Genomic DNA, 71,817 nt, shown 5'->3' with positions numbered 1-71,817 from the left:
TCAGTAGACCGAGCGCGTGGGCAGACCGGAGAAGATGGCGGCGCCTGCATGTGTAATATATGCAAAAAAGAATTTCACTGTGCACTTGCACATGTGACAAATAAAGCGCCGTTGAAGTCCCCTGCTCCGATGAGCCGGGCATTGGCAGGGAATAGTGAGAGACGGCAGCCAACACTGGTAGTGCTGGTGCTTGAGCCCAGATGGAGTGGAAGTGGAGAGGATGTTTCCAGTGGTGGGAGAGTCGAGGACCAGAGGGCACAGCCTCAGAATTAAAGGACGCACCTTTAGAATGGAGACGAGGAGTCATTTCTTTAGCCCGAGGGTGGTGAACTCAATGGGCTGAAGGGTCTGTTTCAATACTATCTCTCTATTCCATGCAATCTAGGCAACAACATGAATGGTGCCTGGTGGGCTCAAAGAGTGGAGATGAGGAGTTGGGTAGATTACAGCTGAGGGTAGAAGTTGGGAGGTTATGTTGCAGTCATATAAGACGTTTGTGAGGCTGCATTTAGAGTATTGTGTTCAGTTCTGGGAACCATGTCAGAGGAAAGATGTTGGAAAGTTGGAAAAGGTACAGAGAAGATTTACGAAGATGTTGCCAGGATTCGAGGGTCTGAGCCACAGGGAGAGGTTGAGCAGGCTGGGACTCTATTCCTTGGAGTGCAGGAGGATGAGGGGTGATCTTATAGAGATGTGCAAAACCATGAGAGGAATAGCACAGAGTCCCTTGCCCAGAGTAGGGGAATTGAGAACCGGAGGACAAAGGTTGAAAGTGAAGGGCAAATGGTTTAATAGGAATCTGTGCAGTTACATTTTCACACAAAGGGTGGTGGGTGTATGGAACGAGCTGCCAGAGGGGGTAGTTGAGACAGAGATTATCACAATATTTAAGAAACAATTAGACAGGTACATGGAAAGGACAGGTTTAGAGGGAAATGGGTTAAACACAGGTGGGTGGGGCTAGTGTAGATGGGACATGTTGGTCAGTGTGGGCAGGTTGGGCCGAGGGGCATGTTTCCACGCTATATGACTCTATGACTCTTTGAAGATGAGGAATGTCTTTACCCAGAAGGTGGTGAATCAGTGGAATTCATTGCGACGGACAGCTGTGGAGGCCAAGTCAGTGGATATTTTTTTAAACACAGTGTGTAGGAAGGTTTACACGGTCAAATTGGAGGAACAGCTCTGCATGTTTTGTTTGGACAGCTTACAACCCAGTGGTACGAATATTCATCCCTCTAATTTCAAGTAACCCCTGCATCCCCCCATCTCCAACCCTCCCCCACCCTAGTTGTCCTGCTAGTTTCACTCTATGGATTCCTTCGTTATCATCTTTTCCACAGCCAACAATGGACATTCTTGACTCCACCTTTCCTTGGTAATAGGGGCCGGCTCTGATCTGTTCTGAACCTTTTCATACCTCTAGTTTCCTCCCCACCTGACTCTCAGTCTGAAGAAGGGTCTCGATCCGAAGCGTCACCTATTCCTTTTCTCCAGAGATGCTGAGTTTCTCCAGCATTTTGTGTCCATCTTTGTGCTTTATTCAAGATTCCAGTATCTGCAGTTCCGTGGGTCTCGATAATTTATTGTTTATTTACTTGTCGTGTCGTGGCATTTAATGCATCTGTAAAGTGGCAGCAAGTAGAGGTGGCATGGTGGCACAGCAGCAGAGTTGCTGCCTTACAGCGTCAGAGCACAACTTCGATCCTGACTACAGGTGCTGTCCGTGTGGAGTTTGTACGTTCTCCCCTGCGTGGGTTTTCTCCGGGTGTTCTGGTTTCCTCCTACACTCCACAGACGTACAGGTTTGTAGGTTACTTGGCTTCTGGTAAATTGTAAATTATCCTAAGTGCTAGTGTTGGGTAGTGCTAGTATGCGGGGATCGCTGGACGGCACGGACTCGGTGGGCCGAAGGGTCTGTTTCCGCCTCTATCACGACACTAAACTAAACTTCACTAAAATAAGTAAGAAAATCATCGTTCTGATCAAGGTCCACGTGACAATTTGGCTCTTGAATCAGAGTTTCAATAGAAATAGTTTACAAAACTTGCATCTTAATGAAAGTGCAGTGAAACTGGTTGGAGGATTAATGCAATTCCACCAGAGAAACTGTGTTGAATGGCAACTGAGTATTAAGGCATCTGGATTATACAAGCTCGCCATAAATGTTCAGCCCATAAATGAGCTGAAATGTTGAGATGGCTCATAGCCCAAGTTCAACCACAGTGTTTGTTTTCCCTAAGGAAACCTGTTTAGAATTCATTGCTTCCACACATTAATGAGCATGGGCCCCTGTGGCAGATCAATGTGTATATTTATTAACTCATGTGTGTGCCAAGTTCTCTCTCACTGCCTTCAGAGAATCTATCCTCCACTAATTAAATATCCTGCTTTCTCCCTCCAAACGACCGTTTATTCAGAACATAAAGCGACTGAATTGTTTGATCCAATGGGGAAAAAGCCAGAACGGGGGACTGATTTTGGATGATCAGCCATGATCACATTGAATGGTGGTGCTGGCTCGAAGGGCCGAATGGCCTACTCCTGCACCTATTTTCTATGATTGAATGATACAGCTTGGAAACGGGCCTTTTGTCCCACCGAGTCCACGTCAACCATCGATCACCCGTTCACACTAGTTCTATGTTATTCCCACTTTTGCATCCAGTCCCTACACACAAGGGGCAATTTACAGAGAGCCAATTGACCGACAAACCATGTGGAAGGAAACCCACGTGGCTACAGGGAGTATGTGTAGTTTTGGGCCTCACATCTGAGGAGTTGGAGAGGGTCCAGAGGAGGTTTACGAGCATGATCCTGGGAATGATTGGGTTAACGTATGAGGACCGTTTGATGGCACTGGGCCTGTACTCGCTGGGATTTCGAAGGATGAGGGGGACAATAGACAACAGGTGCAGGAGGAGGCCATTCAGCCCTTCGAGCCAGCACCGCCATTCAATGTGATCATGGCTGATCATTCTCAATCAGTACCCCGTTCCTGCCTTCTCCCCATACCCCCTGACTCCGCTATCCTTAAGAGCTCTATCCAGCTCTCTCTTGAATGCATTCAGAGAATTGGCCTCCACTGCCTTCTGAGGCAGAGAATTCCACAGATTCACAACTCTCTGACTGAAAAAGTTTTTCCTCATCTCAGTTCTAAATGGAAAACTACAAAATAATGAAAGGCCTAGACCTAATGATGAGGGAACGCCGATATATCTCCAAGTTGGAATGGTGTTTTATACAGTACGGTGGGGACTGTGCCATCTGGATATTTTCAGACTAGCCATAAATGTCTCAAATGGCTCATAGCCCAAGTTCAACCACAATGCTTGTTTTACCCAATGAAACCCGCTAACAGTGCATTACTTCCACACAGCAAGTTTCCACAAACAGCCATCTCACAAGGACCATATAATCTGTTCCAGTGTTAATGGCAGAAGGACAAATGTTGGTCGGCATGGGGAACTTGGTTTGGGAACAGCTCTGCCCAAACCTGCAAGAAAATTGCAGAGATTTGTAGATGTAGCCCACCCCATCACACAGACCAGACTCCCCACCATTGACTCCATCTTCACTTCATGCTGCCTTGGAAAAGCAGCCAATATAATCAAAGGCTTGGCCCATCCCATTCATTCCCTTATCCCCAATCCTGTCGGGCAGAAGATACAGTAGCTTGAAAGCACACACCACCAGGCTCAGGAATGGCTAGTTGCCCTCTGTTATCAGGCTTTTGAATGGTGCTTCCACTTGCTAGGGTACTGTCCAATTCACCTCTACCCCATTGCAGACATTGGACATTGTCTCTGGAACTGTTGCACCACAATGCTGAGAACTATATTCTGCACTCCGTATCTTTTCCTTTGCTCGACCGATTGTACTTTCTTGCCATAGAGGGAGTACAGAGAAGGTTCACCAGATTGATTCCTGGGATGGCAGGACTTTCATATGAAGAAAGACTGGATAGACTCGGCTTGTACTCGCTGGAATTTAGAAGATTGAGGGGGATCTTATAGAAACTTACAAAATTCTTAAGGGGTTGGACAGGCTAGATGCAGGAAGATTGTTCCCGATGTTGGGGAAGTCCAGAACAAGGGGGTCACAGTTTAAGGATAAGGGGGAAGTCTTTTTAGGACCGAGATGAGAACGTTTTTTTTTCACACAGAGAGTGGTGAATCTGTGGAATTCTCTGCCACAGAAGGTAGTTGAGGCCAGTTCATTGGCTATATTTAAGAGGGAATTAGATGTGGCCCTTGTGGCTAAAGGGATCAGGGGGTATGGAGAGAAGGCTGGTACGGGATACTGAGTTGGATGATCAGCCATGATCATATTGAATGGCGGTGCAGGCTCGAAGGGCCGAATGGCCTACTCCTGCACCTATTTTCTATGTTTCTATGTTACTTGAGTTTGGCTTGATTGTACAGTGCAGGTCCACTGCCTGCACTATCGGCACCCTTGGTTCCAGAGCCTTTCCAGATTTTCCGTTTTGCCGTACCAACAGAGGCCACGGCCTCCGAGAGGATTTGAACGGTACCGGAACGGTCTGCCTAGGCCGCCGGGGGGGGGATGAGATACCGACCCGCAAAGTCGGCCTTAGAAGCCGGCTATGGAAACAGGCCCTTTGGCCCAACATGTCTATGCTGACCTACATTAATCCCATTTGGCTGCATCTCTCCTTTGGTTCCTAAGGAGTACTAACCAGTGGCGAGAGGGTGGTCACAGAGACGATCTCCAAGAACCCCATATTAAACTATCTAATGTGTGCAACAGTAGTGATAATGGAACTGAATGTAGACTCGATTACTGCAGAGAAGGACGCCCAAAATAAAACAGAAAATGCCAAAAAAACACTCAGCATGTCAAGGCAGCATCTGCGGAGAGAGGGCCTTCTCCCCAAGTCAGGTGTTATGGGGAGAAATAGATCAGCCATGATTGCATGGCAGAGTACTCCAAAGACGTACAGGTATGTAGGTTAATTGATTGGGTAAAATGTAAAAATTGTCCCTAGTGTGTATAGGATAGTGTTAATGTGCGGGGATCGCTGGGCGGTGCGGACTTGGTGGGCCGAAAAGGCCTGTTTCCGCGCTGTATTTATGAAATGAAATGAAAAAAATGAAATGAAATGAAATGAGTAGACTTGATGGGCCGAATGGCCCAATTCCGCTTCTATCACTTATGACCTTGGGAAGGAAACCATTCAGGATAACAATGGCAGTCAATAATGGAACTCAAGTGCTTCTGTGGAAGGAGTCCCTCAGGGATATATCCGAAGACTTCAGTGATCGGTCCTGGTTGGAGACAGAATCTCTGGGTCGTTGACCTGGACACTGGTGGCCAGAGTTCCACTGGAGAATCTTGTATCAGCGGGAGTTAAAACACAGGGATTAAAAACCTCACTGAACCGACAGCCAAGGACCTGGCCCACTCCGGTCGGTCATTCCCGCTTCTCCCTGCACCCATTGGGCAGAAGATACAGAAACCTGAAAGTGCGCATAACCAGACTGAGGAACTGATTCTTCCCATCTTCCATAAACTAGGGTACCGTCCGATTCACCTCTGCCCCATCGCGGACATTGGACGTTTTCTTTGGAACTGATGCGCTGGAGTGCTAAGAACGATAATCTGCACTCTGCTCTATTGAATTGAATTTATTTGTCATTCAAATAAAAATATGAACGAAATGTTGTTACCATTTGTACTTGAGTTTGACTTGATTGTATTTATGTATAGTATTATAATCATGTATAGTCCTATCCGCTGACTGAATAGCATACAACAAAAATGTTTTTCACTGTACCCACATGACAATAATATACGAAACTAAACTATTACCAATGTAGGAAGCAACTGCAGAGGCTAGTTTACACCGAAGATAGACACAAAATGCTGGAGTAACTCAGCGGGTCAGGCAGCATCTCTGGGGAAAAGGAATATGTGACGTTTCAGGTCGAGGCCCTTCTTCACACCCTCTGACCATGCAGAATCTGAAGAAGGGTCTCAAGCCAAAACGTCACCTGTTCCTTTTCTCCAGAGATGCTGCCTGCCCCGCTGAGTAAACTAGTATCTGAGTTGATTGGATAGCATTCAAAACAAAGCTTTTTGCTGTATCTCAGCACATGTGACAGTGATAATCCTGGACCCAAACCTCAGCCATTTGGGCCTTTGCAACAACTTCACACAACTTTCCAAAGGGCAGTCTCAGTAAAAACAAAAAATTGTCTTGTACATTTGTGCCAAACTCATTAAATCCTCCTCTGAGCTCCATGCAGGCCGTCGATCCAGATGTGAGACTTGTTTACGTGTGGTTTTTGCTCCAAGCCTTCCTACCCATTCTTGCTCACATAAACAATGTTGACTAACTCTTCTGTCAGCTGATTCCCTTATGCCTTCAGCTCATTAGATCACAGTGGCACATATGTGCATTGGATCTGTGAAAACGATTATTTTTCATGTTCGGTAGCAACTGGGAAAGTCTTGGCCTAACAAAGGAGAGCTTTTATTTCTGCGATGCTGTGAATTGTCCCAAGACACAGTGCTTGATTCATCCTTGAAACGTAAATACTCTGCAGAAATAGTCAGATCCAAACTCACTCAGCAGCAAGGTCAGCACAGTGGCACAGCGGTCGAGTTGCTTGCCTTGCAGCGCCGGAGACCCGGGTTCAATCCTCGCTATGGCTGCTGCCTCTATGGAGTTTGTATGTTCCCCCTTTGACCACGTGGGTTTTCTCCGGGTGCTCCGGTTTCCTCCCACATCGCAAGTAGTGTAGGTTTGTAGGTTGATCGGCTTCTGTAAATTGTCTCTAGTGTGTAGGATAGGACTAGTGTATGAGGTGATCGCTGGTCAGTGCAGACTCGGTAAGCCAAAGGGCCTGTTTCCAAGCAGTATCTCTAATTCAAACTAAACTAAGTCATGATGAATATGATCTGCAAATTCTTAATGGTGTGGATTCTTAATGGTGTGGACTTCTTCTAATTCTGCTCATTCTTAATGGTGTGGACTGTTTTTACACAAAGCGTGGTGGGTGTATGGAACAAGTTGCCAGAGGAGGTAGGTATCGCAACATTTAATAAACATTCAAGACAGGTACATGGATAAGTTAGGGTAGGGTAGGAGGGATATGGGCTAAAAGCAGGCAGGTGGGACTAGCATGTTGGCTGGTTTGGGCAAGTTCGGCGGAAGGGCTTGTTTCTACATTGTATGACTCTATGAATCTAGCAGGTCAGTTAGAAAGCTTTACATTTTTGGAAAAATAATAAAATTGTTCTTGATCATTAGTCAAGGCATTTGGATAGCATTCAGCTAGAATTAATGAGTTACCTCAGAATGTAGACAGGTATTCCTCTAAAAATACGTATCTAACTATCCGCGCACTGCAAGTTATTAGAATCTGACAGAAAAAGTCATTCTTGAGTGATACACTTATTATACCTCATTGATCATTCCTTTTGTTTAGTTTATACATAGAGCATGGAAACAGGCCCTTCAGCCCACAGAGTCCACGCTGACCATCGATCACCCGTTCTGTTATCCCACATTCACATCCACTCCCTACACGCTAGGGGCAATTAGCCTACAAACCCGCACGTCTTTGGGAGGTGGGAGGAATCCGAAGCACCCGAAGGAAACCAGGAAATCACAGGACAAGGGGAGAATGTGCAAACTCTGCACAGACAGCAGCCGAGGTCTCTGGCGCTGCGAGGCAGCAGCTCTACCAGCTGTGCCACTCTGGGAATGAATTGGGGGTGCGCTCAAAACTGCTACACTCGGCGAATCCTCAGGGTTGAAGCCTCCAACTTCTTCGTTTTATTTTTGCAGCCACTACGGGAACAATAGCCCTCTTCAAATCTTCAGAGGCCCCGGTTTTAAGTTGGCCAACTCAGCCAAAGCCATTGATGTGTGCGGCTGTGTTTTTATGGGCAGGATGTTGGGTAGGTGTGGCACACAATGTGTGGGCTGCTCACTTTAGGCAAAGCATTTGTGCCAGCATCCTTGATGTGGTTCGTGAGCAGTGATCACCGCCAAAGGAACACTCTGCCTTTCAAATGTGAAATCTGACCTTTCACTCACTTCATTAGCAGCTCACGAGAGAGGCACAGCAGGGATTTTCAGACCAAGCCACAATATAAAGTCAACTCTACACGGATGTGTTTATCCAATTCATTGAGTTACTACTTCATGCCAAGTCTAACATTATTTGGAGCACTATAACATAGTCTCTGAGAGCCTGTATTTTACTGAACCACATCCTGGTTTGCCACACAAACCTAAACCTGAGGGACAAAGCATTGTCTCAGCAGGAGAGATTTTGAGTAGATAAGTCCCTAAAAATTAACCTACACTCCCCTAAAGACTTTAAGGGCAATAGGTAATTAATTTAGTTTAGTTTAGAGATACAGCGTGGAATCAGGCCCTTCGATCCAACAAGTCCGTGCTGACCAGGGACCACCCGGTCGGTCACTGGTTCTATCCTCCATGCTAGGGACAATTCACAGAAGCCAATTAACCCACAAACGTGCACGTCTTTGGAATGTGGGGTGAAACCATAGCAACCACGCGGTCACAGGGAAAACGTGCAAACTCCGTGCAGACAGCACCTGCAGTCAGAATCGAACTCGGGTTTCTGGAGCTGTAAATTGAATTGAATTGAATACATTTTATTAGCCAAGTATGTATACATACAAGGAATTTGCCTTGGTGCTTTGCTCGCAAGTAACAACGCGATATACAGTAGACAATTTAAAATAAAACATTATAATTTAAACATGTGAAGAATGAAATAAAATACCAGAGCAAAAGGAGGCTACAGACTTTTGGTTATTGAGTAGAGCTACTGCTCGTTGGAAAAAAAGCTGTTTTTATGTCTGGCTGTGGCTGCTTTGACAGTCCGGAGTCGCCTTCCAGAGGGAAGTGCTTCAAGGAGTTTGTGGCCAGGGTGAGAGGGGTCAGAGATGATCTTGCCCACTCGCTTCCTGGCCCTTGCAGTGTACAGTTTGACGATAGGGGGGAAGGTTGCAGCCAACAACCTGATCAAACGATCTGTTGTAGCCTCCAGATGTCGTGCTTGGTGGCTGAGCCAAACCAGACCATGATGGAGAGGGTGAGGACAGACTCGATGATGGCAGTATAAAATTGGACCATTATTGCCTGTGGCAGGTTGTGTTTTCTCAGCTGCTGCAGGAAGTACATCCTCTGTTGGGCCTTTTTGACTGTGGAGTCGATGATGGCCTCCCATTTAAGGTCCTTGGAGATGATGGCTCCAAGAAACTTAAATGACTCCACAGATGTGACTGTGGTGTTATTGATGGTGAGTGGGGGAGGGGAAGGGGAGCTCTCCTAAACTCTACAATCAATTCCACTGTCTTAAGAGCATTGAGCTCCAGGTTGTTGCGATGGCACCAGGACGCCAGCTGTATCACTTCATGTCTGTAGGCAGATTCCTCCCCATCCTGGATCAGTTCAATCAGGGTTGTGCCGTCCACAAACTTGGGAAGCTTGACAGAGGAGTCTGTGGAGGGGCAGTGGTTGGTGTAGAGAGAGCAAAGGCGAGGGGAGAGTACGCAGCCTTGCGGTGCTCCTATGCTGAGGGTCAGGGGGTCCGAGATGTGGCCTGATCTATTGGCCCGGTATGCAAAGTGCAGGGGGCCCAGCAGGGGGTTTGTGATACTTTTCAGCTGGGCCAGCACGTCTTTCAAGGGTCTTCATGATTACAGAGATCAGTGCGGCAAGCCTGCAGTCATTAAGACCAGTCATCCTTGGCTTTTTGGTTACAGGGACAATAGTGGAGACCTTGAAGCAGGCAGGGTCAGTGCAGGTTTGCAGGGACCAATTGAAAATGTCTGTGCAGACTGGTGCCAGTTGTTCGGCACAGAGCTTGAGGGTAGAGGGGGAAACATTGTCCGGTCCTGGCGATTTCCGGCTTTCCTGTCTCCTGAAAAGCCTCTCCACCTCCTCAATTTTACTATTGTTAGTGATGGAGAAGTAGCCAGACTGATGTTGGGCAGCAAGGAGGGGGTGGGTAGTGGACCAGGGCCCAGTCAGTGCAGACTGGAGTCAGGCTGTAAGTGGGTGTGAAGTGGTGATTGGGGAGGAGTGGGTGGGGGGGAGAGGTACCGGGGTTATGTTTCTTGGCTGCTCTGATCCCTCTTCTCAGCTTGTACTTGGCCTGCCTGTAGAAGTCTGCTCCTGTAGGCCTCATCTTTAGACTGTCGGAGCTGTCTGAATTCTGCTGTGAACCAAAGCTTGTCGTTGTTGAACCTGATCCGGGGTCCTAGTGGGATTCAACTGTCCTCACAAAAGCTGACATATGATGTCACAGTGTCTGTATTTTCATCGATGCTTGTGGTTGCTTCCGTCAAAGCAGGACTGTAGGTTTTCAATGCCAAGGCAGCAACTCTACCACTGCACCATTAGGTGCAAAGTATTGACTTAGCAGGATTGAGTAGATGACTCCCGAAAGATTAGCTTACACTCCCGAAAGATCTTTGATAAAGAGGACAGGCAATCTTGTGGACAGATCATGTTTCATTTTGAGGTGATATCCATAATATAGGTGTGGCACATGGCACAGCAGTAGAGTTACTGCCTTACAGCGCAAGAGACCTGGGTTCGATCCTGACTACGGTTGCTGTCTGTATGGAGTTTGTACATTATCTCTGTGACCGCGAGTTTTTACCGGGTGCTCCGGTTTCCTCCCACATGCCAAAGACATGTTGGTTTGTAGGTTAATTGGCTTCTGTAAATTGTCCCTGTTGTGTAGTTTAGAGTCAGTGTTAACCACCAAACCCACGGTAGTTCTATGCTACCCCACTTTCATATCCATTCCCTACACACAGGGGGCAATTTACATAGGACAATTAACCTACAAACCTGCATGCCTTAGGCACGTGGGAGGTAACCGGAGCACCCGGAGGAACCCACATGATCACAGGGAGAATGTGAAAACTCCACACACAGACAGCATTCAAGGTCAGAATTGAATCTGGATCTCTGCTATATTGATGGTTTTAGTTTCAAATCATTTTGTCAACCTTGCCAGTTGATTATGGGATTTCTCCCTCACGAAGCATGTGTTCAGTGGTATGCTGACAGCCCCACCTGGTGGACAAAACGTGGATTGCAGAGCATTCTGTGATCTGAGTGAGGTTATCCAGATGGTGAGATCATGTGTAAAGTGAGGTTATCCACTTTGGTGGCAAGAACAGGAAAGCAGACTATTATCTGAATGGTGGCCGATTAGGAGATGCAATGAGACCTGGGTGTCGTGGTACACCAGTCATTGAAAGTAGGCATGTAGGTGCAGCAGGCAGTGAAGAAAGCGAATGGTATGTTGGCATTCATAGCGAGGGGATTTGAGGAGTTGGCTGCGCCTAACGGCTGCGGCTCTCTGGCAGTCTGTTGTCTTTTTTTCTTTTTTTTTGTTTGTGTCGGTGTTGGGATGGTTTTTGTTTCTGTTTTTGGCTGTGTATGTGTGGTGGGGGTGTGTGGTGGGGGTGTGGGGTGGGGTGGGGGGGGTGGGGCGGGGGGAAACCTTTATTTTATTAGGTCTCTTCCCCGGGGCGCGGCTCGGCTGCGGGCCTTAACATTGCCGGCGCAGCTCGGCTGCGGGACGTTTCAGTGCCCGGTGCGGCTCGGCCGCTGGACTTAACATCGCCCGGTGCGGCCGCGGGACGTTTCAGTGCCCGGTGCGGCTCGGCCGCGGGACGTTTCAGTGCCCGGTGCGGCTCGGCCGCTGGACTTAACATCGCCCGGTGTGGCCGCGGGACGTTTCAGTGCCCGGTGTGGCCGCGGGACGTTTCAGTGCCCGGTGTGGCCGCGGGACGTTTCAGTGCCCGGTGCGGCTCGGCCGCGGGACGTTTCAATGCCCGGTGCGGCTTGGCCGCTGGACTTAACATCGCCCGGTGTGGCCGCGGGACGTTTCAGTGCCCGGTGCGGCTTGGCCGCTGGACTTAACATCGTCAGCGCTGTTCGGCCGCGGGACGTTTCAGTGCCCGGTGCGGCTCGGCCGTTGGACTTAACATCGCCCGGTGTGGCCGCGGGACGTTTCGGTGCCCGGGGCGGCTCGGCCGGGGGGCCTTCCATCCCCTTGCGGGGGCTGTGCGTGTCGTTTGCCTCGGTAGGGGTCGAGCTGCCTGTCCGTGGGTGCGGGGGGAAGAGAGGGGAAGTTTTGTTGCCTCCATCACAGTGAGGGGGTGTTTGGAGTCACTGTGATGGATGTTTGTGTTGGGGTCGGGTGTCCTGTGTTCTTTTCTTTTTGCTGTATTTTGTGTGACTGCTGAAATTTCGCTCGGTGTTGTGCCGAGTGACAATAAAGTGTTGTTATGTTATGTTATGTTATGTTATGTATAGGAGCAGGGAGGTTCTGCTGCAGTTGTACAGGGCATTGGTGAGACCACACCTGGAGAATTGCGTACAGTTTTGGTCTCCTAATCTGAGGAAAGACATTCTTGCCATAGAGGGAGTACAGAGAAGGTTCACCAGATTGATTCCTGGGATGGCAGGACTTTCATATGAAGACTGGATAGACTCGGCTTGTACTCGCTGGAATTTAGATGATTGAGGGGGGATCTTATAGAAACTTACAAAATTCTTAAGGGGTTGGACAGGCTAGATGCAGGAAGATTGTTCCCGATGTTGGGGAAGTCCAGAACAAGGGGTCACAGTTTAAGGATAAGGGGGGGGGGGGGAAGTCTTTTAGGACCGAGATGAGAACGTTTTTTTCACACAGTGAGTGGTGAATCTGTGGAATTCTCTGCCACAGAAGGTAGTTGAGGCCAGTTCATTGGCTATATTTAAGAGGGAGTTAGATGTGGCCCTTGTGGCTAAAGGGATCAGGGGGTATGGAGAGAAGGCAGGTACGGGATACTGAGTTGGATGATCAGCCATGATCATATTGAATGGCGGTGCAGGCTCGAAGGGCCGTATGGCCTACTCCTGCACCTATTTTCTATGTTTCTATGTTTACAGCACACAAACAGTGCAGCCAAACTAGTCTGCCTACCTGAGGTTCTGTCCACAGCAGTCTCACCCCTGAACCAAAAGGCAATAGGTTTTAAGTCCCACGCCAGGGCCTGCGAACATGAAAGTCTGGCGTGCTTACACCAGAACACTGACTTCCTGGATTGGACAGTACGCCAATATTGTCAGCGGGTCAGGCAGCATCTCTGGAGAACATGGACAGGCGATGTTTTAGGTCGGGACTCTTCTTCAGATCTGGCTCGAAGCGCCACCTGTTCATGTTCTCCAGAGATGCTGCCTGACCTGCTGGGTTACTCCAGCACTTGTTTCTTTTTTTGTAAACTAGCATCTGCAGTTCCTTGTGTCTATGCCAAGATTGCGTTCAGTTTATTAGTTTTGTTTATCACTGATGGACGCGAGGAGTGGGCTGGCTGGTAGGAGAGGGACCGTGGGTATTGCCTCCAGCGCCTTCAAAGTCGGCTGCAGGACACAGAGGAGGTCAGATGATGAGAGGGACGGACGTCTGTTGTCGGGCCGAGCTGATCGAGAGCGACGGAGGAATCCCTGCAGCAGTCTGATTATTATCTGAATGGTGTCAAGTTAGGAAGAGGGGATGTTCAACGAGATCTGGGTGTCCTAGTGCATCAGTCACCGAAAGGAAGAATGCAGGTACAGCAGGCAGTGAAGAAAGCCAATGGAATGTTGGCCTTCATAACAAGAGGAGTTGAGTATAGGAGCAAAGAGGTCCTTCTGCAGTTGTACAGGGCCCTAGTGAGACCGCACCTGGAGTACTGTGTGCAGTTTTGGTCTCCAAATTTGAGGAAGGATATTCTTGCTATTGAGGGCGTGCAGCGTAGGTTCACTAGGTTAATTCCCGGAATGGCGGGACTGTCGTATGTTGAAAGGCTGGAGCAATTAGGCTTGTATACACTGGAATTTAGAAGGATGAGGGGGGATCTTATTGAAACATATAAGATAATTAGGGGATTGGACACATTAGAGGCAGGAAACATGTTCCCAATGTTGGGGGAGTCCAGAACAAGGGGCCAGAGTTTAAGAATAAGGGGTAGGCCATTTAGAACGGAGATGAGGAAGAACTTTTTAAGTCAGAGAGTGGTGAAGGTGTGAAATTCTCTGCCTCAGAAGGCAGTGGAGGCCAGTTCGTTGGATGCTTTCAAGAGAGAGCTGGATGGAGCTCTTAAGGATAGCGGAGTGAGGGGGTATGGGGAGAAGGCAGGAACGGGGTACTGATTGAGAGTGATCAGCCATGATCGCATTGAATGGCGGTGCTGGCTCGAAGGGCTGAATGGCCTACTCCTGCACCTATTGTCTATTGTCTGGGGCTTACCTGGATCCGGAGCCGCTCCGGTACATCGGGAACATGGACCGGACTTTGCACTTTGTTGTAAATGGTGCCAAATTATGGCGACTCGTGCAGGTGTGATCGATGCAAAAGGATTTTCAACGTGCAGTGCATACGTGACAATATAGTGCCATTGAACGGAGAAGGTAGCAGAAACAGTGAAGGACCAGCAATTAATTTTCAGGCTAGAGTTGTGTGTAATGTGAGGGGAACCTGCAGGTGGTGGTGTTTCCATGCACGGCCTCCCACGCCCTTCGATGGAAGAGATCGCAGGCGAGGCAGGTGGTGGCGTAAATGCAGAGGTCAGTAAATGCAGTGCATTTTGTGTAATTAAAAAAACACAAAGTGCTGGAAGAACTCAACAGGTCAGGCAGCAGCTGTGGTGATAAAAGGACAGAAGGCGTTTAAGGTCGGAACCCTTCTTCTGTCTGAGGAAGGGTCCCAACTGGATGTATTGTTTGCCATTCCTCCCCCCCCCCCCCCTTGATGCTGCCAGACCTGCTGAGTTCCTCTAACGCTGTTCTGTGCTCAGGATTCCAGCATCTGCAGTCCCTTGTAGATGATCAGCCATGATCACAATGAATGGCGGTGCTGGCTCGAAGGGCCAAATGGCCTCGTCCTGCACCTATTTTCTATACTTGTATCTCCTCCAGCTCATTTAGTAGATGGCAAAACCAGAGCCAAAAACTTTTTTTAACCCGAAACTGCTTGCTGGATTTCATTCCGCCCAGTTAACACACATGCCTTCAGTTCTACAGTTTGAAATGTCAAGAGACCCGTGGATTACTTTCAGCTTTATAATAAAATATAATATTAGAAATGCATGGGCTCCAAATATCCAACCGTTAAAAATACTTGCTTGAACAAGTTCAGAATACAGGATCTTCAACAGATACAATAATCTAATAAGGAGAGGCACAGAATTATAAAATAGCAGCATATTCCACATTCCCTTAATTTCAGACTTTTAACATGATTCAGTGCTTTGTTTTTTTTTTACAGATTTGGACTCAGAGTATTTTTTTTAAAGTATGATTCAGAATGAGGCAATCAGCCCTCTGCTCGATCCTGTTGATCCCTGTCCATTCCAGTCCTCCAGCAGCCAGAAGTGTTCGACACGGACATTGCGGGCCGAAGGGCCTGTTCTGTGTTGCACTGTTCTATGCTCTATGCATGGTCCTGTAAACAAATTGACATCATGGCTGGCACAGACATCGTGGGCCGAAGGGCCTGTTCTGTGTTGCACTATGCTCTATGCATGGTCCTGTAAACAAATTGGCATCATGGCTGGCACAGACATTGCGGGCCGAAGGGCCTGTTCTGTGTTGCACTATGCTCTATGCATGGTCCTGTAAACAAATTGGCATCATGGCTGGCACAGACATTGCGGGCCGAAGGGCCTGTTCTGTGTTGCACTATGCTCTATGCATGGTCCTGTAAACAAATTGGCATCATGGCTGGCACAGACATCGTGGGCCGAAGGGCCTGTGCCGTACTGTATTGTTTTATGCTCTATGCACCCCGCAGAAAATAACAAATGCCTTCACCGCCACAGAGACTTTGGGGAGGGGTGGTCTACACAGGCAACCAGTCGAAACCCACACATATGAGTTGAGGCTGGTGAGTAATGGCTGCCTTTGTTAAACCGTTCCATCTTTTCCACCATCGCTGTTCGATGACTAGTCTTAGTCTCCGACGCCGAGTACAAGATCCTGGCTTGCATGGGAAGCTCGATGTGACTGGTGCCACCACAGCGGCAGAGATCCTTCCCGGTCACTGGATAGCAGGTGCCCGGCACGCAGTGCAATCTACCAGGGGGAAGAGTGGCTCACTTTTTCTCCTTGGGCTTGGCAGATCTGGCAGGCTTCACCACGGCCGCCTCGTCGCCTCTCTCCGCCTCTTCCTCCACCTTCTTCAGCTTGGTTCTGCTCTTGACGGCAGAGAAAGTCAGCGAGGCCTTCTTGAACTCCAGCGGGAAGACGCCCAGGTCTCCGTCGAAGCGGTTCTTTGCCACCTGCAGGGAACGTTTGCCCTGTCCCGAGGCCAGCTTCCGGTCCTGTAGGATCAGCACGTTGTCTGCCTCTTGGCTGGCCTGCGGGAAGAAGTCGGGGCGGAGGTTGGGAGGGAAGCAAAGTGACCACGAAATGAGCATCTTACACCTCCTCATCCATCCCTCCCTCCCACAGCAAACTGTGACGCATGCTGCTCCTGTTACTAAGGGGCTACTTATTAAGGCATCGATAGACAAATTCTTGATTAGAACGGGTGTCAAAGGTTATGGGGAGAAGGCAGGAAAATGGGATTAGGATGCACAGATCACCCATGATTGAATGGTGGAGTAGTCTCGATGGGCCGAATGGCCTAATTCTACTCCTATATCTGAACGTAAACCAGTTCAGAGGTTTATTAGTCATGGTCTTGTTGGTGTGGATTGGGGGTAGAGGGTCACCAACACACTGGAGAGAACAAGCCCAACCTCAAAACATTGCACCATATCCAGAGATGCACCACAGAAAACATACTCATAACCCCATGATCAATCAATTATTTCATCCTAATTTCATAAATTCATAAGTCATAGGTGCAGAATTTGGCCATTCGACCCATCGAGTCGACTCCGCCATTCAATCGTGGCTGATCTATCTTTCCCTCTCAACCCTATTCTCCTGTATTCTCCCCATAATCCCTGACATCCATACCAATCTGTCAATCTCCACCATAACAATACCCATTGACTTGGCCTCCACAGCCGTCTGTGCCAATGGATTCCACAGATTCACCACCCTCTGGCTAAAGAAATTCCTCCTCATCTTCTTTCTAATGGTGCATCCTTTTTTCCTGAGGCTATGCCCTCTGCTCCAACACTCTCCCACTAATGGAAAAATCCTCTCCACATCGTAATCTCACCACTGACTCCGTCCACACTTAACGCTGCCTCGGAAAAGCAGCCAACATAATCAGTCTGAAGAAGGGTCCCGACCCAAAATGTCACCCATCCTTTTGGCACAGTGGCACAATGATAAAGTTACACCAGAGACCCTGGTTCGATCCTGACTATGGGTGCTGAGGTACAGTGAAGATCTTTGCTCAGCATGCTTTCCAAACAGATCGGATAATACTGAACATAGATACAATCAGTTCAAACTCAATAGGTAGAGCAAAGAGGAAAGTACAGAATTCAGAATATACTGTGGATCTCAGCATTGTAGTGCATCAGTTCCATGAAGCAGCGAGAAGGAAAATTGACTGGGGGCGGACTAGTCTTAGATTACAGATACAAAGAACTGCAGATGCTGATCAATACCAAAGTTAGACTGGAAGTGCTGGAGTACCTCAGTGGGTCAGGCAGCAACTCTGGAGAAAATCGGAGATAGAGTGTGGAAATGTCTCGGTACACGTGACAATAATAAATAAACCTGCGGCATGCATGTTGAATTTTCTCATTTTAGGTCACTTTTACATGCACTCCACTAAAAGTTGGTTAACCAGTTTTATAGTTTGTAACGATGTATCCCTCTTGGAATCACAATCTCTAGCCAACAATTGGCTTCTCAGGGAACCTCCCTGCCCGAGGTCATCTTTTGTTAGCCCTGATTTGTCCTGGTCTTTTCTTGCTTCATGTCCCCCCAAATCAGTCTGAAGAAGGGTCCTGATACGAAACGTCACCTATCCGTGTTCTCCAGAGATGCTGCCTGACCCGTTGAGTTACTCCTGCAATTTGTGTCTATCTTTGGGATAAACCATCATCTGCAGTTCCTTTTCGTTACATTTATTACCATATTAAACTTTCCTTGCCTCGTTGTATGGAAGCATTGTGGGCAGATGGATGGACAGACTTGGGGGGGTGGTTTAATAAAGGCATGTAGGGTTGGGACAGCGGGGAGCACAGGAAGCATCCTTCACCATCCCAGCCCCGTCGCAGCGTAGACTTGCCTTGGCCGTTCCAAAGATGGAAGCCGTTTGCAGCTCCTTGTCATCTTCCTGCTTCCTCGGGTGGATGACCAGGGTCACGTGGCAGCCGTTCTCCGTGGCAAACTTCCGGAACATTCCAATGCTGTAGTCCTGCGCGGAGAACCTGAAGCAGGCGGGAATGGTTCAGTTTTACCGGGGTTGCGCGGATAAGGAACGGTCTTCTACCGATCCAATTGGACTTGGGGAAGATTCAGGTCAATACAGCTTTTGTTTCATTAGGATTGACGAGGCTCACCATAAGTCATAGGGGCAGAATTAGGCTATTCGGCCCATCGAGTCTACACCGCCGTTCAATCATGGCTCATCGATTTTTTTCCTCTCAACCCCATTCTCCTGCCTTCTTCCTGTAACCTATGACATCGTTCGTAATCAACAACCTATCAATCTCGGTTTCAAAAATACCGATTGACTTGACCTCCACAGCCGTCTGTGGCAATGAATTCCCCAGATTCACCACCCTCCGAATAAAGAAACTCCTCCTCGTCTCCACTCTTTGAACCCACCGAACACCAGTTATGCTGTCAGCCTGATTTCATGGTGCAGAGAGATACAGCATAGAGAGGTCCGCACTGGATCTCCCGGTTGTTAGTTGTTGTATTTCCCCTTCCCGTACTGACCTCTGTCCTGGGCTTCCTCCATTGCCAGAGTGGGGCCACACGCATAAAGAGGAACTTAAAACCCAACAATATGAACGTTTAATTTATAGATACAGCGCGGAAACAGGCCCTTCGGCCCACCGAGTCCGCGCCGACCAGCGATCCCTGCACATTAACACTAACCTACACCCACTAGGGACAATTTTTACATTTACCAAGTCAATTAACCTACAAACCTGTACGTCTTTGGAGTATGCGAAGAAGCTGAAGATCTTGGAGGAAACCCACGCAGGTCACAGGGAGAACGCACAAACAGCACCTATAGTCGGGATCGAACCCTGCATTCGCTGCAAGGCCGCAACTCTACTGCTGCGCCACTGCGACCGCCCACGTTGAATTCTCTTAAACAAACGCTCCCCTCCCCTCCTTCCTTCACTAATGGTTCTCCTCCACTAAAGTGAGCATTGAATTTCCCCACTTTAGCTAACTACAAAACTCATCCCCACCTTTTAGACAATAGACAATAGGTGCAGGAGTAGGCCATTCGGCCCTTCGAGCCAGCACCGCCATTCAATGTGATCATGGCTGATCATTCTCAATCAGTACCCCGTTCCCGCTTTCTCCCCATAACCCCTGACTCCGCTATCCTTAAGAGCTCTATCTAGCTCTCTTGAATGTATTCAGAGAATTGGCCTCCACTGAGGCAGAGAGTTCCACAGATTCACAACTCTCTGACTAAAAAAGTTTTTCCTCATCTCCATTCTAAATGGCCTACCGCTTATTCTTAAACTGTGGCCCCTGGTTCTGGACTCCCCCAACATTGGGAACATGTTTCCTGCCTCTAACGTGTCCAACCCCTTAATAATCTTATACCTTTCGATAAGATTCCCTCTCATCCTTCTAAATTCCAGTGTATACAAGCCTAGTCGCTCCAGTCTTTCAACATATGACAGTCCCGCCATTCCGGGAATTAACCTAGTAAACCTACGCTGCACGCCCTCAATCTCTATCTTTTCTCTTTTCTCTATCACCCCTCTTACTCCCCCCCCTGCCCTGTGGCCACCTGGACCCGCACCTATCTCTCGTCTCACCTTCCACCTACATTCCTTCCTCTGGCTTCACAATTTGAACCTCTTCAATCCTTTTGTCACACACTTTCTGTCTTTTCATCTCTAGTCTTTGTACAACCAACTGCCTATCAAAAGCCCGGCTTTGACTTGCCCCTCCTCTCCTCCCCGCTGAGCTGCTCCAGCTCTTTGCTGTGTCCCCCCCACCCCCTCCCATTTGGGGCGGCACGGTGGCGCAGTGGTAGAGTTGCTGCCTTATAGCGGCAGAGACCTGGGTTTGATCCTGACCACGGGTGCTGTCCGTACAGTTTGTATGTTCGTCCTGTGACCGTGTAGTTTGTCTCCGGGTGCTCCGGTTTCCTCCCACACTATAAAGACGTACAGGTTTGTAGATCAATTCATCATCATCATCATATATCTACAGCCGGAAACAGGCCTTTTCGGCCCTCCAAGTCCGTGCCGCCCAGTGATCCCCGTACATTAACACTATCCTACACCCACTAGGGACAATTTTTACATTTACCCAGCCAATTAACCTACATACCTGTACCTCTTTGGAGTGTGGGAGGAAACCGAAGATCTCGGAGAAAACCCACGCAGGTCACGGGGAGAACGTACAAACTCCTTACAGTGCAGCACCCGTAGTCAGGATCGAACCTGTGTCTCCGGCGCTGCATTCGCTGTAAAGCAGCAACTCTACCGCTGCGCTACCGTGCCGCCCGTGCGCTACCGTGCCGCCCGATTGGTTTCAGTAAAATTGTAAATTTTCCCGAGTGTGTAGGATAGTACTTGTGCACTGGGTAAAGTAAAGTCTATATTAACTGCCCTTTCACTGTGTGAGACTTTTGCTTTAATAATGGGGAGAGGGGAAATATCAGAGCAGAAAGCCCAGTGAAAGAGTGGGCATGTGGATGCTAGGCATGGAAGTCCACAGTAAGATCTGCATTTATTTCCGTTAAGGTGAACGTCAGAGGTGCAGCAGGTCGAGGGGGCAACTCCTTTCTCAAGCTTAACTGGAAAGGGCCACACCGAGTCCAAGTTATTGCGAGCACAGCACAGCTTACGTTTTAATTAAAAGATGAAATTACTTGTCAATGGAGAGGTACTCCTGGCCCATCATGAACTGTAGGTTATCGATAATGACGTGGGTGATATCGTACATGTAGACAGCGTGCTGCATCGTATCAATAACGGACCTGTATGGCAAAGAGAAGCACTCAGTTAATCACAGTAACAAACCAACACACATGAACTACATCGACTTGGAGGGCATTGCTTTTGTCTTTTTGCACTATTATTGTTTATCTGTTTGTTTTTTTATGGGTATGTATGTGAGTGTATGTTTAGTTTAGTTTTAGAGATATGGTGCGGAAACAAGCCCTTCGGCCTAACATGTCCGCGTCGACCAGCAATCAGAGCACACCAACAATATCCGCACAATTTTTTCACGAAGCCAATTAGCCTGCAAACCTGTACGTGTTTGGTGTGGGAGGAAACCGTAGCTCCCTGAGGAAACTCAAGCGGTCACAGGGAGAACATGCAAACTCCACGTTGACAGCACCCACGGTCAGGATCGAACCCGGGTTTGTGGGTTCGTGAGGCAGCAGCTCTACCGCTGCGCCACTGTGCCACCCTGCCACACTGTGCAATATTACGTGCTGTCACTACCCGGTGCTGCTTGTGTGTGGGTTAAACCTGTGTATTACCCATACACAGGTTTAAAGTGAGGGGGGAAAGATTTAATTCAAAACCGAGGAGTAACCTTTTCACACAAAGAGTAGTGGGTGTATAGAACAGCTGCCAGGAGAGGTAGTTGAGGCAGGTATTATCGCAACGTTTAAGGAACATGCAGACAGGTACATGGATAGGACACGTTTAGAGGCATATGGGCCCAACACAGGCAGGTGGGACTAGTGTAGATGGGGCATGTTGTCCGGTGTGGGCAAATTAGGCTGTACAACTCTAACAAGACCCCCCCAAAGCAAAGCCTCGAGTTATTACTCTCTCTACACATCGCAACACAAGGAGAAGCCGCCATTAGCGGTAACGTGGCTGCTGCCAGGTACTTCACTTGATGCTCTGTTGTCCGTGGAAGGTCATGAAGAACAGGGGCAGGCTCTCGAACTTGTCCGCCCACTGGTCGTAGTTGTCCAGCTGGACATCCAGCCGCTGCATGGCAAACTGAGTCAGCATGATCTTGGCCAGCCGCACGTTGCTGATCTCAAAGCTGCCCCACAGGGTGTTCACCCCCTGCATGCACAGGTCCAGCGCGCACTCGCTGATGAAGGTCGTCTTCCCGCTGCCCGTCGAACCTGCGGGCAGGAGCAAAGCAACACGTTAGGATGTAGGCCCGATCGCCATGGTTACCCCAGGCCTGCCCTGGTGCAAGCGGAGAGCCCTCCTGGTGGAGCTGATTGGAGTCTTGGTAAATAGGTAAAAGACCCTTCAGCCCAAAGAATCCACACCGACCAGTGACCACCTGTAAACACCCGGCACAGCGGTAGAGTTGCTGCCACACAACACCAGAGACCCCGGTTCAATCCTCACCACTAGTGCTGTCTGTATGAAGTTTGCACGTTCTCCCTGTGACCACGTGGTTTTTCTCCAGAGGCTCCGGTTTCCTCCCACATTCCAAATATGTGCAGGTTTGTAGGTTAATTGGCTTCTGTAAATTGTCTCTAGTGTGTAGGATAGAACTAATGTACCGATCGTTGGTCAGCATGGACTTGACCGGCCAAAGGTCCTGTTTCCACGCTGTTTCGCTGAATTAAACTGGTTCTATCCTACACACTAGCGGTAATTTACACAATCCAATTAAGCTCTCAACCTGCACCCCACTTCCTACACATCAGGGGCAACTGAGAGACCAATTAACTTACCATCCCATACGTCTTTGGAATGTGGGAGGAAACCCATACGTTCACACAGAAAAAACACCACGCAGACAACTCCCCAGGTCAGGATCGAACTTTTGCATCAATCCCCTCAGCACTGTGTGTAAGAAAGAACTGCAGATGCTGGTTTAAATCGAAGGTAGACACAAAATGCTGGAGTAATTCAGCGGGACAGGCAGCATCTCTGGAGAAGGAATGGGTGACGTTTCGGGTTGAGTTGAGTTCCTCCAGCATTTTGTGATACCTTCGATCACAACACTTGTGTAACATTTAGATATTTAGAACATGGATAAGACAGGTTTAGAGGGATATGGGCCAAACGTAGGCAGGTGGGACTAGTGTAGATGGGGCAGAGTGGGCAAGTTGGGCCGAAGGACCTGTTTTCACGCTATATGACTTTAAGACATGTTACGTCGCCTATCCATGTTCTACAGGTATGCTGCCTGATCCTTGAGTTACTACAGTCTCTTTTCTTCAGTATAATAAACGCGGGCCACCCCGGGTGATCTGAGGACAAGGGGAAGTGGAGTACCTGTGAACACGGTCAGCTCGCCCTTGCGGTGTCCTTTGAGTAGCTTGTTGAGATCGGGGAACCGGCGCCACTTGATGCCGGAGACTTGCTCGGCGTTGGCGAGCTCCCCGAACACGTCGTCCCGGAGCTGTCGGAAGGAGATGATGGACTTGTGTCCGGCGGGGACTGCGGCCTTCACGATCTTGCCCAGGTTGAGCCCGCTGGCCAGGGCTTCGAGGGGGCAGGGCTGCCCCTCGCCCGGGCGCACCATGTGGCATCGCTTGACATTGAGCTTGCGGGCGAAGAGCTTGGCGGCCTCCCAGGACAGCAGGTCTCCGCCCAGCCACAGGACCACCTTGCGGAACTGCTCCAGGTAGGGCAGAAGGGCGGGGGGCAGGCAGCTCACTCCACAAGGCAAGGAGACGCAGGGCAGGCCGGTGGCGCTGACAACCGCCAGGCAATCCGTCTCCTTGCTGGTCAGGACCAGCATGGTGTCCTTCCGCGTCACCAGATGCAACCCGAAGAGGTCGTAGTAATCCCTAGCCTTCGGCAAGATGGACGCCTCGTAGTCGACCCGGTGGCCATCTTGTTTCGCTGAGAGCAGCTTCAACCCTTTCAGGCCCGAGTCCCTCCATCTAAACCACGGGAACACCAAACTCCTGGCCGGCTTGAAGTACTTGACGCAGAGGTTCTTCAACGTCTGGTTGGTGACGTTTGAGATGCCGAACGCGGCTTTAACCAGCTGGGTCTCCTCCTCCTCCATCGTGGCGAAGGCGGAGGATTTGCTCCAGATCTGCTGCACCTCCATCAGGTCCATCTCCCGCTCACGGAGCTCCCAGTCGCTCTCAGGCACCTTTAGCAGGACGTCGGGACCCAGATTCTGCCGCCCTTCCTTCTGCATCACCTCCAGGCAATCCTGGAAGTCCTCCCAGCTGCCTTCCAGCAGGGTATCTTTGCAGAGGAATTGGCCGGTGGTCTTGTCGACGAAGAGGGTGAAGGTGTCCTTCTCGGCCTTGACCGAGTCCAAGGCCTTTCCGGCGAAGAGGCTGGGGACGTGGAGGCAGTTGTAGCCGTCGTGGAAGGGGACGCCCTTGGCTCGGAGGTACTGGCGGATTTGCGTGACGGTGACCGGCGACAAAGCGGAGTAGTAGTCTGGGTCAGGCTCAGATCCCTTGGGGTCAGCCCTGGTGGTGCGGAAGCGTAGCACGGTTGCGGTGCCGAGGGGCGCTGCTGACTGGGGGCGTCCCGGGCGGACAGTGAACTCTGCCGTGGCGCCAGGCCTCAGCCAGAGGGTCAGTCCTCCCGGGAGTCGAGGCACCACACCACGGGCCCGGCCGCACAAGCACAGCATGACAACTGTTGAGGAAAGAAAGGACAAGGAGTCAAACGACCGAGGACGGTGCGAATTGTTAGGGTGAGAATTGTGGACGCAGCCCAGGCTATCACACAAACCAACCTCCCTTCCATTCCCAGCTTCTTTCAGTCTGAATAAGGATCCCGACTCGAAACGTCATCCATTTCTTTTCTCCAGAGATGCTGAGCTGTTCCCGCTGTTACTCCAGCATTTTGCCTCTATCTTCGGTGTAAAGCAGTATCTGCAGTTCCTTTCTATTCTCAATACTCTCACTGATGAAGGCCAAAAAAGCCTTTTGTGACTTCCCTATCTAGCTCTGATGCCACTTTCAAGGAACAATGTACCTGCACTCCTCGATCCCCCTGCTCTACAACACTCCGCAACTCGAAGGGCCGAATGGCCTACTCCTGCACCTATTGTCTATTGTCCGCAGAGCCCTACCATTCATGTATAAGTAAGTACACATGTTGAGTGATAAATAGGAACTGCAGATGCTGGTTTACTAAAGAAAAACACAAAGTGCTGAAGTAACTCAGAAGGTCAGGCAGCATCTATGTAGAACATGGGATAGGTGAAAGAAACGTTACCTATCCACGATCACCAGAGAGTGGCGAGCTGTCTACAATGTGTAGATCATAAGTGATTGGAGTAGAATTAGGCCACTCGGCCCATCAAGTCTACTCCACCATTCAATCTTGATTTATTGATCTCTCCCTCCTAACCCCATTCTCCTGCCTTCGCCCCATAACCTCTGGCATCTGTACTAATCAAGAATCTATCTATCTCTGCCTTATATGTATCCACTAACTTTGCCTCTCCACCGCCTTCTGTGGCAAATAATCCACCATCCTCTGTGTAACGGCATACAACTGCCGCTCGTTCTGTTATCAGATTAAATCATAGCATATTGCAAATTATTTTTTTATCAATCAGTCACTGAAGAAAATGCAGCTTAATTTCAAGGAGAACCGTTGGTTGCTCTTAACTGTGCGCTTTTCACATTGCACCTACACTTCCCCGAGCTAAAGCAAAGGGAATTGTGGAGGGTGCAAAAAGGATCTGCAGGTGCTGGTTTAAACCGAATTGTGGAGGGGTTGTGTGAACATTGTATTAAGTTCTAAATTACACGAACTAAGCGATGCAAACGTTGATTTACACAGCTCGGAGCACAACGACGCCAATGCAGTGAGGCCGAAGATACAAGATGTTGCCGTTGATGTCCATGCACACCATTCAAGCGGGCAAAACCAGTAACGGGCTTTCCGTGGGCACCTTTGCACTGCGAAGGGAACTTATTCATTGACCCTTTTTTTCCGGGTTAAATAAAAGTGTTACTTTGGAGGGAAACATGTTTGTTTTGAGCGGGAGGAGGGGAAACGGATTGCAGGAGGCTCGTAGGCCGAGTTATTTGATGCCTTTGCAAGTCGAGTCAAGTTTATTTGTCACATACACGATGTGCAGTGAAATGGAAGTGGCAATGACTGCGGATTGTGCAAAAAATAAGAATTACAGTTACAGCATATAAAAGAGCGGCTGGCCGCTATCTATTGCACTGTATTTTAGGATGCGAGAGAACAGTATGCACCGTTAGAGGCATGCATCGGTGTGTTTGCAGGCACTGCTGCTGTCGGTTGGGAGGAGGGGGGGCTGCTGGAGACGCGAGCGGGTCGGGCCGGGCCAGCACCCGGAGCGAGAGAAGCGCGGCCCGGGACTGCTGCCACTTACCGCATGTGCGCCCAGGTCGCCCGCAGGGAGGCGGAGCAGCTGTCAGTCACGGCGTTGTCCGAGGCAACTGCCGCCGCTCCACCGGGGGAGGGGCTTCCTTCAGTCGCTGTCTGACGGGATAGTGCGTGGTGACGCACGCACGCACGGAGCGGCGGAGAGGGGACGAGCGACGCGGACACGCACCGCGGAGGGGGGGGTCGAGTGACGCAGACACGCACGGCGGAGGGGGTGTAGTGACGCGACACGCACGGCGGGGGGGGTGGAGTGACGCGAACACGCAGGGCGGGGTGTGAAGTGACGCGGACACTCACGGCGGGGGGGGTGAAGTGACGCGACACGCACGGCAGAGGGGGTGGAGTGACGCGACACACACGGCGGAGGGGGGGGGTGGAGTGACGCGACACGCACGGCGGAGGGGGTGGAGTGACGCGACACGCACGGCGGAGAAGGAGGGGGGGGTGGAGTGACGCGACACGCACGGCGGAGGGGGTTGAGTGACGCGACACGCACGGCGGAGAGGGTGGAGTGACGCGACACGCACGGCGGAGGAGGGGGGGGTGGAGTGACGCCGCCCTTGGTTTCCGGCGGTTGGCGGCGACATGACGGCCCGCGGCACCGCCAGCCGCTTCCTCGGCAGCGTCCTCCACAACGGCCTGGGCCGCCACCTCTGCCAACTCAAGCGGATCAGCATCGTGCTCAGCGGCCGCGCCCCGGGCAGCAGGGGGGTCAGGTCAGTGGCGGGAACGCGACGGCAGGCCCTTCGGCCCGGCTCCTCCATGCTAGCCCGTGGGTGCCAGCCTCAGCACTGCACAGGGACAGGTCCTTCGGCCCGGCTCCTCCATGCTAGCCCGCCTCAGCACTGCACAGGGACAGGTCCTTCGGCCCGGCTCCTCCATGCTAGCCCGCCTCAGCACTGCACAGGGACAGGTCCTTCGGCCCGGCTCCTCCATGCTAGCCCGCCTCAGCACTGCACAGGGACAGGTCCTTCGGCCCGGATCCTCCGTACTAGCCCTGGAGTGCCCGCAGCCGCTCGTCTCCCCATTGGAGCCCTGAACAACACAGGGACAGACCCTTCGGCCCGGCTCCTCCATGCTGGCCACCGCAGCTTGTTGCCATCAGAACAACGCACAGGCTCTTCGGCCCGGATCCTCCATGCTAGCCCCGGAGTGCCCGCCTCCGCACTGCACAGGGACAGGTCCTTCAGCCCGGATCCTCCATGCTAGCCCGGGGGTGCCCGCCTCAGCTTGACCCCATCAGGACATTGTACAGGAACAGGGCCCTTCAGCCCACCGTGTCTGTGCTGACACTGGTGCCAATGTAAACTACACACCTGCTTGCTCATGAGCCATATCACTCCATTCCCTCTAACAACTGTAAATCCCCCACCGCTCCCCTCCCCCAAGGTGTCCCCCAAGGCTCAGTCCTTGGCCCCCTCCTCTTCATCCTCTACCTGTTCCCCCTTGGTCAATTAATCCGCCGTCATGGTCTCAACTTCCACTGCTTCGCCGATGATATCCAGCTCCTCATCTCCACCAAGTCAATCTCCTCCACCACACACTCTACACTGACAAACTGCATTACTGAAATAAAATCTTGGGTTCAATCAAACTTCCTCAAACTCAATTGCAACAAATCTGAAATCATTATCATTGGTCCAAAAATGCTCACCAAATCCACCCAAAACTTCATCCTCAACATTGATGGTCTCCCAGTATCCACCTCACCTCACATCCGGAATCTTGGAATCATCCTTGATCAAACCCTCTCCTTCGACAAACACATCAAACACATCACAAAGACAGCCTTCTTCCACCTCAAAAACATTGCCCGTCTCCGTCCATCCCTCTCCTCCACAGCTGCAGAAACCCTCATCCACGCCTTCATCACCTCCCGTCTGGACTACTGCAACAGCCTCCTCTATGGCGCACCCTCAAAAATCATCAATAAACTTCAATACATTCAAAACTCCGCTGCCCGTCTACTCACACACACCTCGATCCGTGACCACATCACCCCCGTCCTTTATAAACTCCACTGGCTCCCCATCCCCCAGAGAATCCAGTACAAAATCCTCCTCATAACCTACAAAGCCCTCCATAACCTGGCCCCATCCTACCTGACCGACCTCCTCCACAGGCACACTCCCACCTGCACCCTCCGCTCTGCCGCTGCCAATCTCCTATCCCCCCACATCCGGACTAAACTCAGATCCTGGGGGGACAGGGCTTTCTCCATCGCTGCTCCCACCCTATGGAACTCACTACCCCAAACCGTTAGAGACTCCCCCACACTCACCACATTCAAAACATCGCTGAAGTCTCACCTGTTCAGTACTGCCTTCAACCACTGAAGGTCACCTCACCTTCTGTCTCCTTTCTCTGTTCATTTATTTATTTACTTATTTATCTATTTATTCATTTCCCCTATGTTCTCAAAATCTCTGTAAAGCGTCTTTGAGTATATGAAAAGCGCTATATAAATAAAATGTATTATTATTATTATTATTATCTAAAAGCCTATCAAATGCCACGAACGCATCTCCCTCCACCACCACCTCTGGCAGCGCATTCCAAGCACCCAGCACCTCTGTGTAAAAAAACCTTACCCCACACATCTCCTTTAAACCTTCCCCCTCTCACCCCTGAGGAAAAACTTTTTCAGTCAGTGAGTTGTGAATCTGTGGAATTCACTGCCTCAGAAGGCAGTGGAGGCCAATTCTCTGAATGCATTCAAGAGAGAGCTAGATAGAGCTCTTAAGGATAGCGGAGTCAGGGGGTATGGGGAGAAGGCAGGAACGGGGTACTGATAGAGAATGATCAGCCATGATCACATTGAATGGTGGTGCTGGCTCGAAGGGCCGAATGGCCTCCTCCTGCACCTATTGTCTATTGTCACCTTGTGGCTATGCCCCCTAGTGTGGGACACTTCCACCCAGGGGAAAAGGTTCCGCCCACCTGCGAATAAAGTCCTAGCCTTAAACACCACTATCTTATCTGCCTCCACCACCACCGCAGTAACAGCATTTCCCCCCCCCCCCCCTCCCCAAACAACCTCTTCCTCCACGGTGACAGTTAACCAGTTCCACAGTTTGCAAGGATGTATCTCTCTCGGGCTCACATCTGCATCTAGCCAACAGGGGAGCTATCAGGGAACCTCCTTGCCCGAGGGTTATCTGATGCCGGAACCGATTTTCTTCACTTCCAGTTTACCCCTCACTCTCCCTACTACAATCCGTCTGAAGGAGGGTTCTGACTTGAAACATCCATTTTCTCCAGTGATGCTGCCAGACTCGCTGAGTGACAACAGCATTTTGTGTCTATCTGTTTTATACATCAGCATCTGCAGATCCTTTTTATTACATTTTTTATTTTAAATAGAGTCTTAGAATCATACAGCGTGGAAACAGGCCCATCAGCCCTACTTACCCGCACCGACCAAAATGCCCCATCTACACTAGTCCCACCTGCCTGCATTTGGCCCATATCCCTCTAAACCTATCCTATCCATGTACCTGTCCATATATTTCTTAAACTTTGCGATAGTACCGGCCTCAACTGCTGCCTCCGTTCTATACTCCCACCACCCTCTGTGGAAAAAGTCACCCCTCAGATTCCTATTGCATTTTTTCCCTTTCACTCTAAACCTATGTCCTCTGGTTCTTGACTTCCCTACTCTGGGCAAGAGACTGTGCATCTACCCCGTCTATTTCATATACCCGCAGGGTCTTTTACCCAATGTGGGGGAATTGAGAACCAGAGGTCATAGGTTTAAGGTGATGGGGGAATGATTTGTTAGGAACCTGAGGGGCAATTTTTTTTAACAAAGGGTGGTAGGTATATGGAACAAGCTGCCTGAGGAGGTAGTTGAGGCATGTACTACCACAGCAGATAAGAAACATTTAGACAGGCACATGGATAGGATAGGTTTAGAGGGATTTGGGCCAAACGCAGGCAGGTGGGACTAGAGTAGATTGGTCGGCATTGGCAAGTTGTGCCGAAGGGCCTGTTTTTATGCTGTATGACTCTATGACACCTTCAGAAAATCAGTCCGAGTGCTTTCTTATAGAGAGATCAAGAATCTCCTCACGGGTGGTGAACATATGACAATCTAGAACACCGTGCAAATCTGCCATGTTGAGGGATTTGTCACCTTGTTTGTGAGGCATGGTCTGAGAAGAGCTATATTTGCAGAGTCCTCAAAGGCACTGATTTTTCACGGCAACTCTTCTGTTCCTGTCTTTGCTTGTCTTTCAATGCTTCTAAAGTACATCCTTGTCCTTTGGCCCCTTGCAGAGAGTACATTGAAGAAGGCGTGATCGATTTTGCAAGGCAGAATCCTGGGATTGTGGTCTACGTCACTCAAAAGAAGTGCTACGTTCCAAAGCTGGTTGGGGAATACTGTGAGTAGCTGGAGCGCTGCTCCCAATCCCAAGAACACTGCAAACGGAAAATAGTATATTCCCGGCGTTAGAAAATCCCAGGCTAAATTTATATGTTCATGTCATATGAGCAGAATTCGGCAATTTAGCCCATCGAGTCTACTCCACCATTCAATCATGGCTGATCTTTCTTTCCCTCTCAACCCCATTCCTGCCTTCCCTCCATAATCCTTGACACCCTTGGTAATCGAGAATCTGTCAATCTCTGACTTAAAAATACCCAATGACTCTGCTTCCACAGCTGTCTGTGGCAATAAATTCCACAGATTCACCACCCTCTGACTAAAGAAATTCCTCCTCATCTTTCTAAAGCTGCAACCTTTTATTCTAATGCGATGGCCTCTGGTTCTAGACTCTCCCACTAGTCCTCTCCACATCCACTCTATCCAGGCCTTGATCAGTCCTGTCCATAACACAAGTGGATGTCGGTTCAAGCAATCTGCCATCTTGCATCTTGGCCCTTTGCTACTTCATGCCCTCTTCTCTGCCTCTTATCAAATGTAGTGCTTCTCAGCTATCTAACAGCACAGAGAGATAGGTCATTCATGTGCCAGCTTTTTTAAAAACAATGCCAATCAGTCCTAAAAAAAGACACAAAATCTTTGAGTAACTCAGCAGGTCAAGCAGGAGAACATGGATAATTGGCGTTTCAGGTCAGGACCCTTCTTCAGACTGATTTTAGGAGTGGGGCAATAAAGCTGGAAGGAAGGTGGGGGAAGGGACAAAGCCAGGCAAATGATGGGTGAATACAGGTGAGGGGATTTGATTGGCAGATGGGTGGACAAAGGCCAGCGATAAAAGAAGTCAAAAAGGTGTAAGATAAAGAGAGCAGAGGAGTGAAATGTAAAGTTTGGGGGGGAAATAAGTGGAAGGGGATAGTGGTGGGATAAAAGAAGAGGGATAGTTATGTGGAAGTGGACTGGGGAAAAAAGGGGGGGGGGTGTGGGATAGTGGGAGAAATGGGTGCACAGCGGGAAGAGGGAAGGCATAGGAAGGGGGAGGATCAAGAAAAGCCAGCTTATTCTTTCTCCCTCATCACCCTAATTCACTTTCTCAATTCAGCCTTGTGTAATTTTCACTGTGCAGCCAACCTCGCATTGTGGCCGTTTATGTAATGGAAATGCACCTTGCAGAATTCACAAATCAGAAAATCGTGATATGGATAGTTTTTCTGGGACTGCAGTCCCTCTGCAGCTCTGGGGCTTGCTAATGGTTCTCTTATTTCTCGCAGTGGTCTTGCAGTGCAGCTTTTGACCACAAGATGGTGCCTAAACCCAGTATAGGTGCTCCTCGACTTACGATGGGGTTACATTACGATAAACCCATCGTAAATCGAAAATATCGTACGTCGAAAATGCATTTAATGCACCTAACCTACCAAACATCTGGCCCACCGGATCCGGGCTGACCAGCGATCCCCACACACTATCCTATACCCACGAGGGACGATTTTTACATTTACCAAGCCAATTAACCTACATACCTGTACGTCTTTGGAGTGTGGGAGGAAACCGAAAATCTCGGTGAAAACCCACGCAAGTCACGGGGAGAACATAAAAACTCCGTACAGATAGCACCTATAGTCGGGATCTAACCCAGGTCTCTGGCACTGCATTCGCTGTAAGGCAACAACTCTAACGACTGCGCCACCGTGCGCCCACTTAAACTGCTCAGAACACTTACATTAGCCCGGGAAAAGATCAACATTCGAAGTATGGTTTCTACTGAATGTGTATCGCTTTTGCACCATCGTACAAGTCGAAATATCGTAAGTCGAAGCATCGCAAGTCGAGGAGCATCTGTATTAAATCTCAATGACATGGTAAATGACTTTGAAATGGGCTGGGCAGGGCCCACTATTACCACACGCCCACCCTAGCTGTGATCCGAAACCAGTGTTGGTCTTTTTCTACACTGTTCTATCTTTCTGTCTGTGAACCACCGACTAACCTGCTCATAATTATTGTCCTGACCTGGCCGCACTTCAAACGTACTGCAGTCCTTGCTTTAGGGCACACAGAAAAGGATGTGCAAAATTGCCATGTAAATCTTTTTCAATGACACAGGAAACATGCCAGATCGAGCTGTGGAAAGACTTTAATTAAAATTGCATTTTTAAAGTATTTTCTCAATGTTTAAAATATAAAATTCTTAAAGGATTGGACAGGCTAGTTGCAGGAAAAATGTTCCTGATGTAGGGGGAATCCAGAACTAGGGGTCACCATTCAAGAATAAAGGGTAGGCCATTTAGGACTGAGATGAGGAGAAAAAAATTCACCCAGAGTTGTGAATCTGTGGAAATCTCTGCCACAGAAGGCAGTGGCGGCCAATTCACTGGATGTTTTCAAGAGGGAGTTAGATTTAGCTCTTGGGGCTAAAGGAATCAAGGGATATGGGGAAAAGCAGGAACAGGGTCCAGATTTTAGATGATCAGCCAGGATTATATTGAATGGCGATGTTGGCTGGAAGTGCCGAATGGCCTACTCCTGCACCTATTTTTCTATGACAAGGCATGATATCCAGTTTTTGGCAGTGACAGTCCTTCAAAAGAACATCGCTGACTGTAAAGGCGCTTTGAACATTGAGAAAATACTTTAAAAATGCAATTTTAATTTCTTCTAACTCACAAAGTAGTTTTCCCCTGAAAAACATCTATGGCATCTGTGACGTTTAGTTTATAATTAATGTCACATGTATTGGACTTTAATACAAAGAAATGTGATGTGTTGCATTTTGGGAAGTTTAACAAGGGCAGGACCTACACAGTGAATGGTAGAGTTCTGGAGAGTGTTGTAGAGCAGAGAGATCTAGGAGTGCTGGTTCATAGTTCCTTGAAAGTGGCATCACAGGTAAAATCGGTGATTAAATTTTTTTTCGGCACATTGGCCTTCACCGGTCAGAATATTGAGTATAGAATTTGGGAGGTCATGTTATAGTTATATGAGACATTGGTGAGGCCACGTTTAGAGCATTGTGTTTAGATTTTGTCACCATGTTAGAGAAAAAATATTGTCAAGCTGGAAAGGGTGCAGTGAGTATTTACAAGGATGTTGCCAGGACTCAAGGGCCAGAGCTGTAGGATGAGGTTGAGCAGGTTAGGACTTTATTCATTGGAGCGCAGGAGGATAGAGGTGTGCACAATTATGAGAGGAATAGATCAGGTAAATCTACAGTCTTTTGCCAAGAGTGGGGGAATCGAGAACCAGATGGCATAGGCTTAAGGTGAGGAGGGAAACATTTAATAGGAACACAAGAGGTAACTTTTTTACACAAAGGGTAGTGGGCGTATGGAACAAACTGCTGGAGTAGGTAGTTGGGGCAGGTTCTATAATGGCATTTAATAAACAATTGAACAGGTACATGGACAGGGCTGGTTTAGAGGGTTATGGGTCAAGCGCAGGCAGGTGGAACTAGTGTGGATGGGGCATGTTGGTTGGCATGGGCAAGTTGGGCCGAAGGGCTTGTGTCCATGCTGTATGACTATGCACTGATGTACAGTGAAAAGCCTTTTGTTGCGATCTATTCAGTCAGCAAAAAGACTACATGATTACAATCAAGACGTTCACAGTGCACATAGGCAGGATAAACAGTATAACCTGTAGATAGGAGGTCAACACCGATCTCTCATTGGGAGAGGTTCAGTTAGCTGGTAACAATTGGGAAGAAACTGTTCCAGAAACTGGAAGGATACTGCTGTTGGACTGCACTTGCTCCTTCCTGATCTTTGCACAGGGACAGTTTGAGGGTTCTACATTGGGAGTCAAAAGTCTATTGTCATGCACAACGCTCAAGTCAGGAGACCAAAGGAATACCCTGTCTTTACCGAGAGGGACTTTCTGGTGAACTCAGAACTTTAACCATTCCACATTTGCATTTGCGGTATTGAATTATTTTGTTGTTGCTGTAGAGTTATAATAGCTGCCTTGTGTTTATTGTGAAAGGTGATGCTTGGACATGCAAATCTTATTCTCTGAAATCCAAAAAGGTCCCCAACAATTTCTTTCTTTCATGGGAATGTGGGTGTCTCTGGAAGGAACCAATTCTTCAAGCCCTGCACAAGTGTAGACTTGTTCAGACATTTTAGTGGGCAACCATACCTTTGTGAGTTGTGTGCAGGTTAGATCAGGTAGATTTTTTATCTTAAACAACAATCTAGCCACCATTTTTTGGTGCTATCTCTCCTATTATAGGTTGCCCTAGTTGCTGAATTGAGGCAGAAAGGGAAAACGTTTAAAAATAATTTATAGATTTTTTAAGTTCCTAAGGGTAATAAGTGTGCCAAAGGATGCGGGGAGAAGGCAGGAGAATGAGGTTAAGAGGGATTATAGACCATTCATAATCGAAAGGTGGAGCAGATGCGATGGGCCGAATGGCTTAACTCTGCTTCTGTGTCTTATGGATCCTTACTGATTTACTTTTGGATCCTTTGTCAAAGTTATTTATATAAATTGAAAGAAGGTGGAGCCCCCGCACTGATCCCTTGATACACCACTTATTTCACCTTGCCAGTCTCTGTTACCCGTTTGCCAGCCAAACCTCCATGCTGATATACATCAGGAGTTTTTTATTTTACGCAGTAAATCCTGTTGCACCTTAACAAATACCTCCTGAACATTCTGCTTTCGCTTCAGCCACATCACATGTTACTTCTTAAATTGGTAAAGTATGATTTCCCTTTCACAAAACCATGATCCAGCATCTGCACTTCCTTCTGTCACCATGGTGATTTTGGTCAGAATACCGCAATTTTTTTTCTAAGAGCTCTGCTGCAACATTTTTAGTAATAACTTCTGAAATTTTCCATTTCATAAATGTTAAACTGCTGCCTCTCTCTCTGCCTCTTTCTTCTGCCTCTCCCCCTGCCTGTCTCTCTCTCTCTCTCTGAATTGGGGAGTCGCATTTGTATTTTCCAATCTATGGTACCTTCCCTGAATACAGTGAATTTTAGAAAATTAAAACCAATGTATCAACATTGTAGAAACAAGGAACTGCAGTTGCTGGTTTACAAAGAAAGGCACAAAGTGCTGGAGTAACTCAGCAGGTCAGGCAGTATATGGATTGGTGACGTTTTTATACCTATCCCTTGACCATGACCCCACTGACGAACACCTAGTCATCATCTCCCAAACTGTGTCTGATCCCATTGCCACAGCCTCCAACCTTATCGTCCGCCAGCCCTGCACTGCCCTGTTCTATCTCCTCGCCAAAATCCACAAACAGGACTACCCTGGCAGAACAATTGTTTCTGCCTGCTCCTGCCCCACGGAAATCATCTCCACATACCTTGTTTCCATTTTAACCCCCTTGTCCAATCTCTCCCACCTACATCCAAGACACCTCACACACTCTTCAACAAAAGAGCCCGAAGAGGGGTCCCATCTCAAAACATCGTCTATCCATGTTCTCCAGGGATGCTGCCGGACCCACTGACAGCCGTCGAACATTTTCTGCATGTAGATCCGTGCGATTATTGCCATACGTTAAGACTATCCTCGATTATGGATACCCAATAGCCCACTGCCTCCATATGCAATAGTCACCAGATTTTGGCGCCATTGTACATAGTCCAAGCTGCAACTGGCCATAAAGGCCCGTTGCAGCCATCATTTCATTCAGATTGCCAGCGAGCCGACCTTTTTCTCCTCTCCAGGCATTCAGCCTTCGTGCCATGGATGGGTACGTCCCGCAGCCAACCTTGAAAGCACGGAAGGTTAGACTCCCTCCAGTTCTCCTACCAGCCCTTTATCCAACGTTCTCCTACTGGCCCCTCGAGGTGTGTGACCAGTGCCAGCTCGGGTCAGGAACAGTGGGTGTCCACAGTGTGGGATAGATTTTTACTTTAGTTCAGAGATACAGCACGAAAAAACGTCCTTCAACCCACCGAGTCGGCGCCGACCAGCAATCCCCATGCACACAAGCGCTACCCCACACACAATGGGCAATTTACTATTTTTACCAAAGCCAATTAACCTACAGACCTGTACGTCTTTGGAGTGTGGGAGGAAACCGGAGCACCCGGAGAAAACCACATGGTCTTGGGAAGAACATACAAACTCTGTACAGACAGCACCCAGTGTCAGGATTGAACCCGGGTCTCTGGCGCTGAAAGGGAGCAACTCTACCGCTGTGCCACCGTGCCGCCCATGTGTGACAGTGCCAGCTTGGGTCAGGAATACTAGTGGGGTCCACAGTGCGAACTATGAGCAGCCAGAGTCTGAAGTGCTTGCGTACCACAGCAAGGTTTGATGACCTGAAGATCCATAGGCTGAAACATTACTTGGAGCTGCTTATGTCCATAGAGGGGTTGACCACTGAATGCTAACGCATCCTTCATGCCATGGTCAGTGGCATTGGTGTTAGCCCCGTGTCCAGTTGCCTACAGTGTGTCCATGCCCCTGTTGTGATTAACGAGTACAGTATTCTGTAGCTACAGCGTGTTTCCTCTTTATAGAGGCTGATGCCTTTGTCATCTGATACCAACACAGAAACTTGTCAGAATTTGCTTTCCACATGCCAGGCAAATCATAAATATCAGTTAGTAAAGGTGTGTAGAGACATGCTGAGTGGGACGGGTCTTGGAGCTGCTCTGGTAAACCTTCCACAAAGCCAGACAGGTCGTTCACGGGATTGGTTTCAGCTGGCTCGGCTGCAAGTTTCTTTACCAGTGCCAAGCAGAGAGCTGTCAGTTTTGAAGTGCAAAACAGTCGAATCGGGCTGCTGCTTCTTCATCCGCTCCCTATCTGGTGAGCTGTCGGCTGCTTAGAGAGCTTTCAGCTTTGCACAAATCAACCGTTTCTTGAAAGAGTTGCAAGAACTGCAATATGCACAAAAATTGAAGAAAGGTGTAGAGCGGAAATGAGAAAGAGCATGAAGGAGAGAAAGAATGGCCAAGGATTTTATAAATTTGACTTCTTCCTCATAGGCTGCTGTTTCCGTGAACTTTTCTAACTCTCCCATCTTCCCTCTCATTTTATCCTTCCTTAAATCATTTTCTTTCATTACGCCTCCTGATTTTAACACTTTCTCTAGAATGAATTAGACTTTCGAGCTACAGTGCGAAAACAGGCCATTTGGCTCACCGAGTTGGTGCCGACCAGAGATCACCCCGTACACTTGCACTATTCCTACACACCGGAGACAATTTACAATTTTTTTTTTACCAAAGCCAATTTATGAACCTATAAAACTGCGTCTTTGGAATATGGGAGGAAACCAGAGCACCCAGAGAAGACCCACATGGTCACAGGGAGAATGTACAACTCCATACAGACAGCATCAATAGTCAGGATCGAACCCAGATCGCAGACACTGTAAGGCAGCAACTCTACTGCTGCGCCACTGTGTTGTCACCTCTTTGTGCTTGCTATACATGTGCATCAAATTGCGATTGGACAGGAATTTTGTCTTACTGAGATGTTTAAAGTTCATCGTTCTTCAGGCGCAGATCTGGGGCTCTCGGTCAATTTTCCTTGATTCCACAAGGGGGCAGCAAGTCACCAAACAGGGATATAAGAACACTTAGCTATTTTCTAAACATCTCAATTAAATAACAGAGGCACAAGGAACTGCAGATTCTGATTTAGAAAAAAAGGACACAAACTGTTGGAGTAACTCAGCAGGGCAGGCCGCATCTCTGGAGAACACGGATAGGTGATGTTTCGGGTCTGAACCAGAAACATCACCTATCCATGTCCTCCACAGATGCTGCTTGACCAGTTGAGTTACTCCAACACTTTGTCTTTTTAAAAATAAAATAATATTTCAGCTCCAATCTGTGCAGTTTGTTCCAGTGAAGAACTATGATTTAAGGAAGGATCAAATAAGAGGGAATATGGAAGACTTGGAGGAGTTAAGGATGAACAGCAACCTACGATGAGGATTTAAAAAAAACATTGGAGTCCGAGGAAGAGAGGGAAATCGAGCTGAGATGGCATTGGTATGGGTGCTGGGGTGAAAGATCAGCCACAACCCTACTTACTGCAAAGCAGGCCCGAGGGGCAGAATGCTGCCCCTGTTTATTGCGTTTTGCTGAGAGATTGGACAGAGGTTGCAGCAGGTTAGAGATAGCAAGGTGTCAGGCCACTGAGAGATTTAAAATGGAGGCCTCTGAAGAACACCTGACTGGCAGTCTAGTGAGCACCAGCATCAGTCACGGCTGAACGTGGAGTTGTATTTGTTGACAGATGTATACTGGAACGTCACCCATTCCTTCTCTCCCGAGATGCTGCCTGACCTGCTGAGTTACTCCAGCATTTTGTGAATAGATGTAAACTGGCCTTGGGCACATTTCGTGTGGTCAGGCCTGAAGAGTAGCATTGTGACCCTTAGCTCGCACCTGTTCCCCTTGTCAAAAATTAACAAAGTTGAAATAACTCAGCGGGTCAGGCAGCATCTCTGGAGAATGTGGGTAGGTGACATTTCGGGTCAAGGCCCTTCCTCAGACTGATTTTAGAGAGGGAGAAGAAAGCGGGAAAGGGAAGAGCTCTACGAGATGGCTTCTAAGAGCAGCTTGTGATCGGGCCCATTAAGAAAGAGCCAAACGTAGACACAAAATGCTGGGGTAATTCAGCGGGTCAGGGAGCATCCATGGAGAGCATGGATAGATGACGTTTCAGGTCGAGATCCTATTCAAAGAGGCAATTCTCGATTTGATGCTGTGCAATGAACCAGATTTGATTAGGGAGCTCAAGGTGAAGGAGCCCCTGTGGCAATGATTACTCCACAACCCACCCCTCTTCCCTCCCCCCCCCCCCCCCACAATGTTTGAAGAATGATCTTGATCTGAAACGCCACCCATCTATGTTCTCCATTGTTGCCTGACACACTGAATAATGTCAGCATTTTGTATATTTTTGTGCATCAACCAGCATCTGCAGCTCTTTGTTCCAACAAAGTTGAACCGTTGGAGATGGTGGAGATAAAACTTGACATACAAAGCACTTGGTCACATGATGGATAGACTCACCATGGAACTGCAATGTTGTTCTGAGAGTGGAGAGGTGGCAGGGCGGAATTAAAGAACCATTTGACGTTAAGCACACATCTTGATCAGCCGACAAGAAATCACAACCAAAGCGGCAGCTCAATCTTTATTGCAAGGCAGGCTATTGCTATCTAATTTTCAGGCAGGATTTCTTTCTAGACAATTATCTGCGGCACGGTGGTGCAGTGGTAGAGTTGCTGCCCTACATCATCAGAGATCCGAGTTCGATCTTGACTACGGGTGCTGTCTGTACAGAGTTCTCCCTGTGACCACATGGGTTTTCTCCTGGTGCTCCGGTTTCCTTCCACACTCCAACGACGTACAGGTTTGTCAGTTAATTTATCTCTGTAAATTGTACATTTTCCCTGATGTGTAGGATAGTACTAGTGTACGGGGCGATCGCTGGTCAGTACGGACTCAGTGGGCAAAAGGGACTGGTTCCACGCTGTATCTCTAAAGTCTAATAATCTTTATTGAAACTTTACACAGCTCGTTAACATTAATCAACAGTAAATGTCCAGCAGTTTGACTCCATTCTCATTTCTATTACATTTGGGGAACTCTCTTGAGGTGTTTTTCCAAGAGAGCTTTTATTGACAACAGTGAGCTGGAGGTGGGGCTGAATATTTTAATAGATAAAATCTGTGCTAGATAATTTAAACAAAATAATCAAAACCAAGGCGTTACCTAAAATCATAAAATAAAAGAGCAACATAAGGAGGCATTGTAATGCTGCTGTTTCGGGACTAAAATGCTTGTAGCAGCTGGGTGAGAAAAGGTTAAGTAAGCATCGGAATATTCTTTGCAGGTTTGATGACACATTTGTCGTGATATGGTTACAAAGACACAGGCTCATTGACCTCTCCATTCTCATCAGTCAAAGAAGCTCCTGAGCTGCAGCGACTCAAACACCGATGCTTCGGTGAGCAGTGTCAGAGCCAGCTGCTAATTTTGGACACAGGCACTTATTTTCAGAAGCGACCCAATAATTGGCAGCCCTGGATGAAGTACTTCATCCCCATCAAAACCTTCCAGGGGAATAAAAGAGGCAGTCATTTTAAAGAAAAATATGTACATGCACAAACACACACACACACAAAACACACACAGAAACACCGCTCGCGCAAACACACATAAACATACCCACAACATACATATACAAACACACATACTTTAGAGGAACAGCATGGAAACATGTCCTTTGGCCCACTGAGTCCGTGCCAACCAGCGATCACCCCCATAGACTATCCTACACACTAGGGACAAGTTACAATTCTTATTGAAGCCAATTAACCTACAAATCTTACCACTTTGGAGTGTTGGAAGAAACCTGAGCTCCCGGAAAAAACCCACGCAGTTACAGGGAGAACGTGCAAACTCCGTCCTGACTGCACCAGTAGTCAGGATCAAACCCAGGTCTCCGGCGCTGTGAGGCAGCAACTCTACCAGCTACACCTCAGTGTGTCCCAGCCAACACTTTTGAAGTGCTATGCCGCGAGAGGTTTATGCACAGTAGATTCCCAGAAGCAACTTGATGGCGACCACAGGAACTGTTTTGTGGTGTTACTTGAGGATGAATTGTTGCCTGAGATAACCCAGCTGGAAATGAAGGGGAGCAGGGAATCTAACGTTAATGTTCTGGTGTCTCCATACACTTGCCTTGTCACCTCTGTATTGATCACACTGCTGTCTGGCAGCGTTATCAGGCCTGTAGTGATTGACAACTGACCTGGTACTGTGCATATCTCAATACTCACAGTTTACAACCCAGCGGTATCAATATTGTCTGAAAAAGGATCTCTACCCTAAACATCACCCATTCCTTCTCTCCAGAGATGCTGCCTATCCTACTTACTCCAGCTTTTTGTGTCTATCTTCGGTATCAATATTGAATTCTCTAACTTCAATAACTCTTGCATCCCCTCTTTCTCCTCCCTCCCCCACCCTGGTTTTCGTATTAGTTTCACTGCTGTCCTGTTCCGTTTCATTGTCCGTATTACTCGTTATCACCTGCCCCACAGCCAACCATGGTCCATGGATAACCTTTCCTTGATCATCATTGCTTTTCGCTATTTTCATTTATTTGTTCTATTCGCCTTCTCTATCGTTTCCCTCTCCCCGACTCAATCTGAAGAAGGGTCTCAGCACAAAATGTAACCTATTTCTTTTCTCCAAAGATAGTGCCTGACCCACTGAGCTACTCCAGCATTTTGTGTCTATGATGTAAATCAGCATCTGCCGTTCCTTCCTATACTCCATATACATCTGGGTTTGGTAGGACCAAGTCTATAATGTCTGAGAAATCAAACAAAATTCCATAAACCTGCTTATATATTGCATTCTAATTACTTTGCCATAGAGTCATGGAATGTTAGAACTATACAGCACAGAAACAGGCCCTTCAGTCCAACATGTCCATTGGGCTAGTCTCATGGATATTGGGCTAGTCTCATTAGCTTGCATTTGACATGGGAATGGGTATAATTGTCCTTTATTCCCAGTCTGAAGAAAGGTTGCGACCTATCCAAGTTCTCCAGAGATACTGCCTGACCCGCTGAGTTATTCTGGCTCTTTGTGTCTTTTTCTGTAAAACTAAGCAGGTCAGGCAGCATCAATGGACAATTAATGTTTCATATCAATGGAAAAGTAAGAGATTTAACAGTTTGCAAGAATTAGCATGGGTAAAAGAGGTTGTGGGAAAGGGAAGACATAATGGGAATAGATGGAGAAAGATGAGGCCAAGAGTTGGCTATTTTCTTGCAGATTGTACAACAAGTTGGATGGGCCAAATGGTCATTTTGTTATGTAAAGGAGAGTAGAGAGCAGTGATTAACTGTGCTAAATTATATTACTGTGGACTTTTCAGAAATCTGACTCGCCTCATTTAAATGTATTGATAATTCAGCAGTGCCCTCTGTTTATTTTAAACGTATAATCATGTAAATATTTAGTTTCCTGTCCCCATCTTGTTGCAGTGAATGGAGCAGTGAGAGAAGAGTCTTTAAACGCCAAGACCCCACAGGAGATTGCTCAGCTCATCCAGAAAATGGCCGCCGAGTCAGGTCTGGACAAAATCCGCATCCGCAAGCCCTTTCACACCGACAGCCCGAGCATTCAGGGTCAATGGAATCCCTTCGTCAACAAGCCCAGTGCCCTGAATGTGCAAGAGTTCAAGAAAGACTGACAGGTCATCGGAAACAGAGTTGACATATTCTGTTTTTTTCCTGTTTAAATGAAGCAAAACATCCGTCCCTCCCCAATGTATTGAGCAGCAGGAGATTGTAAATGACAAGAAAACCTCCAGCCACTCCTCCATGCACTCGGGGGCAATGTACATACTAAACTGTACAATGTTGGGATGTGTGGAGTGTGGAGGAAACCCACACAGTCATGGGGAGATATGTGAGCGTTGCACCAACAGCATTGGAGGTCTGCATCAAACCATGGTTGCTGGGGCCGAAAGGCAGCAGCTCCACTGGCTGCACCACTGTACCGTTTTACAGGAATAATTGTGTAATCATTCAGTATTTGTTCAGAATAGTTGATCTAAACTTGCTTATTTGCATTTCAGACTCTTCACCTCCAACTCATTGGCGCGATGTTGATGCAATGTTGTCAATAAATACTTTTTTTTCTCAAAAGCCAGCTTTTCAGTCTGTCTTTCATGCTCGTGTGCACTTTACAATCAATGAAGTCATTGTGTAGGAAGGAACTGCAGATGCTGGTTTATATCAAAGGTTGACACAAAGTGCTGGAGTCACTCAGCAGGTCAGGTGGCATCTCTGGAAAAAAAGAATAGGTGACAATAGGAGACCCTTCAATCGAGCCGCTGATTTACTCCAGCATTTTGTGTCTATCTTCAGTGTAAACTAGCTTCTGCAGCTCCTTCCTACACTCCATCTACTGGTGTTGCCACTTTCAGGAAGTAATGGGCTTGAAGGTGGACGCTTCTGCTTTGGGGCCACGGTGTTGATGAAGATAGGGCATGAAGATGACCTATTTTCATCAACACCATGGCCCCATAGCAGAAGTGTCCACGTCACGGGGCTGGAAACTGGAAGTGTCCTGAGCTAATTCTGCTACCACCATCCTCTATTGTACAAGTGATGGCTCCCACTGATTGTCCCCGGAAGCATGCGCCCTTTTCACGAAGGACGATGACAGTGACGTAACATTTGAAACATGGATGATGGACGCGAAAGAAGAAGTTCAGCACTGTTAAGGATCATACTGCATATTGTATATTTCCCTTTCCTCTCCCATTCTACCTCCCAAAGTGCAACACCTTGCACTTGCTCAAATTAAACTCGATTCACACTTGTTCGAATTGAACTCCGCACTTGCTCAGATTAGACTCCATAAACTACCTGTAAATGCTGCCAGTCACTTAACTAATTGACCACACAGGTCCCAAGAACAGCGTGAAATCCGATTGTATTGCCTCACAAAGCTGCCTTCAGTTAAATTCTAGAACCTTCCAAGGTGCAGAAATCCTCAGCCGGAAGTACTTGTCAGACCCAGGCGCCGTAATCCTTCCCGGGAGCCGGTCCCACACAGCATGAGCCGCATTTCCTCGACACCCTTCATCTCTCTCCGAGATGCAGGGAGGCGTGTCCTGTACGGGCTACTCCTCCACACCCTGCATTTCCTCGCCTTGGTCCACCGTCTAGACACTAAGTGGCGGTCGGTGTTGCCTTCCGGTCACGTGGGGGTCCCTCTACGCAGGGATTTTGCCCCTCTCCATCCGGGACCTGGGGTGGATGGTATTGCACCGAGGAATCCCCTGCAACCTGTTTCTCTCACGGTTCACAGACTCGCCAGCCGCCTGCCACTTTTGCAGGCTGGAAGAGTGTGTGTACCACGTGTACATGGAGTGTGTGAGTGTGTACCACATGTACATGGAGTGTGAGGTTGCAGCCCCTGTTCCAATATCTAAAGGGGCTGCTCCTTGCTTTTTGGCTGCACTTTTCACCCACCATCCTCATCTTTGGACCCCCTGTGCGTCGGGGAGAGGGTAGGGCCGAAGATGTTCTTATTGGGTTGCTCCTGGGCCTGGCCAAGCTGGCCATCCGCGAGTCACGGCGCCAGGCGGAAGAGGGTTCTGCCCGAGCCAGCTGCCTGCCCCTTTTCCGGGGTTACGTCCGTGCCCGGGTGGTGTGGGAGAGGGACTACGTGCTGTCCACAGGTATCCTGGGGGATTTCCGGGACCGTTGGGCACCGAGTGGGATTGGATGCATCCTGGATAGGGATTGTAATATAATTGTATAATAGTTTCATTTGGTATATTTGTATTGTATTCTGGTGGTGGGTTCTGTTGTTTTATTGCATTGTAAATATTTTAAAATAATTGAATACATTTTTTGATAATAAAAAAAGGTGCAGAAATCAGCAATTCAGCTTCAAAGGTAAATAATTGGTATTCCTGCCTTGTGCCCTAGCACTGCTGATGTCATTAATTAACATTTTAAAGGTCAGTTCACTTCAGCAACCTTCAAAGTTTCAATAACCTTTCCCTGCCCTTATTCTCTCCCAGTTCAATGTTTTGAAGAGTTTAGAGTTGTGTCATAAGATCCTGCTCCAGGCACTGACGTAGCACTGGCAACCTGTCAACTACATACTGCAGTGAAGCCAATTAACCTATAAACCTGTACGCTTTTGGAGTGTGGGAAGAAACTGGAGCACCCGGAGAAAATCCACACGGTCACAGGGAAAATGTACAAACTCCACACAGACAGTACCTGTAGTCAGGATCAAACCTGGGCCTCTGGTGCTGTGAGGCAGCAGCACTACCAGTGCGTCACTGAGTATTATCTGATCTGATTGGATAGTAAGCAAACAAAGCTTTTCACTCTACGTCAGTACACGTGACAATAACAAACCTGAACTGATTTCTGTGCCGTACATTCAACCTACCTTAAACTCTGGCCTGAAGTTACACCCTCAAGCTAACTTCTTATTACTTTAACATCGTGGAGCTCGCTGACATCGTTGGCTAGCGATTGACTTCGGGAGCTGCAGGCCGCAGGTGCTTCGACCACCCCCATCACAGGAGCTTCGACCACCCCGACTGCAGATGGTTCGACTGCCCCGACTGCGGGAGAATAATAAGGAGTGAAGAAGATTAGACTTTATTACTTTCCATCACAGTGAGAAATGTGGGGAATCTGTTGTGGTGGATGTTTATGTTAACTTTTATGTAGTTGTGTGTCTTGTTGTTTTTTCTAGTATGACTGTATGGTAAGTCGAGTTTCACTGTACCTTAATTGGTACACGTGGCAATAAAATACCTTTGAGCCTTTTGTTTTAGTTATTACGACACTTACTCATGGTAGCTTCATTCTGGCCCTTTTTACATTCCAATAAAACAAAACATCTTTTATTATTGTTTTTAACCTTCTGCTTTCGTACTGTTGTGAGATGAATGGGACTAGGTGCTTTCGGGTAAAAGGTGTGACAAGCCAAAACCGAAAGGTCGGTTTGGATGGTTCATGTGACCCATGGTATTTTAAACCACAAAACAATTTAAAGAGGAATCACCCTATTGATCCATCACAGAGGGCGTCAGAGGTGAATATTTGCCTTCAAGGTGCTGCGACTGCTGCCGTGTAGGTGAACATTGGTGCACATTGCGAAATCCCACACGCGGTCAGTGAGGCAAACAACACGGAAACTCGCAAAGAACCGCAGATGCCACAAATCTGACATCAAAAGTGAAAATGCTGGAAGTCAAGTCAAGTTTATTTGTCACATACACATACACGATGTGCAGTGAAATGAAAGTGGCAATGCCTGCGGATTGTGCACAAAAAATAATTACAGTTACAGCATATAAATAAAGTTAATAAACAAAAATTTAGTCTCTGGAGTTATAAAAGTTGACAGTCCTGATGGCCTGTGGGAAGAAACTCCGTCTCATCCTCTCCGTTTTCACAGCGTGACAGCGGGCATCAAATACTCAGCAGGCATCAAATACACAGAACCTTCAGGTTCCTGGGTGTTAACGTCTCGGATAACCCGCCTTGTGCCCACATTATACATGTGATCGCAAAGAAAACAAGCCAATGTGTCTACATTCTTAGAAGTTCGGCAACTTGGCAAACTTCTACAGATGCTGTACAGAACGTGAGACACAAGGTGCTAAAGTAACTCAGAGGGTCCGCGTCAAACAGTGTGGAAACAGGCCCTTCAGCCCAACTTGCCCACGATGACCAACATGCCCCAACTGCACTTGTCCCACCTGCCTGCGTTTGGAACCTATCCCTCTAAAGCTATCCTATCCATGTACTTATCCAAATCTTTTTTAAACGTTGTGATAGTACCTGCCTCAACTACCTCGTCCGGCTTGTTCATATACCTACTACCCTCTGTGTGAAAAAGTTACCCGTCGGGTTCCTATTAAATCTTTCACCCCTCACCTTAAACCTATGTCCTCTGATTCCGCTGCGCCACTGTGCTGCCTTTTATTCTGCACTCTGTAGGTTCCCTGTGCTCTATTTATTGTATTTGAGTTTGACGTGATTGTATTTATGTACAGTATTATCTGATCTGTTTGGATAGCATGTAAAACAAAGCTTATCACTGCACCTCAGTACACGTGATGATAATAAACGTAAAAATGATCCTAGAAGCTGACTGACCTGCTGAGTTCTTCTGCAGCTTATTATTTTGCCCCCAATTCCGGCATCTGCTGACTCTTGCGTTTATCAACTAGACATGCCTCTTGCCTTGAGGGCTGAATAATAAATTCAACAATTTCAGATTACCAGCCTTTCCAGTTTGAAATGACCTTAAAAACATAACAAAGAAGGCCATGCCTTCCATAAAGATCATGGCTGATCTTACACCTCAAACACCATTATCCTGCGCTATCCTCATGAAATGCCCAGAAATAGGAGAATCAAGAACAAGAGGAGAAAGTATTAATAGCAATTTGAGGAATGACTTTAACTGAAAGGGTGGTGGGTAGACGAACTGCCGGAGGAGACAGCTGAGGCAGGTGTTCTCACAACATGTAAAAGAAATTTGGAGTTTGAAGTGATTGTATTTATGTACAGTATTATCTGATCTGCTTGGATAGCATGTAAAACAAAGATTCAGTGCATTTACACAATCTATTCCTCTCATGATCTGAATAACCTCTATATGATCACCCCCTCATCCTCCTGTGCTCCAAGAAATAGAGCTCTAGCCTGCTCAACCTCTCCCTATAACTCAGTCCCTCAAGTCCTGGCAACAACCTCATAAATCTTCCCTGCAATCACATCAAACAGCATCTCTGGAGAACATGGATAGATGACGTTTCGAGTCGGGACACACCTGAAGATCCACCTCTGCCCCTCCTGGACTAGACTGGACTGGATTTCTCCCCCTCCATCTACATTCATTCCTCTGGCTTCAATCCTTTTGCTCACATCACCTGTTTTTTTCATCTCTGGCCTCTGTCCAACTATCTGACAATCATAAACCTAACTTGCTTGAGTTCACCTATTACCTGCCATGCTTTGGCCTGCCCCTCTTTTAGAACTAGGAGGTCAGAACTAGAGTACGGCATTCAGGGCTGAAAGGAGGAGAATTGCCTCCACTTAGGTGGTCGTGGATCTTAGGAAGTCTCTCCCTTGGAAGCCTTTAGAGACTCAATTATTGAATACATCAGGAACAAACATTGATAGACTTAGAGTCATTCAGCACAGAAGCTGGCCCTTCAGCCCAATTTGTTCATGCTGCCCAAGATATCCCATCTATGCTAGTTCCACCTGGCTGTGTTTAGCCCATATTCCTCAAAACCTTTCCTATCCAAGTACCTATCCAAATTTATTTTACATGTTGTGAGAACACCTGCCTCAGCTGTCTCCTCCGGCAGTTCGTCTACCCACCACCCTTTCAGTTAAAGTCATTCCTCAAATTGCTATTAATACTTTCTCCTCTTCTTGATTCTCCTATTTCTGGGCATTTCATGAGGATAGCGCAGGATAATGGTGTTTGAGGTGTAAGATCAGCCATGATCTTTATGGAAGGCATGGCCTTTGTTATGTTTTTAAGGTCATTTCAAACTGGAAAGGCTGGTAATCTGAAATTGTTGAATTTATTATTCAGCCCTCAAGGCAAGAGGCATGTCTAGTTGATAAACGCAAGAGTCAGCAGATGCCGGAATTGGGGGCAAAATAATAAGCTGCAGAAGAACTCAGCAGGTCTGTCAGCTTCTAGGATTATTTTTACGTTTATTATCATCACGTGTACTGAGGTGCAGTGATAAGCTTTGTTTTGCATGCTATCCAAACAGATCAGATAATACTGTACATAAATACAATCACGTCAAACTCAAATACAATAAATAGAGCACAGGGAACTTACAGAGTGCAGAATAAAAGGCGGCACAGTGGCGCAGCGGTAGAGCTGCTGCCTTACAGTGCCAGAGACCCGGGTTTAAACCTGTCTGTGTGCAGTTTCTATACGTTTTCCCTGTGACCAAATGGGTTTTGTCCGGGTGCTCCAGTTTCCTCCCACATTCCAAAGGCGAGTAGGTTTGTAGGTTGTGTAAGAAAGACCTACAGATGCTGGTTTAAATCAAAAGCAGGCACGAAGTGCTGGAATAACTCAGCGGGACAGGCAGCATCTCTGGAGAGAAGGAATGGGTGACATTTCAGGTCAAGACCCTTCTTCAGACTGCCTGTCCCGCTGAGTTACTCCAGCATGTAGTGTCTACCTCGGGTTTGTAGGTTAATTGGCTTCTGTAAATTGTCCCTAGTGTGTAGGATAGAATTAGTGTATGGGGATTGCTGTCGGCGTGGACTGCATGGGCAAAAGGGCCTGTTTCCATGCTAAACTAAACTATAGTTCTCAGCATTGGAGGACCTCAGTTTAGTTTAATTTGCGATACCACGCGGAAAAGCCCTTTGGCACACCGCGTCCACGCCGACCAGCGATCCCTGCACACTAACACTGTCCTACGCACACGAGGGACAATTTACAATTGTACCAAGCCAATTAGCCTACACACCTGTACGTCTTTGGAGTGTGGGAGGAAACCGGATGCAGGTCACAGGGAGAACGTACAAACGTCCATAGTCAGGTTCGAACCCGGGTGTCTGGCGCTGTAAGACAGCAACTCTACCGCTGCGCCACTGTGCCACAATGGGGTAGAGGTGAATCGGACAGCACCCTAACTTATGGAAGGACCGTTCAGAAACGTTAGGGGTAAAAGCTTTCCTGAGTCTGGTGGTGCGTGCTTTCAAGCTTCTGTAACTTTTGCTGGATGGAAGCGGAGAAGAATGAACAAGTCTTTGATTATGTGGGCTGCTTTTCTGAGGCAACGTGAAGTGTAGCTGGAGTCACTTGGTGGGGAGTCTGGTCTGTGTGATGGACTGGGCTACATCAACAACTCTGCAATCTCTTGCAGTTTGGGGCAGAGTTGTTCCCAAGCCAAGCTGTAATGCAACCCAACAGTATGCCTTCTGTGGTGCAACTGTAGATGTTTGTAAAGGTCATTGGAGACATGCCGAATTTCCTCGGTCTTCTCAGGAAGTGGATGCATTAGTGCGCCGTCTTTGGAGGGAAATGAACAGTCTACGTTTCGGGTTGAACCCATCATCTGGATCAGGTGCTGCCTGACCCACTGATTTCCTCCAGCTGCTCCTTTATACTGAGTTGGTAGATGGGGGTCTGTCTTTCAATAATCCCTTTATTTATTGGTTCAATGGTTTCTTTGATACAGTGAAATATTTTTTTTACATAGGACTTTTTTTTCAGCAGGACTATCACCATATATAAGCGCAATGCCTTGGTTAGTATAGAGTGTACTGAGCAGTCCATTGAGCCCATATGCAAGAGCCACCATTTTACAGTCCCCGCTGCAGCTGGCCACAAAGGCCCGTTGCAGCCATCGCCTCCATTCCGGTCGTCCTGCGAACCATCGTCCCTCTCCTTGCACGGCCCTCTTCATCCTTTGTTCCCCGGGGGGATGGGTCTCCCACAACCGACCATCAGGGCGCGAAAATCAAGACCCCGCAGGTCTTCTTACCAGGTCCTTTGTCCAGCGTCCACCGCCATCTCCCTCCATCCTCCTCTCCAAGCGGGTTCCCAGTTCCGCGGCAGGCGAGCCAGGCTTGCCATTGGGATGAGGCCACGGCTCGTCGGGAATCTGTTTTATTGGTGTTGCTTTAGGAGCGGGTGTCGGACGGGACATTTACAGAATACCCTGGTTTCCTTCTGCTGATTCCCTGACATCTTTCTAACTAACAGCTGCTGAAATAGGCACTGAGTTTCAATAACTCACCTGGTAACAATCACCAAGTGTGTAGGAAGGAACCGCAGATGCCGGTTTACACTGAAGATAGACACAAATGCTGGAGTCACTCAGCGGGTCAGGCAGCATCTAACAACCTCCAACTGCTCAGCTCAAGAAGACCAGCAAATCTCACAGCACATTAATCCAGCCGTACTGATTCAATGTCTTAATTATACTTCATGGAAAACAATGATTTGCATCTGGCTGCAAAAAACAAGTCAGTCCCATAATCATAATCTTATTTGCCTCACAAATCGTGCAGTCAATTCAAGGTTAAGCTTGTTACCGACTGAAAACTGACAATGCTGAATGTTTATCACAAAACCTTTAAATCAAACCTGAAAATGTAGCAATCTCAAGTCGAATCACAGCTCAAAGAAGATCTGTTCATTTGTCAAGTTGTCAGTCTGTCAACTCCTCGTTTTAAGGCGTAAGATTATTCACATTTTCTTTTCTTTTTCCGCTTGTCATTCGAAAGTGAGGTCTTCCCTTAGCTTCCTAGCCCTGGCCAGAGTGACACACAACCAATCAGGGGTGGACCTCTTCGCCAGCCAACAATGGGCCATTGTGGGCTCCACCCTTCCTTGGTCATCCGTTGCCACCCTCTCTGGTGCCGTAAGGCAGCAACTCTACTGCTGCGCCACCAAACATCATCAGTATTTATTCACAAAATGCTGGAGTAACTCAGCAGGTCAGGCAGCATCTCAGGAGAGAAGGAATGGGTGACGTTTCGGGTCGAGACCCTTCAGACTGATGTCAGGGGGGCGGGACAAAGGAAGGATGTAGGTGCAGACAGGAAGATAGAGGGAGGTCTGGGAAGGAGGAGGGGAAGAGAGGGACAGAGGAACTATCTAAAGTTGTAGGAGGGCAGGAGAAATCACAGAGGGGGAGCAGCGAGGGAGCTGCTTCGAACCAGTATCTGCAGTTATTTTCTTATACCAAACATCATCACATCATCTGATTATATTATCAGCTCTGCGTTCCTGTCTATCATTCACCTCCTTGCTTATCAAGGGGGGAAGGGGTGGGGTGGAGGGGGTTTGATTGGCAGATGATTGGACAAAGGCCAGAGATTAAAAGATAGAAGGTGCGAGACAAAAGGATTAAAGAGTCGCAAAGTGTTAGGGCCAGAGAAAGGAATGTAGGTAAAAGGGGAGGGGAGAAATAAGCATGAATCCATGTGGGGCATAGGGGAGGAGGGGAGGGGGAAAGGGGGGGGGTGGTGGTTTGGGGGAGGAAGGGCGAGGGGAGGGTTTTGTAGTTACCTAAAATTGGAGAATTCAATGTTCCTACCGTTTGGTTGTAAACTAGCTTTACTATAAATAAAATTTACCTTGCCTCCAACAGTACAACACTGATTAAAAAATACTTCATTGGCTGCATGGAACATCCTGAGGTGGTGTAATGATCTGCACAGGTGTGAGACTTGCTTTCTTTCCCACCTGTTCACGTGCCCATGTGAAGAGCCTCGTTTGTCTGTTCCCTCACACTGAAACCCACCAAATGCTGAGCAAAGAGTTTGTGCTCAACCTGACAAAATGCAGTCAACGGCAGCACAAAGGTGATGAAATAATGTCTGGTGCCAGAGTTGGTATTAGTCTGATCAAGTCCCCTCCATGAAAACATGCATACACCTACCCCTGATATTTCCACACAGGGAGATTGCACAACTGCTTGGAATCAAAGGAAATTTAGAGCACAATGGAAGCCATTTTGCCTGAGCCCTTTAAAAACGGGGCAGTCAATATTTAGCATGTGAAGATACAAAATGGGAGCAGGATTGGAAACTTGGTCCCTCAAGAATGTTATAAGATCATGGAGAATCTTTAGTTTTTAATTAGTTTTAGAGATATAGCCAGTAAAAAAAGACTCTGTTGAGACCACATTTAGAGCACAGTGTTCAGCTTTGGGGCCACCATGTTACAAGAGAGATGTTGTCAAGCTGGAAAGGGTGCAGAGAAAATTTACAAAGATGTTGCCGGGACTCAAGGGATTGAGCTATAGGGAGAAGTTGAGCAGCCTATTCCTTGGCGCTCAGGAGGATGATGTGCGATCTCATAAAAGTGTACAAGATCATGATAGGAATAGATCGGGTAAAAGCACAGAGGCTTTTGTCCAGAGTTGGGGAATCGAGAACCAGAGGTCATCGGTTTAAGGTGAGGGGGGGAAAGATTTAATAGGAACCTGAGGGATAACCTTGTTTTCACAAAGGGTGGTGGGTGTATGGAACAAGCTGCCCAAGGAGGTAGTTGAGTCAGGTACTATCGCCATGTTTAAGAAACATTTGGACAGGTACATGGATAGGACAGGTTTAGAGGGATTATGGGCCAAACGCAGGCAGGTGGGACTAGTGTAGATGGGGCATGTTGGTCGACGAGGGCAAGTTTGGCAGTAGGGCCTGTTTCCACGCTGTATGACTCTTTGACTCTCTGTGGCTCTATGGTTTTCAGATAGCCTGATGGCTGTAGGGAAGAAGTTGCTCCTGAACCTGAACGTTGCCGTCTTCAGGACTCCTGTACCTTCTCCCCGATGGCAGGAATGAGGTGAGAGCGTGGCCAGGGTGGTGTGGGTCAGCTCACAAGGATATGCTGCTAATAAGGCAACGGGGACAGTTAAACATTGTCCTGTGCAGGTCTCCCGACCAACAATATCGTAGCCGAACAAACATCTCAAAGTGGGATCACTTAAAGTCAATCAGCAGAGCCATTATTTCAGCGAGTTATAGTTAATTTATAGAATGGATCCCCCGAGGGAGATGGTGGAAGTAGTTAGTATCGATTCATTCAAATGCAAATTAGGTAGATATCTCTTAAGAAAATTATATTCTGGAGTGCAACGTGTGAATAATGTGAGACCTGTCCTGCTGGCTGTGCTGGGGAATAATTAAAAGGGATTTGTTGCTATAAATAGTTTTTTTTTTTTTAATTCCATTGTCATTGGTTTTAGTTCTTCCCTACAACCTTCCTTCCCCAGATGCTGAATCTGTCCCTCTCCCTATTTGTCTGAAACGCAATCATTTTGCCTGCAATCCTGGTGATAGATTTGATTCTGCGATTTCACACCAATTCACACTACAGGACGCAGTGGAGGCCAATTCACTGGATGTTTTCAAGAGAGATTTAGATTTAGCTCTTAGGGCTAAGGGAATCAAGGGATATGGGGAGAAAGCAGGAACAGGGTACTGATTTTAGATGATCAGCCATGATGATATTGAATGGCGGTGCTGGCTCGTAGGGCCAAATGGCCTACTCCTGGACCTATTTTTCTAGTTTCTATGTTTCTATTTGTCCATGCCTTCATGACACAAACTGTGTCTGCCTCCAGGCCAGACCACTGAAATGCTGAAACAAGGAACTGCAGGGGCTGGTTTACACCAAAGCACACAGAGTGCTGTGGTAACTCAACGGTTCAGGCAGCATCTCGGGAGAACATGGAGATGTGGAAGCTGTCAAACATATTCTTTAAACGTTCTTATCACAAAAGGAAAATCAGACACTTTACTCCAGAATCACCATAACAACATAACAGAGCAACACAGTGCCCATTGTTTTAGCAACCCCATCCTTCCCCTTAGTGGGAGTGGAGGGGAGGAGGGGGTGGGCTTAGAAACATAGAAACATAGAAAATAGGTGCAGGAGGAGGCCATTCGGCCCTTTGAGCCAGCACCACCATTCATTGTGATCATGGCTGATCATCCACAATCAGTAACCCGTGCCTGCCTTCTCCCCTTCTCCCCTTTGATTCCACTAGCCCCTAGAGCTCTATCTAACTCTCTCAAATTCATCCAGTGATTTGGCCTCCACTGCCCTCTGTGGCAGAGAATTCCACAAATTCACAACTCTCTGGGTGAAAAAGTTCCTTCTCACCTCAGTTTTAAATGGCCTCCCCTTTATTCTCAGTCTGCGGCCCTTGGTTCTGGATTGGTGGAGGACAGTGGCACGGTGGTGGAGTTGTTGCCTTTATAGCACCACGGACCCGGATTCGACCCATATCCATTGATTCCTTTAGCCCTAAGAGCTAAGTCTAACTCTCTCTTGAAAACATCCAGTGAATTGGCCTCCACTGCCTTCTGTGGCAGAGAATTCCACAGATTTACAACTCTCTGTGTGAATTTTTTCCTCATCTCAGTCCTAAATGGCCTACCCCTTATTCTTAAATTGTGACCTCTGGTTCCAAACTCCCCCAACATCAGGAACATTTTTCCTGCATCCAGCCTGTCCAATCCTTTAAGAATGTTATATGTTTCTATAAGATCCCCCTCTCATCCTTCTAAATTCCAGTGAATACAAGCCCAGTCGACCCATTCTTTCATCATATGTTAGTGCCGCCATCCGGGAACATCTTTAATAATCGACTCCAGCATCTTCCCCACTACCGATATAAGGCTAACTGGTCTATAATTCCCTGTTTTCTCTCTCTCTCCTTTCTTAAAAAGTAGAGTTACATTGGCTACCCTCCAGTCCACAGGAACTGATCCAGAGTCGAGAGAACATTGGAAAATGATCACCAATGCATCCACGATTTCTAGGACCACCTCCTTGAGTACTCTGGGATGCAGACCATCAGGCCCTGGGGATTTATCTGCCTTCAGTCCCAACAATTTACCGAACACCATTTCCTGACTAATGTGGATTCCCTTCAGTTCCTCCCTCCCACTAGATCCTCGGTCCCCTAGTATTTCTGGGAGATTGTTTGCGTCTTCCTTAGTGAAGACACAACCAAAATACTCGTTTAACTGTTCTGCCATTTCCTTATTTCCCATTATAAATTCACCTGTCTCTGATTGTAAGGGACCTACATTTGTCTTCACTAATCTTTTCTTTTTTATATATCTAAAGAAGCTTTTAGAGTCAGTTTTTATGTTCCCCGCAAGCTTTCTTTCATGCTCTTTTTTACCCCTCTTAATTAACCCCTTTGTCCTCCTCTGTTGTTCTAAATTTCTCCCAGTCCTCCAGTTTGCTGCTTCCTCTGGCCAATTTATGTCTTTTCCTTGGATTTAACACTATCCTTGATTTCCCTCATTAGCTTCCTCGTTTTATTTTTTCGCCAGACAGGAATGAACAATTTTTGGAGTTCTTCCATGTGGTCTTTAAATTTTTGTCATTGCATCTCCACCATCAACCCTTTAAGTATAATTTGCCAGTCTATCCTAGCCAATTCCCGTCTCATACCATTAAAGTCTCCTTTCTTTAAGTTCAGAACCCTCGTCTCTGAATTAACTGTGTCACTTTCCATCCTAATGCAGAATTGCACCATATTATGGTCACTGTTGCCCAAGGGGCCTTGCACAACAAGATCGCTAACTAATCCTTCCTCATTATACAATGCCCAGTCTAGGGTGGCCTGTCCTCTAGTCGGTTCTTCTACATATTGATTTAAAAAACCATCCCGTATACATTCCAGGAAATCCTCCTCCTCAGCACTGCTACCAATTTAGTTGGCCCAATCTATATGCAGATTAAAGTCACCCATGATAACCGCTGTGCCTTTGCTACACGCATCCCTAATTTCCTGCTTGATGCTATCCCCAACCTTCTACTGCTGTTTGGTGGTCTGTACACAACTCCAACAAGCGTTTTCTGCCCATGGTTATTTCACAGTTCTACCCATACCGATTCTACAGCATCCAAGCTAATGTCTCTCCTTTCTATTGCATTAATCTCCTCTTTAACCAGCAATGCCACCCTGCCTCCTCTTCCTTTCTGTCTATCCTTCATGAATATTGAATACCCCTGCATGTTTAGCTCCCAGCATTGGTCACCCTGGAGCCATGTCTCCGTAATTCCAACTATATCATATTCCTTAACTACTAACCGCATTCAATTCATCCACCTTATTTCAAATGCTCCTCGCATTATGGCACAAAGCTTTCAGGTTTGTTTTTCTTATCTCCCTTCTACCTTTTGCTTCTGTCCTCCTTTTATGTCCCTCTGTCTCCTTGCATTGGTTCCCATGCCCCTGCCCTGTTAGTTTAAGAGTGACCTTCCCTACACTCTCTTTCCCATTAACTGCATGCATACACTTCCACGTTGTTGACTCCATCCCTCCGCTGTTTAGTTTAAACCCACCCGTATAGCACTAGCAAACCTGCCTGCCAGAATGTTCGTCCCCCTCCAGTTAAGGTGCAACCCGTCCCTTTTGTACAGGTCACCCCTGCCCCAGAAGAGATCCCAGTGATCTAGAAATCTAAATCCCTGCCCCCTGCACCAACTCCTCAGCCACACATTCAGATCCCCCATCTCCCTCTTCCTGCCCTCACTAGCACGAGGTACTGGCAGCAACCCAGAGATAACCACCCTAGAAGTCCTGCTTTTCAGCCTCCTACCTAGTTCTCTATACTCACGTTGTAGAACCTCCTTCCTCTTCTTACCCACGTCATTTGTGCCCACGTGCACAACTACTTCCGGTTGTTCGCCTTCCCTCACGAGGATGTTCTTAAATCGGTCTGAGACGTCGTGGACTCTGGCACTAGGGAGGCATCACACCATCCTCGAGTCCCACCTGTCACCACAGAATCTCCTGTCCGCACCTCTGACAATGGAGTCACCCACCACTATGGCTCTGCCTGGTGCTGGTTTCGCCGGTCGAGCCTCAGCTTCGAGTCACAGACCTGTCCGCCCTCGGACTGGAAGCATCGCCTGCCCCGACAGATCCCAAGAGGGCGTGGCGTACCTGTTTTCACGAGGTTCATAAGTTATAGGAGCAGAATGAGGCCATTTAGCCCATCAAGTCTACTCCACCATTCAATCATGGCTGATCTATCTCATAACCCCATTCTCCTGCCTTCTCCCCATAACCCATGACACCCGGACTAATCAAGAACCTTCAGCTCAATCCATCTATGCTGACCAAATTGCCCTATCTAAGCTAGTCCCATCTGCCCATGTTTGGCCCATATCCCTCCATGTATGTTTTATAAAGTAATCTCTTCTGCCTGCTCGTGATCCATATCCCTCCATTCCTTGCTTGAAAAACAGTAATAGCCTTTCTCATCATTGACTGTCCCTACACTAATATCTTTGCCATTACCAGGATTTGGAAGTCTAAGAAATTCCTTAGTGTGGACCAACTAGTTCTTTTTTGTCACCTTCCATGCAAATAAAAATCATATCTAACCAAGCATGGCAAAGATGTTGCAGAAATACGGAAATGTAGGTGTTGGTTAATACACAAAAGGACAGAGTGTTGGAGTACCTCTGCAGGTCGGGTTACTTTGTGACAAGGGATGTCCACGTCTCACCTTGAAAATGTGTAGGAAAGAACTGCAGATGCTGGTTTAAATCAAAGATAGACACAAAATGCTGGAGTAACTCAGCAGGAAATGCAGCATCTCTGGAGAGAAGGAATGGGTAACGTTTTGGTTCGAGACCCTTCTTCAGACGGATGTCAGGGGAGAGGGAGGTACATAGATAAGGAAGTGTAAGGTGTTAAAACAGGACAAAGGGAATGGAGACCAAGGAAATTGTAGAAACTCCCCCTCCCATTCCCACATTGACCTTTCTGTCCTGGGCCTCCTCCATTGTCAGAGTGAGGCCCAGCGCAAATTGGAGGAACAGCACCACTTATTTCGCTTGGGCAGCTTACACCCCAGTGGTATGAACATTGACTTCTCTAACTTCAATTAGCCCTTGCTTTCCCTCCTTCCCTCCTCCCCCTTCCCAGTTCTCCGACCAGTCTTACTGTCTCCGACTACATTTTATCGCTGTGTGCTTTGTTGTTACATTCTCCCAGCTAACAATGATCTATTCTACATTTTCCTTGATCTCCATTCCCTTTGTCCTGTTTTCACACCTTACACTTCCTTATCTATGTACCTCTCTCTCTTTCCTGACATCAATCTGAAGAAGGGTCTCGACCCAAAACGTCACCTTAAAAGTGTATCGGCACAGTGACGCAGCAGTAGAGCTGCTGCCTTACAGCACCAGGGACCCTGTAGTTCAATCCTGACTACGGGTGCTGTCTGCGCGGAGTTCTTTCCGTGACTGCGTGGGTTTTCTCAGGGTGCTCCGGATTCCTCCCACACTCCAAAGACGTGCATGTTTGTAAGTCAGTCGGCTTCTGTAAAAGATTGTAAATTGTTCCTGTTATGTAGTGCTAGTGTACAGGGATCGCTGGTCGGTGCGGGCTCGGTGGGCCAAAGGGCCTGTTTCCACGCTGTATCTCTACAGTAAAGTCTCGCTCACAACACTTTCCACAAGATGGCCAACCAAGCAATACAACGACATACAGGTTTGTAAGTCAATTGCCATCGGTAACAATTGTAAAATGTTCCCTAGTGTGTAGGATAGTGCTAGTGTACGGGGATTGCTGGTCGGATTTGGCTCGGTGGGCCGAAGGGCCTGTTTCTGCGCTCTATCCCTAAACTAAACAAAACTAAACTAAACTAAACTAAAGAACAAATGCAACTGCTTACAACTGTGGGTGGCAATGCTCAGCGTGAAACATGAGCCGTGACCGTCATCCAACAAGCAGGCCGCTGCCTGCATTCATCACTGTCTCATCCTGGAACAAGCCCTATGAAACACTAGTCTGTTATTCACCTTCAGTGTGGGAAGGGGATGAGGGGTAGGTAATGAGGGTGAGTCGATTTTAAACCGTTTTGATGTTAACTTGACTAACATGCCATTTGCATTGTTCTGAGCACCAGGTGACCTCTGCTTGCATTTGCCTCTTTACAACAACAGTACAAGGTGTGGTCAGACGCGAAGCCTAATGACTGTTTTCGCAAGGAGGAATGTCTTAGTTACAGACATTAGGCTGGCAATTTTTGGGGGGATTAAGTTGGCGACACAATAAGACAGCTGCGACTCTCAATCGCAGAGCTGTCTGCCCGGATACAAGCCGCCACAAAAGCTGAAGAGGGTATCTCTGGCACATCGCATCAATATAATTATAATGCTCCCTGCCCCACCTTGCTTAGAGCAGCCAGTGATATTTTATGCCCCATTCATCCTGCCTGCCTGTGGAATTTCGCTTTAGACTTTAGATCTTGGAGATACAGTGTGGAAACAGGCCCTTCGGCCCACCGACTCTGCACCGACCAGCGATCACCGCACACACTAACACTATCCCGCACACTAGGGACAATTTAACCATTTTTACCAGAGTCAAGTAACCTACGTCTTTGGAATGTGGGAGGAACCCGGAGCACCCGGAGAAAACCCACTAGATCACAGGGAGAACGTATACCTCCATACAAACGGCACCTATAGTCAGGATGGAACCTGGGTCTCTGGCGCTGTAAGGCAGCAACTCTACCGCTGAGCCACTGTGCCACCCCCCTGTAAGCACATCCTAGAAGAGTAGAGTGAAGTGAAATTTTGTGTCCAGTTCAGGCATTTGACAAGATCACATCTCAAAGATCCTGAGTACATTTCCTGTGCAGGGATCATCAATTTGTGTTGAAACAAAATTGAGATTGACAATTTAAAACCAAAAACCTTAATTTAATCACTTTGTCTTTTCTGTAACACCATCACCCCTTTCCCAGGGACACGTCTAATTGGTTCTTGAGTCTATTATACTGATTCAATCACCTCTGCTGGTCACCTGGACCAAAATCTATTATCCAATTTGTAAAAATGTTGCAGCTCACTTCTGGCATTATCCTCGAGTACTTCATTTTTAAATTGGGTGTCCCGTTATTTTACCCTTTTAGATAAAAGAAATGTAAGGGTTTTTTTTAGCACAATGGGTGCATGTCATGTTATCCCTCATAGAATATATTGGTTTATTATTGTCATGAGTACCAAGATACAGAGACACTTGTTTTTTGCATGCTATCCAGGTAGATAATATCATCCATCAATGCATCAGGTGATACAAGGAACTGTCGATGCTGATTTACAAACAAAGACTCAAAGTGCTGGAGTAACTCAGCGGGTCAGGCAGCATCTCTGGAGAACCCATGGATATGTGACATTTCGGGTTGGGAGCCTTCTTCAGCATTTTGTGTCTTCATTTTGAGTACATCAGGTAGTGCAAAAGAGAAAAATAAACAATGTTACGTAGCAAGTGCAGATGAAAGAAAAGTGTGGGGCTGCAATGAGGTAGATTGGAAGATTGGGCAGCACAGTGGCGCAGCTGGTAGAGCTGCTGCCTTACCCGAGTGACAGAGACCCGGGTTCAATCCTGACCTTGGGTGCTGTCTGTGGGGAATTTGCACGTTTCTCCCCGTGACCGCGTGGGCATCCACCGGGCGCTCCGGTTTCCTCTCACATCCTAAAGATGTTGTATGTCAATTTGCCTCTGTAAAGTGTGTAGGGAGTGGATGAGAAAGTGGGATAACATAGAACTAGTGTGAACAGGAGATCAAGGGTTGGCGTGGGCTAGGTGGGCCGAAGTGGTTGTTTCCATGCTGCATCTTTCAATCAATCAACACAACGCTCAATAAGATTTGAAGTAGAGAGAGTGTTTGGATGTGAGTTTGTGGAGAAGCCAAATGAAAAACACCTCATGGTGTGTCTTGGCGTTTACTCTCCTCAGACGCTGTTGCGGTGTTTCCAGCCTCTCATTCCTTTTCAATCCTGACCTTGGGTACTGTCTTTGTGGAGTTTGGACGTTCCCTCTGTGACCGCGTGGGTTTCCTCATGGGTTTGTAGGTTAATTGGCTTCTGTTAAAAATGCCCTGAACGTGTGATATTAGTGGATGGGAAAGTGGGACACAAAGAACAACTGTGAGCGGGTGATCGATGGTCGGTGTGGACTCGGTGGGCCGAAGAGCATGTTTCCTTGCTGTACCTTTAAATTAAACTGACCAAGAGAGGGAGGTCTGGAGGGGTAGGTGGAGAGGCAGAGAGGGACTTCTAGTTCTGGGCAGTTTAAGACAGCCAAATTTTGATTATTCAACCCTTTAGTTTAGTTTATTGTCCCGTGCACCGAGGTACAGTGAAAAGCTTTTTGTTGCGTGCTCACCAGTCAGTGGAAAGACTATATATGATTACAATTGAGCCGTCCGCAGTGTACAGAAACAGGACAAAGGAAATGACGTTTATGCAAGGTAACGTCCAGTAAAGCCTGGTTAAAGATAATCCAAGGGTCTTCAGAGGTAGATGGTAGTTCAGGACCAATCTCCTGATGGTGGTGAGATGATTCAGTTGCCTGATAACAATTGGGAAGAAACTTTTCACCAATCCCACTCCATACCAAACCTTCCCATTCCCTTCTAACACCCTACCCCTTCAGGACTGAAGTAGAGATTCTGGACTAGTATGTAAAGAGATTCTACAAATTGGCATTGTATTTGGAACAAGCATTGTGGGCTGAAGGGCCCGTTCCTGTTCTGTACAGTTCTATCTTCATCTGCTGTCTTCGATGTCGATTTGGAAAATAGGCCAGTGCTCAACAGCAGAGCGGCTTGGAATCTATTTTTATGAAACGTGGGATTTAAGATTTATTCTGTGTGAAACAGACTGACTGACAACAATTCTTGTTCTACTTTTGAAAAACTTTATCCTCCTACATTTAGTTTGAATTTGCTGAGTGCAAATATTGAAAATTCCCACGAATGTTCTTAAAAACTTTAAATTCGAACGATGTTCAAAAAATATCTGAACATTCTTTTGCGTCTAGAGTCATAGAATCATAGTCATACCGCTCAGAAATAGGCCGTGCAGCCCAATTTGCCCAAGCCGCATCTACACTAGTCCCACCTGCCCTAGTTTGATCCATAAACCTCTAAACCTTTCCTATCTGTCCAAACATTTTAAAAACATTTTTAACAGGGTGATCAAAATTCCAAAATCTGCATTTCCTTGTCTCCAGGGTTTGGAAAAATGATGGTTTGGATGTTAAGCACTTAAAGCTTTCAAAGGTTTCAAAGGTCTTTTATTGTCACGTGTACCAATTAAGATACAGTGATATTCAAATTACCATACAGCCATACTAAAGAAAAAGCAGCAAGACACACAACTACATAAAGGTTAACATAAAGGTCCGCCACAGCAGATTCCCCACATCCCTCACTGTGATGGAAGGCAATAAAGTCCAACCTTCTTCCCTCTTTATTATCCCGCGGTCGGGGCAGTTGAATCATCCTTCAGGGCGATCGAAGCTCCCGCAGCCGGCGATCAAAGCCCCCGCGTCGGGACTATCAAAGCTCCCACATTGGGACAATCAAAACCATTGCGTCGGGGCAGTCGAAGCTCCTGCGGCTTTGAGCTCCCGAAGTCGGTCTCTAACCAGGGACCACGAGCTCCACGATGTCAAAGTCCGCAGGCTCCTGCGATTGGAGCTCCGAGATCGATCCCCAGTGAAGGAATCGCCAGTTCCCCGATGTTAAATCTGCAGGCTCCCACGGTTAGAGCTCCCAAATCGATCTCCAGCAAGAGGCCACCAACTCCACAATGTTAGGCCGCAGTGCAGACGGAGATTCGATACAGAAAGAAATTGCATCTCCGTCAAGATAAGAATTTTTTTTAAAGGTTTCCCGCAACCCCCCCCCCGCCCACATAAAACAAGTTAAAGAACTCTAGAACATACATTTAACACATTGTACCGAGGTACAGTGAAAAGCTTTTGTAGCGTGCTAACCAGTCAGCGGAAAGATTACAATTGATTACAATTACAATCGAGCCATCCATGTCTATATGATAAAGGGAATAACGTGAATAATGTTTAGTGCAAGATAAAGCCAGTAAAGTCCCAGGGTCTCCAATTTGTTGCACTTTTGCTCTTGTGCTTTAAGTAACACCCGGCTGTGCTCCCAGGTCTATTCGGTGTACTGAGTACTGAGTTTGCCAATTACAGGCGGGGAAGCGTTTTTTGACTGAGATTGTGAAAACTGTTCCAAGATTTCAGAAATAACAAGCGCTGAGTCCTCAGGTAATGAGCTGCTACCGTTTCACTGAGTTTTATGTCAGAACAATACTTTGACAAACCCAAACTTGTCAAATGGTTCCCTAGGTGCGGCAAAAAAAAGCAGCCCAGACATGCAAAGATGTAGACACGAAATACCACAGAATCTGGAACCTTTAGCAAAGCTCAAAGAGCTGGAGGAACTCAGTGAGTCAGGCAGCATCTGTGGATAAAAATGGACAGGGAACGTTTCGGGTCGGGATTCTTCTTCAAACTGATTTGGCAACATTTTGGGACGGGACCCTTCCATCAGTCTGAAGAAGGCTCCTGACCCAAAATGTTACCTATCCATTCTCTCCACCAGACCCGCTGAGTTACTCCAACACTTTGTGTTTGGCCTAGATCTAATGGGAACTGTGGGAAAAAGAGTCAGAAGGACAGTAATGACCAGAATAAGTAGTGTTAATTCACGGAAAGGCATTTTGACACCTAGAACATAATCTATTTGTTCAAATGTAATCAAATATAATCAGAAGAATGAACCCGATCCAAAATGTTGAGTCTGAAGATGGTTCCCAATCCAAAATGTTGTCTATCCATTCCGTCCGCAGATGCTGCCTGGCCCGCTGAGTTCCTCCAGCACTTTGTGTTTTACTCAGGATTTCAGCATCTGCGTTTCCTTGTTTCTCCATCATCTATTTCTTTAAACATTAGACTTTAGGCTTTCGATATAGAGCATGGAAACAGGCCCTTCGGTCCACCGAGTTTGTGCCGACCATCAATCACCCATACACTCGCACTATCCTACACACTAGGGATCATTTACAATTTGCAGAAGAGAGTTTAGTTTAGTTTATAAATACAGGGTGGAGACAGGCCCATTGGTCCACCAAACGAGTGCCAAACAGTGATCACCCTTTCACTAGTTCCATTGTACACACTTGGGGGACAATTTCCAGAAGCCAATTAACTTACAAATCTGCATGTCTTTGGAGTGTGGGAGAAACCGGTGCACCCGGAGAAAACCCACAGGAAGAACATACAAACTCCGTACAGACAGCACCCGTAGTCAGGATCAAACTGCAAGGTAGCTACTCTACTGCTGCGCCACCGTGCCATCCATTATGGTTCTTGCTCCACCCATTTTATCATTCAGGTTTTGTTTGACTCACTCGACAAACGTGGACAACACTGACGAGGCCAGGATGAAACGCCTTTCCCAATTGGCCCCTGAGAGCGCAGTTGTCAGCTACTCCTTGGCAATTCCATGATGCTATTGGGTTTGAGTTCCATTATTTAGATCCAGCAACAATGAACATTTCCAACTGGAACATTTTTTGCATATCATCTCCTTGAGTACAAAAGAGAATCAAGCCAAAAACTACATTATTTACCAACTCTGTCATTTCCATTATTCGGAACAGGAGGAGCAGCTGATGGAACTGAGAGTTTATTCAATTTGGTGAGAAGGAAATGGAGATGGGACACAAGTCAGGTGTTTCTGCTAACAATTAGATACAGCAGAGTGAATTCTCCCAGTCATATGTTTCATAGGATGGCTGCCTTTCTCAGTTTACACATCAGGGTGGCAAGGTGGCACTGCACCAGACCTGGGTTCAATCCTGACTATGGGTGCTGTCAGTACTTTTCAATTATTAAAGATCATATTTCCTCTCATTTTCCTTTTCCCAATAACAAACTTCTTTCTGCACATGTCTCCTCATAATTCTCAGCCCCAGCAGAATTTAAATTGTTTATGGTCCCCAATGACTCTTACCAATTTCTACAGATGCACTGTAGAAAGCATCCTATCGGGATGCATCACAGCTCTATTTGGCAACAGTGGCACAGCAGTAGTGTTGATGCCTCATAGCGCCAGAGACCCAGGTCTGATCCTGACCACGGGTGCTATCTGTACAGAGTTTGTACCTTCTCCCTGTGACTGCGTGGATTTCCCCCGAGTGTGTTGGATTCCCCCCACATTCCAAAGATGTACATGTTTGTAGGTTAATGTAAGTTGTACCTAGTGTGTAGGATAGTGCTCATTTATGGGGTGATCGCTGGTTGGCCTGACTTGGTGGGTGAGAAGGCCTGTTTCCATTCTGTATCTCTAAAGTCTTAAGTGTAAATCAACCAACAGTCATCCACCTGAAAGTTACCTTTGTCATTTCCCATCACAGATGCCACCTGACTTGTTGAGCGACTTTATCATTTTGTGTTTCACTGCTTTCAGTTTCCATTCCAAATTATATACAGTAAATATATATATATGTAGGAGTAACTCAGCCGATCAGGCAGCATCCCTGAAGAACATGGACAGGTGACATTATGGGTCGGGATCATTCGGGAAATATCATGACCCGAAACATTACCTATCCATGTTCCCCAGGGATATGGGCTGACCCACTGAGTTACTCCAGCACTTTGTGTATGTTTTTGTAAACCAGTGGCTGAAGTTCATTGCTTGTATATATTTTTATCTAGCTTCCTGCTGATTGAATTAATCTCTAGGGTTTAGTTTAGTTTAGTTTAGTTTAGTTTAGAGATACAGAGCGGAAGCAGGCCCTTCGGTCCACCGAGTCCGCACCGACAAGCGATCCCCGCACACTAACACTATCCTACACACACTAGGGACAATTTATAATTTTTTCCAAAGCCAAATTAACCTACAAACCTGTACGTCTTTGGCGTGTGGAAGGAAACCGGAGATCCCGGAGAAAACCAATGCGGGACTGGGGAGAACATACAAACTCCATACAGACAGCACCCGTAGTCAGGATCGAACCCGGGTCTCTGGCGCTGTGAGGCAGCAACTCTACCGCTGTGCCACCGTGCCGTGCCGTGAGCTGTTGGTTTATATTTCTGAATGTGATTCTGTGGCCCAGAAGGAACAAATCAAGATTTCCTGTGTCTAATCTCACTTGTTGCTTCTCGTTTAAACTCACTCCTTTAGAACGGAGATGAGGAAGAACTTTTTCAGTCAGAGAGTGGTGAAGGTGTGGAATTCTCTGCCTCAGAAGGCAGTGGAGGCCAGTTCGTTGGATGCTTTCAAGAGAGAGCTGGATAGAGCTCTTAAGGATAGCGGAGTGAGGAGGTATGGGGAGAAGGCAGGAACGGGGTACTGATTGAGAGTGATCAGCCATGATCGCATTGAATGGCGGTGCTGGCTCGAAGGGCTGAATGGCCTACTCCTGCACCTATTGTCTATTGTCTATTGTCTATTGTAACCAAACCGTTTTAAATGCAAATTTATTTAAATTGTTGTGTAATTTAGAATTACACCTTCTGGGAGAACCACCGGTCTGTTTTCAATCTGTTTCCTTTCCTCAAACTTAACTTTGGTGTTATGTTTTAAAATAGGATTTCTAATCGTGGAGTCACACAGCAGGGAAACTGGCCATCAAATGCTTTTAATTGTACGCGTCACAATAAAGAAAACTAAACTAAACCAAACTAGAGTCATGCAGCATGGAAATGGGCACTTTGGCCCACTGACCATTAAGCACCCTTGACACCAATTCAGTTTAGTTTAGTCTAGTTTAGTTTAGTTTAGTTTAGTTTAGTTTAGTTTAGAGATACAACTCAAAAAATGGCCCTTCAGCCCACCGAGTCCTGGCTGACCAACGATCATCCATTCACTAGTTCCATCTATACACTCGGGACAATTTACAGAAACCAATTAACTTAGAAACCTGCACAACTTCGGAATGTGGGAGGGAAACTGGAGCACACGGAGAAAACCCACATGGTCACAGGGAGAATGAACAAACTCTGTACAGACAGCGGCCGTAGATAGGATGGAACCCGGGCCTCTGGCATCGTAAGGCAGCAACTCTACTACTACCCACCGGTCTGCCTACTTGATTATACTTTATCTCCTTCCCCTTTGAAAAAGTGTACATAAGGGCAGTCTAATAAGCATGGCGTCATTCCTGCCTGAATTGTTGGCAATGGCAATTTTCCGTAGCTAAAGATACCATTGTGTGTGTTTCATTTGTCTGCTGCTGGATTGGCACTAAATGGTGACGAGCACGAGAGTGACAAGCATTAACTGTGTCTCTAGTTTTGCCTCTCTGACAAATGGTGGATAATGTGGATAGGAGGAACTGCAGGTACTGGTTTTCAAAAAAAAAAGACACACTGCTGGAGTACCTGAGCTGGTCAGGCAGCATCTCGTGAGAACATGGATAGGTGACATTTTGGGTCGGATCTGAAGAAGGGCGTCACAGTGGCACAGCAATAGAGCTGCTGCCTCACAGAGCCTGGGACTCGGGTTCCATCCTGACCTCCGGTCCTAGAGTTATACAGCATGGAAACAGGTCCTTCAGCCCAACTTACCCTTCCTTGCCGAGGTGCCCCGTCTATACACTAGTCCCACTTGTCAGTGTTTGGCCCATATCTCTCTAAACCTTTCTTATCCATGTACCTGTCCAAATGTCTTTATTGATGCTGTCAGTGTGGAGTTTGTATGTTCACTGTGTGACCACGTGGGTTTTCTCCGGGTGCTCCGGTTTCCTCCCACATCTCAAAGACGTGCAGATTTGTAAGATAATTGGCCTCTGCAAATTGCCGCTAGTGTAGGATAACATACAAATAGCGTGCGGGTGATCGTTGATCGGTGTGAATTCGGTGGGCCGAATGGCCTGTTTCCACACCTTATCTCTAAAGTAAATCATGTTCCATAGAAATACTGCCTGACCTGCTGAGTTACTGTGTCTTTAACTGGTGGATAATGTTATTATTTGATTTTGCACATGTATTAGGAGCTGGACTAGGGTCACGCTTCACTTATGTCCCATAAAAGGATCATTGGATTGAAGATAATTCCTGGAAGGGATGTGGAGCTTGGAACCACACTTACCACCTCATTATTGGACATCATTATTGTTATCAGGCAGCTGAACCATCGTATCAGCAATACCAAGATGGCGCCCAACCCAGGCGACTATTTGCATGCTGGCCACAGAAGCTGATCTACAATCACATATTATAATCGCTCCGCACTCTTAAATCTCTACTCCTACAGCAACATTTCACTAAACGTTATTCCCTTATCATGTATCTATACACTAAAAATGGCACGATTGTAATCATGTATTGCCTTTCCCACTGACTGGATACCACGTAACAAAAAGCTTTTCACTGTACCTCAGTACACGTGACATAAACTAAATGGAGATGCAACTAGAGAGTGGTCCCTGACCTACTATCGATCTCATTAGAGACCCCAGGACTACCTTTAATCGGACTTTACTGCACTTTACCTTGCACTAAATGCCATTCCCTTTATTGTGTATCTGTACATTGTGGACAGCTCGATTGTAATCAGGCACAGTCTTTCTGCTAACTGGTCAGCACACAATAAGAGCTTTTCACCGTACCTCGGTACACGTGACAATAAACTTAACTAAGCTAAATACGGGCCAAATGCAGGCAAATGGGTTTAACACAGGGCGGCACCTTGGTCAGCATGGACGAGTTGGGTCAAAGGGTGTGTTTCCGTGCTGGAAAGCTCTGTGACTCTGTGACTGCTCTGTGACTGCGTACAAGTGTGGTACACAGAGACCATGTGTTAGTGGCAAGGAGCGGAGGGATGAAAGTGAGAATTAGCAAGCACCTGGGGACTTCAAATCAGACAAGATTACATTGGCAGCGTTAAAATTGAAATGAAGGTAAGGCTGATTTTTGCTGGCGTTCTAGCCCCTGCAGCTTGACAAATAGTCGCTGTCTTTAAACGCAGTGGGATGAGTTGGCAGATGAAAGGTGACCTCTTGGTGTGTGGAGAGAGTGAATCAGTGTCGTAGGAGGGAGAGGTGAGGGGAGATAGACAATGCCGTGTTCATTCATTCTACCCGTCAGCCAAAAGCTAACTACAGTACGATTTTATTCCAAAAATGTGCGTCACATCTGCAGGAAAGCGGATCTATTTCTCACTGGCTCCAGTCCCATATCTTCCCATTAGTACAGCACAGCACCGAACTGTGGGCTTGTTGCCTGGCAACCAGATGATTCCATCTTAGCTGCTAGACGGAACAAACAGGCCAGTCGTGGAAAGGATATCAAAAAGGCAAGAGCATATCGTCTTTTCCAATCTGTCAGCTTCTCCCTTGTTAGAACAGGTCGGCAAAGGAACAGGCCCTTCGGCCCACAATATCTATGTCAAGATGTACTGATTCCATTTAGTTATTCCCGGCAGCTTCTATCGAACATTGAACTGTACAACACAGGAACATGCCCTTCGGCCCGCGATATCTATGTCAAGATGTACTGATCCCATTTAGTTATTCCCGGCAGCTTCTATCGAACATTGAACAGTACAGCACAGGAACAGGCCCTTCGGCCCACAATGTCTTTTTAGTTTAGTTTAGTTTAGAGATACAGCGCAGAAACAGGACCTTCATCCCACCGAGTCCGCGGCAACAAACAATCCCACAGACTAGCACTATCCTACACACCCTAGGGACAATTTTCAATTTTACCAAAGCCAATTAACCTACAAACCTGTACGTCTTTGGAGTGTGGGATGAAACCGGAGCACCCGGAGAAAGCCCGTGCAGTCACAGGGAAAACGTACAAATTCCGTACAGACAGCACCTGTGGTCAGGATCGAACCCCTTACATCTGGCGCTGTAAGGCACTTGTTAAGTAATACTTTAGCACAGGCAATCAGATCTTCGTAAATTTGCAGAACGGCAGAGAGGATTAAATGAGAACGAAGCAGGAGTGAGGGCATTAAATATTCCTGAGCTACTATCTAACTCATTGATGACTCTTGGACTATCTTTAATTGGACTTTTCTGGACTATATCTTGCACTAAACATTATTCCCTTTATCATGTATGTGTACACTGAGGACGGCTTGATTGTAATTAATTCAGCCCAATGAGTCTGCACCGACCAGCGATCATCACCCCGTACACTAGCACGACTCTACACACTGGAGACGATTTTAGAATTTTACCAAAGCCAAATAACCTACAAACCGGCACGTCTTTGTTGTGTGGGAGGAAACCAGAGCACCCGGAGGAAACCCATGAGGTCACGGGGAGAATGTTCAAACTCCGTATTGACAACACCTGCGGTCAGGATCAAACCTGGTCCCTGGCGCAGTTAGGCAGCAACTCTATCGCTGCACCACCCTCAAGAGATTTGAATGGGGCTCTATAAATGCAAATCTTGCATGCAAATCAGAGGTGCGCTTGTTAACTAAAAGCAGCAATCACAGTCAAAAATGTCATCTATTGGTCGCAAAGCACTTTGGACTGCCTTACGTACAAGAGAGGTGCTACTTAAATATAAGTAATTTCAGATCTTCTTTAACGTAGAAGGCGCTGTAGAAATGTAGTCGATTATATTTTTCGCTGCTGGTATAAATGGTCTATAAATAACTTTCAGATACAAACTGCAATTTCAATCAGTGTTAAGTGTTCTTTGGACTTTTTTAATGACGTCTCTGTTGGGCCGAGGATTTTAATCAGCAGGATTGCTGCCTCACGCTGTGCCCTGGCACGATGCATTTGTAAATGTGGCCGCCCACACAACATGCTCTTAAACATTGTGATGGTCTCAACTACCCCACCTGGCAGCTTGTTCCATACATCCATCACCCTTGGTGTAAAAAAGCTAACCCTCAGATTCCTATTAAATCTTTTCCCCTTCATCTTAAACCTTTGTCCTCTGGTGTAGATGGGACAAGGTGGTCGGTGTAGGCAAGTTGGGCCGAAGGGTGCGTTCCCAGGCTGTATGACTCTATGACTCTATGTGACACTAAAGTATCATTGAATCGTTGAATTGAATTATTGAAACATATGGTATTCATTTATTGATTTTCACCAATAATTCACATTTCATAATATGAAAAAATATATATAGTTCACTAG

The 71,817-nt window shown here is 47.3% G+C and overlaps 2 protein-coding genes across 2 annotated transcripts; one reads left to right on the top strand and one right to left on the bottom strand.

Moving 5' to 3' along the window:
- Positions 1-15,152: 15,152 nt before the first annotated feature.
- twnk (twinkle mtDNA helicase) lies at positions 15,153-26,504 on the bottom strand. Its single transcript, XM_078413391.1, has 6 exons — positions 26,438-26,504; positions 23,380-24,714; positions 22,025-22,265; positions 21,042-21,149; positions 18,252-18,393; positions 15,153-16,410 (listed from the first exon to the last, which is right to left on the bottom strand). The coding sequence occupies exons 2-6, from the start codon at positions 24,707-24,709 to the stop codon at positions 16,147-16,149; spliced, it is 2,085 nt and encodes a 694-aa protein (XP_078269517.1). The 5' UTR covers positions 24,710-24,714; positions 26,438-26,504; the 3' UTR covers positions 15,153-16,146.
- A 464-nt stretch (positions 26,505-26,968) lies between these two features.
- On the top strand, positions 26,969-43,485 carry mrpl43 (mitochondrial ribosomal protein L43). Its single transcript, XM_078412809.1, has 3 exons — positions 26,969-27,167; positions 30,730-30,836; positions 42,834-43,485. The coding sequence occupies exons 1-3, from the start codon at positions 27,037-27,039 to the stop codon at positions 43,040-43,042; spliced, it is 447 nt and encodes a 148-aa protein (XP_078268935.1). The 5' UTR covers positions 26,969-27,036; the 3' UTR covers positions 43,043-43,485.
- Positions 43,486-71,817: the final 28,332 nt, after the last annotated feature.

The sequence above is a fragment of the Rhinoraja longicauda genome, chromosome 16 (assembly GCF_053455715.1).
Source record: "Rhinoraja longicauda isolate Sanriku21f chromosome 16, sRhiLon1.1, whole genome shotgun sequence".
Taxonomy (NCBI): Eukaryota; Metazoa; Chordata; class Chondrichthyes; order Rajiformes; family Arhynchobatidae; genus Rhinoraja; species Rhinoraja longicauda.
Note: the sequence above shows the minus strand (reverse complement) of the source record. Positions and strands in the feature narration are given on the sequence as shown.

Coding starts and splice junctions, on each gene's coding strand:
- twnk (XM_078413391.1), bottom strand. CDS start 24,709: ATGCTGTGCTTGTGCGGCCGGGCCCGTGGTGTGGTGCCTCGACTCCCG. Junction 22,266..23,379: donor CGAGCTGACCGTGTTCACAG/GTACTCCACTTC, acceptor TCCTGCCCGCAG/GTTCGACGGGCAGCGGGAAG. Junction 16,411..18,251: donor CCATCTTTGGAACGGCCAAG/GCAAGTCTACGC, acceptor TTCTTCCCGCAG/GCCAGCCAAGAGGCAGACAA.
- mrpl43 (XM_078412809.1), top strand. CDS start 27,037: ATGACGGCCCGCGGCACCGCCAGCCGCTTCCTCGGCAGCGTCCTCCAC. Junction 27,168..30,729: donor CCGGGCAGCAGGGGGGTCAG/GTCAGTGGCGGG, acceptor GGCCCCTTGCAG/AGAGTACATTGAAGAAGGCG. Junction 30,837..42,833: donor AAAGCTGGTTGGGGAATACT/GTGAGTAGCTGG, acceptor ATCTTGTTGCAG/TGAATGGAGCAGTGAGAGAA.